Here is a 72089-nt window from a genome sequence, read left to right on the forward strand (position 1 = left end):
CACCCTGGAAGGGAGTGATGCGTTTCGGCAAGAAAGGCAAACTGAGTCCGAGATACATAGGACCTTTTGAGGTCGTTGAACGGGTCGGATCAGTTGCCTATAAGTTGAACTTGCCTGAAGAGCTCAATGGAATTCACAATGTGTTCCACATCTGCAATCTCAAAAATTGCTTCGCCGATGAATCATTGGTGATTCCACACACAGATGTGCATATAGATGAGAGCTTAAAATTTATAGAAAAACCTTTGTCGATTGAAGATCGACAGGTGAAAAAGCTTCGCAGAAAACACGTACCGATCATAAAAGTCAAATGGGATGCTCGTAGAGGTCCTGAATATACGTGGGAAGTCGAAGCTACAATGAAAGAAAAGTACCCCTATCTATTTGAGTAAATCTCGGGTCGAGATTTATTTTAAGGGGGTGAGGATGTAACACCTCGAATTTTTGTGACCAATGATGTGTTAACACGTGTCATGTGTTTACACGTGGCATCTATAATAAATAAAGGACTAATTTTGACAAACCTTGAAAGTATATAAATTCGAGGGTTATAAATGTCAACAAGGGTAAATATACTGAATAGTAACCCTAAATAAATGCTTGTACCTTCAAACGAATAAATCATAAATCGTACGGAAGCGAAACGCGGAAGAAAGTGAGAGATTACGAACCACAGGGGTTAACTGTGTCAACATGTTTAATTATACCTCTGAGTGACCCTTTAACGTTCCCAAGGCTTCGTAACAGTATTATACGCTCACTAGAACATACTGTACGAATTCCGCGAAGTTCCGTTTTAAAACGAAAGAGTTATACTCGAATTCGTATGAGAAGGGTTAAAAGCGTCAACAGTGAAAGTTAAGGCTTTCCAAATAAATAATAAACTAACAAGGGACTTTATAATGCGGGTAAATAACACGAGGCCCCTATCGGTAAATAACCGAGGGCCAAACCGCAAAGTTACCCCTTCAAACCCGAAAGGTCAGGTAAATCATTGCGAAAGATTTCGTTATTAATTACCAAGATTTCGCAATCATGACAAAAGATTTAAAATTTCTGAAATCTTAACCCCACGCGACCCGCATTGCATATTGGGTTAAGTTGAGGCGGGCCGCGAGCCTCCTCAATTACGCGTCTGGTATTTAGATCCCAGGCGGCCCGCATTATAAACGCATGGAACTTCCATGCGGGCCGCATTAGACGCCCAGATGCAGAAAGTTGATGTTTTCTTGACTTTTGAGCATAGTGAACGATCAATCTCCAATAAATGAGGCATGGGTGCCCCCTACTCGACCCATACACCTCTGGGACACCTACCCATCATCCCTGGACTGTTGTGGGTGGTTGTAATGATCATTGATGCATGGCATTGGCTATAAATAGCCACATTTTTGCACATAACATTCACACAACTTAAACATACACCTCTGGTCATTCTAAGGAGCTCCCAAGCACTTTTCTCTGCTCTCTAAGCAAGAATCAACTTCTGTAAGTGATCTAACCCTTTGTGGTTTCACATTTCCTTAGTAAAATGGCTAAGAACCAAACCGTCGTAACTACGGTTTGACTTTACAATAAATCAGTAATGGTTCAGTCTTATGACGAATCAAAAGTGGTTATGAGTTGGTATTTATGTGGGTAATAAACCTCTAAAATGGTTCCCCCTGATCACCACTCTAACTATGTCAAATGTCGAGTCAAACGTGCGGTTAAAAAGTCAACAGAAAGCTAATTTAGCGATTTATGCATAATCTGTAATGTATATGTTATGGAACCTGTTTTGACAATCATAAAACATGATAATAAGTATATAAACCTGTTTGCGCTCGTTTGAATCGACCATTTGCTATATTGAACCGGTTAGGAGCCGAATGTCGCAAAAGTTTGACTTTTGCTTTGACTTCAGTTCTGACCCGTTTTAGTGAGGTATAAATATACCTTAGGACTCTCTTAGGACCAGGTTACATGATGGTATAAACCTCTGTGATCGGTTCATGAGTTATCCGAGTCTTTTGCGCAATTCCGTCATTCGCCTAAAAGTTGACCGTAACGGCCTTTCAAAATTAAAACGAGTATTTCGGACACGTGAACGGACCAAAACCTTGCTTATTAAATTATAAGCATGTCCTTAAAGTTTCACGTCAATCCGAGGTCTAGAATGAGAGTTATGCTAATTAGCGCAATTTAAATAAACTTTTGTAATAAACGGCGCAATTAGCATAACGCCTATCTAAACCAAGATTTCGTCACCAAATCTTTTACCCACTGTTATAAATTAATATTTTGGGAATTTTAAAGATTTTTAATAATTTTTACCTTGCTCATAACCTGCGGTTATGGCTACGGTTCGGTAAATACCGAATATGCCCTTTTCGGCCAAAACATGAGTTCTACAAGGTCTTTTGACCCGATTCCAGTTGCTATTAGTTTTAAATAATAAATAAAGTATTTTAAGCTTTATAAGCTGTTCGGGAAACTCAGATTTTCTGTAGAACTCGAAAAAGCCCTTTTTAAGTCTTTAAAATAACCGAAAAGCCCCTACGGGGCATAATACTAACTTAAACTCGTTACGGGCGTCACGGGAGGTATCCTACTGATACCACAACCCATTTAAGGCATATTGACTTAGGAAATAAGCGTACGACTCTCATGGTTAACCGTTTCGCCTTTTTGCGCGCACGGTTCGGCTTATGAAACTAATTTTCATACATTAGCCGATACGGGTCAAATAATATCATTTGAACCCTAAAATCCAGAGTGTGAACCATTAACCCATGTAAAACAAGTCCCTGGACTTGTTGGGTCAGAATCACACTCCATACTCGGTTTTCGCCTTTCGCGCGATTAAACCATATCTATAAATATCGGAACCAACCGGTCTAGGCTACGGCCATTATAACGACCCGTTAGGATTCTAAGAGGTTAATTAAAACCTTCGTTCCAGATTAGGAGCCCCAGTAAAAGCTATCGGTGATTTAATCCAATTAAAGAAATATACTTGCAAAGGTAAATACTTTAACTTATTTCCCCTATATGGGCTTGGGTTACGGTATATTAATACCGCTTGATTGAGCATTATATAATTCCATCGCTTAGGTGGTTAATTGATTAAATATGATCGGCTCATTTAAACAGTTTTGTTGCTTATAAGCCTTTGGGGGGTTTAATGACCGTTGTCCCGGATATCCTTGGCATCATTTTACGAAATGGCCACGACCATCGACATCCCGGTGTAGGCGTACACCCGGTATAAAGTGTCGACATTAAATTTAAAAGACGTAGCCGTTGGTTTTTATACTACGGTTTTACGCAAACGTGGTGTGTCTATAAATCTTTAACCCGGCACGACCCGGGCTACTGAACGCATAAAAGAACATGTAAAACGTTCACAAGATTTTATTATAATTTTCCCAAGTTATAAAAGAGTTTGTGCCTTGTGCATTCAAATCAATTTTAATAAACATTTTCAAATGTGTCAGTTGAATGTATTTACTAGTGTAAACTGACGTATTTTCCCCAAAAAGATTAAGTGCAGGTACCTAAACGTAAATTGGCTGGTATTAGCTCCCTAGCGTCGTGATAAGTCTCGCAAGCTTGATTGCAGTATCTGATGGAACAATACTTTATGTTTATTTACGATCCGCTGTGGATTTATTCAACCCCTGTAATACATTTGATATTACAACCAAAGGTTGAAGTTTATATATTTATCTTATGCTTCCGCTGTGCATTATATAATTGTGTGGTTTGACTATATTGTTGCCAACATCGTCACGGTAATCCCCCACCGGGCCCACCGGTGAGACACGTGGAAATCGGGGTGTGACAGCACATCCGCAAGGAAACGGCCAAGTTGAGAGTATCAACAAAAGTCTAGTCGAGGGCATCAAAGCAAGGTTGGGAACAGCCAGGCGTGGCTGGGTCGATGAACTCCCCAGTATCCTATGGGCTCACCGCACAAGCCCAAAAACGAGCAATGGGGAAACACCCTTCAGCCTAGTATACGGTTCAGAAGCGGTGATCCCCGCAGAAGTAGGCATCCCTTCTCCCAGAATGCTGGCTATTGAAAAAATAGACAACAGTATGGAACGCAGGATTGACTTAGACCTCTTGGAAGAGAGGCGTGAAAACGCTGCCATCAATGAGGCTAAGTACAAATCCAAACTGGAAAAGTACTACAACTCGCGTGTCCGCGTTTGTACTTTCAACACAGGAGACTACGTCCTCCGTGACAATGAAGCATCTAATGCTGAACGCCCGGGAAAACTTGCCCCCAAGTGGGAAGGACCCTACCTCATCAATGAGGCCTTGGGAAAAGGCGCGTACAAGTTGCAAACGTTAGAAGGCGAACCTATCGCACGTACATGGAACGCACAACAGCTCAGACGCTGTTACATGTAAGCCATGTTTTTACATTTTCTTGTAACCTATCAGGCCGCAGGCCATTTGCAATTAAATAAACGAACGATTCAATGCAATATTGTTTGTTACTACTATTACAAATGCGTGTTCCACTTTGCGGTTTCCGCAAAAACAGATTGGCAAAATCTTCATTCGCGATACCCACACAAAGTGCCAACCACACACAAATATTGTAATAGGCCAGCAAAAGGCAAAATATTAAGCATCTATCCGGCTGGATAGATAAGGTTTTAAAAATCTTACATAATTCCTAAACCCTAAAAAGGTAAACAATGGAATTAATGCGTACTCATACAACAAAAGTATGGAGTATACTTGACCCCATTCACAAATGGGTAAAGTTCCGCATACATACGTTCAAACATGCAAGACTTAAAAAGACTTGTACAAATTGAACAACAAACTTTATATTCAAAAAATTCAAGAACCCACGCGGTGCTTAATGGATTTACATAGAGTTTCCAACATTTACAAAAGGAAAACAAAAAAGGGGGCACACTAGCCAACCTAAACCCTATTTTGTACCACTGGTACCCGCGCCATCTTGGCCGCCACCAGCGGGATTTTCCTCTCCTGCATCGGCATACAGAATCCGCAACCGGTCAACGTAATCCGCAGCCTCTAAACATTCGTCCAACTTCTCCACGCAAGAGAGGGACGTATCATAAAAGGCGGCTACAGCCGCATTAAGACGACCTTCGGTGTCCACATCACGAAACCCGGATCGCTCTTCGGTAAAACCGCCTTCAGACATGATGTTCGTATGACCGACATAGCGGCTGTAACCAGCTTTAAAACCGGCATCGCGGGCACGTTCCTTGACCAAGTCCAAACCAGTGGCGGTTTCAGGAGCATCCATGATAGCCTGAACAATCTGCGACAAAAGGATAACAAGGTCATCATATGGTCAACCTTTGATACAAAGTCAGATAATACTTACATGTGCGATCCCTTGACTCCGCATCCACTCACGATCAGCCTCCAGTTGTTGGAGCGAAGAAGTCAGAGCATCTCTGGTTTCAACGGCAACATTAGCCCGCTCTTCCGCTGCAGTCATGCGGGCTGTGAGATCTGTAACCGCGACCTCCAGGGCCTGAACTTCAGCCTTTCAAAGAGCAAAAAACAGTTTACTCAAAATCAGCAAACATTCTCAAAAGCAGAAAGAAAAATACAACAGGAATAACGAGTCATACCTGAAGACTGGCAACAACTTGGCCCAAACAGGCACGCTCAGCGTTCACCTATTCAAGAGCCTTAGAAGAGCGGCTTTCCCTCTCTTTGGCCTCATCAAGGGCCTTTTCCGCACGGGCCCCCGCTTCCTTGGCCTCTCCTAGCGCCTTAACAGCCCGGGCCTCTGCTTGTTGCGCTTTAACCGCAACCGCCTCAGCTGCAGCCTTCTCTTTGATCAAAGCAGCGTTCGCTGCCTTGGCATTCGTCAGCTCCTGACGAGCACGAAACAGAGTGTCATTCTGCTTAGCCCAAGAATCATTCCACTTCTTGCGCTCATTGGAAAACTTTTTGTTCCAACTCTTGCGTTCATCGGAAAGGAGTTTGGTAAGAGTACGAACCTGTTTCAGCTGCGCAGTGGCAGCCCACTCCGAGGTCTGTTTCTGCTTCTCAAAAGCAGCTCTATCCCTTTCAAGCTGCTCCGCACCCTCACGAGCAGCTTTCACCAACTCTTCCGCTTCAGCCCGCAAACGAGCAGCTTTTTCTTCCCTGCGGCCCAATACTTTGTAGTCTTCCAAAATGGCATTCGCCACAATGGAACTTCCTACTAGCATTGTAGAAAGTTGGTTGATGCGCAGCTCACGGGGTGCGGCACGGGCACGCTCAGTTTCAAAGGGGGTGCCCAGACCACCAGAATCTCCTTGCACGCTGAAGGATCGTTAGAAATATCACCCCCCTGCATAACAGTCCAGGGGGGTCGATGATACGCTGTACTTCGATCCTGCGTGTAGGTACGGTAATAATACTCAAATTCAGAATCCCCAGGCTGAATCGGAGGCCTGTCATAACCCGCACCACCGGAAGTAGAACTAGTAACCTTCTCACCAGCAGAAGGTTTCTGCGGCTCAGCACCATGCTGCTGCACCTCAGCATCAGACTTCTGTTTCCCAGCATCTGAAAACCTCAAGTCCAATCCATCACCCTCATTGGGAGAGATCAGATTGTTGTAGGAATCCACAGTATCAAAAATCTGGGAAGCAGTCTTCTCCACCGTCTTCTCCACCTGCACGGTGGGATCGTGAACCGGCCCAACAAAAGGTGCCGCAGGCTCCTTGGGCACCACAGGTTCCTTCGGCACCCCCGCGTCCGCAGCAGCGGTATGCACGGGAGATGAAGGAAAATCAAAAAAGGAAAAACCTGCATCTTGGGATTCTGCAATACAAAGAACAATAACTGTTAATCTAACACATTGTGCATGCAAAACAATGCAAAAAGTTATATTTACCAGCAGCAACCGCAGGTTTCTTTTGTGCCGGAGCAGCCCTTTTAGACTGCAGTTTCCGACGTTTTGGTTCACCACCACCAGCAGCCTTTTGCTCTGGTTCTCTCTTATCACCAACAACGGGGGGACCCGCAGCAGTTCCACCCGCAGCCGCACCACTACCTAGAACACCCAAACCCTCAAGGGTATCAGATACTACCACGTAATTGGTATATCTGCGATAACAAGATCGATAGGTACCTGCGGCCTGAGATACCGAAGAAGGGGCAACAGAGCCTTCAGCCCTCCCCTTACCACGACCCCGCGTGGTTTTCTTCACCGGCGGTTTCTCTGCATGTTTCTTGGGGACAGTTTTCACCTCAAACTTCCCCAAGCCCCCAAGATCACCTGCATATGGATAAGTAAGCGAAAGTTACAAGGGTAAACTTTATAAAAGGGAGAAGTTTTCATGCATACCTTTGCCTTGCGCCAGTGGGGCCTCTAGCGCTGCGCGACCTGGAACGCGGAAGTTCCCAACAATTTCCAAATTAAAACCTTCCCGCTCCCCACATGGAACAACTTCAACCTTGCCCTTGAAATCAGGCTCAAACATCCTCAATAAGCCAACCGCATCCTCTATCATAACGCATGCAAGTTAATAAGAATGTGAAGAAGCAAGGAAAACACGAGAGTAACGGACTTACCACCATCTTTTCCCGTAGAACAGGCCTTGTCTTCCTGTCAGGCCTGCCTAAATTCATCCGCAACACCCACAGCTGCGTATTGGTCAACCTCTTGAGCTCAATAGGTTTCAACCTTGCAAACCAGTCAACACTCATTGCGGTAGCAATAGCGATATCCTCCGCAGGGAGGTCCGCGTTAACATTCCGCAAGGTCATCCTTGCACATACCACAGCAGCCTTAACATAGAAGAACTTTGTCTTCCACTTTGTGAGACCCTTGGGTGGAGTCATCAGTTTGATACTTCCGTACCATTGAGTAAACAAGAAAAAACCGGTGTTCACCGTCAGTTGGTAAAATCACCAGGAATTTTCAACAGACACCGCCAAACCGAGGGCACAAAACGTATACTCAAAATTCCTGATCCGAAACATCCCAAACGGACTCAGTTGGGAGATATGAAGCTGGTAGTATTCCAAGACGTCAGCAACAAAAACAGTTAATGGCAATCGAAGCCATCATAGAAAAAATCTGCCCACAGGGTAATATACCCCGCCGGAGCATCGGCACCGGTATCTCCCTCTTGGGGATAAATAGCTCCATACTCTCGGGGCATTTGAATGCCGATCATCAAGTTGTCAAACTGATGTTTAAACCACTTCAATACTGGTAAACCACCACCAGGAGCACCACCGTCGTCATCTTCATCTTCACCAGCCGCCCCTACCGGTTGTTCAGGGTTCTCACCCTCCACATTGTGTGGACTCGATGGTTCAGCCATCAGAAGTATGGAAGATGAACACTAAAAACTCAAAATAACCTCACCGGAAGTTCAGAAATATCGTCGGAGAAGACAAAGGAAATGTTTTCTCTCACTGGAAAATTTTTTGAAATTTCGAACAAGTGAGGGGAAACCACGAACGGTTTCCCCTTATATACCCATCGCAATTAATGCGGAGGGAGAAACGAATCATCACGTTCAAAAAGAACCAATTATGCGGCTACACGTGTAATGCAACAGTTCTGCTGACGGTTATCACGCGCGCGTGGCCGCCTACGCGCCTGACATAAGAGACCTTTACACTCCTTGCTACAGTGCATTTAATGCCTCGGGCAGTGCAAATGTCCTTTTGTTTCAGCACATGACAGAATGACCTCACCAACTTCCACCAACTCACACGTGAGGTCAGCCACGTATGCAACAAAAAGCGACTACATTATCCAATTATAAGCGGCATGCGGTTTCTCTGGTATACCGCACCATAACCCATACCACATGTCGTTTTTTTTACATACCCCTAAAAATAGGCAAAAATATACATCTCCACACTATAAGGGGGTATAATACCTATCCGCACTACCCACGAGCACACGTGGAATATGCGGAAATGACACACACGAGCCCGTTCAGGTGTGTCAGATACTCAGAACCAGCGTTGTTCTTTGGACTGAACCGCATCTCAGAAACAGGTAAACCGCATTGCCTTCACTCTCTTCAAGCTTCAAATCCCTCCTATCCGGTTCACAACCACAGAGGGTGCTTGAACAACTTCTTCAACGAGACGAAAGAAGGGAATATACGTGAACGCACATCAACAACCCTGACTCCTGATCCTTCAAGAGCCACATCCGAGCAACACACCCGTTTCAAGCGAATATGGGGTGACAAAACCGCAGACACTCATAAGTCACTGCGGACATAACCATAGCTTCCGCAAACGGTTGCTACGGAAGAGCCACAACTAACTCCACATCGAGGAACGAAACTAATTCAAGGAAAACTCCTCGGTATTGGAGCGTGAAGGAAGGTGCCTAAGAAAGAGATGCGGACGAGATCCCCAATGATCATACGAGCCCTTGTCGAACAACAAGCGATCGAACAAGCGGTAACAAGTCTGCTTATGACTTTGTTACCCTACTTGTAAGTTGGATAGAATAAACAATGGTAGGCATTACCATGCCTATGACCATGTTTATTTGACCATTATCCAGAATCACATTGTTCGACCAAACATGGCCAACAATGACGCAAGTACCCAACGTTGTTCCCACAACCGTGGCCAACAATGTCAAGCAACGAGGTAACCGCAAAGGACGTGCGGTTACTTGAGAGCTAATTGGAAGAACATGAACACCCCACGAAAGGAATCATCATTAGATATCCAATCATGGGAGCAGCACGCTCTCTTCTTCGTTCACCACCTCAAAGGTTGGTTCGAAGTTTGTGCACACCTTCAACCACCATCTCAGAGATTGGTTCGAAGTTTGTACACTTCCTCCGACTAATTCCCACAATTGGTTCGACACACCAACAGGTGGCAACCAGCCAAAGGCTGAGAATTTCGCATCAGACGAAACATTTTCACCGGTACGGAAGAGGCGTCAAATGACCCTTCCAGACCTCCAGCATGATTTACAAACAGAAAAGACCATCCACATGGTCTAGGATCTTCTCCAGACTCCAAACTACCTTATAAACACCATAGTCCAGTACTCCTCCCACATGCAACTTGCATATGGCAGCAACACTAGACTGGGGGGACTTGAAGGGGTATGGTCCCAGATCTCGCGTCAGCATCGACCGCAAGTGACCATTACCCTTATCAGAACCCCCACTAGCCAACAACCTACTTGTGCCCATGCGAGAACGCGTCGACACAAGGGTTGAATCCAATTGGTCTAGTGATGGAGGAGGACTTACCTGGAACATGAGAACGGTAGAGTGATGCGACATAGCATCACATCTGGTGTATGAAAACGGAAGTATTCACAGCGATGCGGCCTCGCACCACGTCCAGTGAACACTTCTATCAATACAAGGAAGCTGGATAACAGCAACAGTCACCACAGGCGACGATGCGGCCAGCACCGCATCTCGCGTATTTCTTGATCACAAGCAAGAGACGCGATAACATCAGATGTTACCACAGACAGCGATGCGGCTCGCACCGCATCCTATACGCTCAACAAGTGGGACTGACACCACAGTGCAAGTGGCACCAATGGCAGTCACCTATCAGGGCTACGTAAGCAACGGACTGACGTGGCGTAACATCCACAACCGACAAGCCTGACACACCTGCAAAGGTGCAGCACGTCGTCAGTCCGTCCATCATCCTCCTCCTTCACTCCTCGGCTATAAATACCAACCCCAAACCAGGTTTGAGGTATCTCTTCACAACTCTCTCACTACTACTACGATCATACTTTGCTTCCCAAGCAGATTACTGATTCTCACGCTGGAGAGTGGTAACAAGGTGCACCCCCCACCCCATCCTCCTTGTTACGAGTCACGGTTTGTTTCCTTGTGCAGGAGATCAACCCACCGGTGATCCAGCCAGCGATCCTCGAGAGGAAGGGATTAACCCTTCTTGACGAGACCAGTGAGTTAACCCTGCCCGGTTAACCATTGTTTCATCATGCCCCTTCCAATCATTAAACAAAAAAAAGCAAACTATTTTCTCTTTGGTGGGTCAAACCCAGTCAAACCTTCATTCTTCCAATTTAGGCGTTTTGATTATAATGCCCAAGCAATTTTTTTTCAAAAATAATGCCCCATAATGCCCTATGTAATGGGGAAGTGGACGTTTTTTTTTTAAATAATGCCCCCATAATACCCCATAATGCCCCACTACACATGGTCTAAGAATAGAAAAATGCTTATTCTATTATCACACCTTTATATTTTTATTCTAACATCTTTCTCACTCTATCTCTTTATATATATATATATATATATATATATATATATATATGTGTGTGTGTGTGTGTGTATAGAGAGAGATAGAGAGAAATGGTATGTGAATATTAACACCTAGAAATATGAGAATAGAATGAGCCAAAAATAATTCATTACACCAAAGTTAATTTTATAATATCTGAAAATAAAGTTTTTTAAGCTTGTAAAAAGGGAATGTCCACACAAGAATTAGTATTTAACATATTTTAGTTAGGAAAGTCATTTATACGGAGTTTTCGTTCCATTTCATTCAGAATTAGCAAAGTCATTCATAGAGAGTTTTCACTGCTAGAAAATAGCCAGATTTATGACAAGCATATTTATAACAAATTTCTGAAAAATTAGCCTTAGCTACATATTTATGACCAAACAGGTTCGTGTGAAAATACTTGTCAGAAACAGGTACCCGTATTTGTAATATAAAAGTACACATTACATTTTATAACTAGCAGGTTACCATATGTGGTTCGTGGCAAGTTCGAAACATAATCTTAAATTTTTAAAATTACGACATAACTTTTCCATATTTTTTAATATACCCTTACAGCCTGTTTTCTTTCTACGTTTTGATGTGCAAATACGTGCGTAATTTATTTTTCTTTATCCACGTTTCCATATAAATTTTAGTATAACCCGGCATGCCGCAATGCGTGAGTAATTCCCGCTAGGCCTAGGCTCTTCGAGGGCCCGAAACTTTTATTTATTTTTGAGAAAAATGCAATTTGCGTCCCTGTGGTATGTCCCAAACATCAACCTGAGCCTCTAAATTAAATTTTTGGTTTTTTGAGCCCCCGACTTTATGAATTCTTAACAGTTTGAGTCCCTGCCGTCAGTGTTCCGTCAGTTTGACCGTTTGACAGTTGTGAAAAGTCCTTTATGCCCTTGACCCTTAACATCTTCTATACTTAATCTCAGTTCATCATGATTCGAACAGTTTCATCACACTTCTCAACCAAATCTGTCAAGAAAATCTCTCCTATCTCCCAATACCGATTATCATCATCATCTACATCTTCCGAATAATACATCTTCATCATCTTCATCTTCATCATCTTTATCAGCTTCATCAGCTTCATCGATAACAATCCAAGGTAAAATCACATACCTAAATCGCATCGATAACATGATTCTTGTGGGTTTTTTGTCTCGGATATCAAAACAAAGGTTTGGTTTTGTTTGATTCTTGTGGGTTTTTGTCTCGGGTATCAAAATAGAGGGTTATCTTCTATACGGTAAAATCACAAACCTAAATCACATAGATAACATGATTCTTGTGGGTTTTTGTCTCGGATATCAAAACAAAGGTTTGGTTTTGTTTGATTCTTGTGGGTTTTTGTCTCGGGTATCAAAACAGAGGGTACTAAATGGCTGCAGATGTAAAGAGGTTTTTGATTCTTGTGGTTTTGTTTGATTCTTGTTTGATTCTTGTGGTTTTGTATCAAACCAAAGGTTTGGTTTTGTTTGATTCTTGTGGGTTTTTGTCTCGGGTATCAAAACAAAGGGTACTAAATGGCTGCGGATGTAAAGAGGTTTTTGATTCTTGTGGTTTTGTTTGATTCTTGTTTGATTCTTGTGGTTTTGTTTGATTTTTGTTTGAATGTGTTTTGGTTATGAATACGGTACTAAATTCAAAACAGAGGTTTTTGAATGTGTTTTGGTGTTGATTCTTGTGTAGTTATTTAAATACATCAATATTGATACTTGAAATGTGTTTTGGTGTTGATTCTTGTGTAGTTGTTTGAGAACTGTTTAAAAAGAACAGTTTTGGATTGATATGTTCCTCATTTGAATGTGTAGGTTTTTGATTCTTGTGGTTTTGTTTGATTCTTGTGGTTTTGTTTGATTTTTGTTTGAATGTGTTTTGGTTATGAATACGGTACTAAATTCAAAACAGAGGTTTTTGAATATGTTTTGGTGTTGATTCTTGTGTAGTTATTTAAACCCAATGTGTTTATATTGGATCAGATTGTGAATACATTGTTCCTCATTTGAATGTGTTTATATTGGATTAGTTTCGGATTGATGTGTTCCTCATTTGAATGTGTTTATATTGGATCAGTTTCAGATTGATGTGTTCCTCATTTGAATGTGTTTATATTGGATCAGTTTCGGATTGATGTGTTCCTCATTTGAATGTGTTTATATTGTACAGAATGGCTGCGGATGTAAAGATACGCAAAACACCAACTACGAAGGCGAGAACACTTGACAACCTCCTAGAAGATGGTGCGGTGCACATAAGGAAGTGATTGATATGAATGAATATAACCCCAGTGGCAGATATGTAATTAGCGAGCTCTGGAATTTCATATCTACCACTTGGGTTATATTCATTCATATCTGCTACATTCCGAAGTGCACCCGTCAGTAAAGATCCACAATTGCTTGTGGATCTTTGACGTTTTGTCTCTGTATTGTATGTTACGGTCTTTTGTTATCGAGTCTGTAAGTTCCGTCAAGTCTACGAAGTTGGTATGACGTTTTGTCTCTATATTGTATGTATTAAAACTTTACATTTAATATACAGTTTACGCTTTAATAATTTGTTATATATAGTATACATTTAATTATAATATTGCATTTATTTAAAAATAAAAGAGAAATTAGGCTTTAATAATTTGATATATATAGTATACATTTAATTATTATATTGCATTTTTTAAAAAGAGTTAATTATTAGATTGCATTTATTTAAAAATAAAAGAGTTAATTTGAATTATTAGATTTCTTAAGAAAAAAGCAAAAAATGAATTTAGGGGCTCAGGCTGATATTTCACTCATACCATAGGGACGCAAAGTGTTATTAATATATGTCAAAAGACGGTCTTACCCCTGCCTCAAACAGTCAAACTGACGGCAGGGACTCAAAGTGTTATGAATTCATAAGGTCAGGGGCTCAAAAAACCAAAAATTTAATTTAGGGGCTCAGGTTGATGTTTGGGACATACCACAGAGACGCAAATTGCATTTTTCTGTAAACTTGAGATGAAAAAACGTTTGGCGAGGTAAACTTGAGATGAAAAATTCTGAATCACTATAAACGCTTATTTTTTTATAAATGTTTACCACTGTAAACTTGAGATGAAAAATTCTGAATCAAAAATTCTCACAAATAAGCGTTTGGCGAGGTGGTTGCATAGCTTCTTTAATAATTAGGAGACGCAAGTTCTTAGACAATGTGTAGTGGTAATGTGGTATAATGCCTCCACCATGGGGCATTATCTGATATGTGGCGTCCTAGTCAGCGATGGGGCATTATAGGAAAAGTGGCGTAGTGGGGCATTATGCCAATAACCCCCATTCAATCATTTCACAATTATTTTTTTTAATTTAAAACATAAAAAACTTCATTAATTTAAAAAAAATTACATTACTTGAAATAAAAATAAAAAAACTGAAAAAAAAAACTGAAAATAAAAAAAACTGAAAAAAAAACAGAAAATAAAAAAAAAACAGGAAAAAAAAAACGAAACAAAAAAATAAACTTCAAAAAAATAACATGATCTAGAGTCCATATTTTTCTCTAATTTTTTGGCGACGCATTTGCGCAAGGATCAACGCATTGCCTTGTAGGTGGTCGATAGGTTTGGACAAAAACTCAATGTCCTTTTCCATTTGCCTCGCCTCTTGCATCTCGTTAAACTTTTTGGTTTCGGCCACTCGTTTTTTCATAATTTCATAACGTTGGTGGCTGAGGTCGCGAATGTCTTGGAGACGACGATTCATCTCCTCGAAATCTTCCTTTAACTCGAGATCGGAAGACGACTCGACCGTTTTTTCCCGGTTCCCTTTCTTCTACCGGTGGGTCGGATCAACTCTTCTTGAATTCCCTCGTCAACGTCCACCGCCTCATTTAAATCAACATTGCGGGCATCCGATGTCGGAGTTGACGGGTCAACGGAGGATGATGTTTTTGACCTTTTAGCCCGACGTCTACTACTAGACGTCATTGGATTAACTACCGCCCACTTTGGACTTTTTCGTAGTAGCTCCCAACACTAATAGTACGTGAAAGGGCATTTTGTCCTCTCGAACTCCTCCAAAGTCTTTGTTAAAACCCCGACGTCACCTTCACCGCTCGGCCGATTATCGTAGTTACGTTGGAAGACTTCTTGGAACGCATGACACTTGTTGTTGATGTCGGTCCATTTGCTAGAAATGGAATCTTTGTCCCGATGTTCGCCTTGACCCCACGTGCTAAAGAAGAGTGCACGAACCCTATCCCAAAAAACCGGGCCCGTTTGAAAGTTTGCTACAAAAAAAAATTTATAAGTTGTATGTTAAAAAATAAAGTAAAAAAATAAGTAAAATAATATATATATATATATATATATATATATATATATATATATATATATAAAGTGGTTACCGGTATCTTCGTCCTCCGAAATGTCGAGCCACGCCCGAGTCAACGTGAATTCCTCTTACTTCGTCCATTTAATGATATTTTTTGTACGCCGTGGTGCGTCTTTTTCCTTCTTCTTATGCGACATTTTGCCGCGTTTCGATGTTTCTTGCACCGGTTCGGGTTGCGTCTCCGGCACGACTTCCACATCGGGTTCGGCTTCGGGTTGTGACGGTTGAGACCCGCCGGCTTGACCATAGCCGAAAGTGGGAGGAACAAACGGAGGGGCGCCACTCAAGTAAGCCGCGTAAGTTAAAAAGCTCGGGTCCATGTCTTGAAGGTTATACGGGGTTTGCGGTTGGGTTGTGTTCGGGTTCGTGGGTCTTGCGGGGACACCAAAAGGGGGGCGGTATGGATGCATGATTGTATAAAAATTAGAAGAAAGTGAGTTTTTTTTATAAAAATTAGAAGAAAATGGGAGAGAAAGTAGGAGAGAAAGTGGGGTTTTTATAAAAAAAGGTGAGAATATAGGTATATATTTATAGTGGGTAATATTTTAAATTAAAAATAAATAAATAATATGACCGTTGTCAACGGTCAAAAAGCGGGCCCCCTCTCATTTTAAGCGTTTTAATTAAAACGCCGGACCAAATTTTTTTTCGAAAATAACGCCCTATAATGCCGGGTGTAGTGGCATATGGGGCGTTATAGGGCGTTTTAATTGAAAATTTTTTTAAAAACACGCCCCAGTACAGGCGGTCTTACCTAGTGTAATTGAATTTTTTGATTTTTTTCCTTTTGTTAGCTATTCATTAAATTCAGATAGTTTACTTCCCAAATTTAGCTTAAAAATGATTAGTTAAATTATTTTTGCATTATTATTCAATATGTACTTTAAAATTTTGTTAATCTTTATATATATATAGGGTCAGGATCATTTCAGAACCATAAATATTTACATAACTCGCAGAACTCCTAATAAACAATCTTTTTATTTATATATTTTTATGTTTAGGATAATTTTATCATTTATTATGTGTATTTTTACGATTACATACATGTTAAGAGTAATTTTATCATTTTTTATATGTAATTTTATAATTACACATATGTAAACTAGTTTTTTTACATATATGTAATTAGTTACGACACATATATATAATTTTGGCAATTAAACATATGTAAACTACTTTTAACATGTATGTAATCAAAGAAATACATATAATAGATGATAAAAAGATCCTAAATACAAAAACTTATATATAAAATGATTGTTTATTAGGAGTTCTGAAATTTCTGTAAATATTTATGGTTCTAAAATGATCCTGACCCTATATATATATATATAGGGCTAGGTAGAAAACCCTAAAATTTTTAGAAAACCCAACCTCCCGACATTTTTTTTTTTTGATAAAAATAACACATGTAATGTACATGTTTTTAAGAGTTTTGGGCCAAAAAAACGAAAAAAGCGCCGAAGGAATTTTTTTTTTTAAAATTAACAAGTTTCAGCATTCTTTGTCTAACACATATATACATGTTGAATGTCGGGAGGATGGGTTTTCTAGGGTTTTCTAAAAATCTAAAGATTCCTATGGAGCATTACCGTATATATATATATATATATATATATATATATATATATATATATATATATATATATATATATATATATATATATATATATATATATATATATATATATATATATATATATAGGGGAATGTTCATTTGAGAAGAAAATTTAATGTGAGAAGAAAAAGAAGAAAGGGCATATTAGTAAAATGCCATTTCATTTATAACTCATATCATTAATTTTTCTCTCTTTAATTAATTAGTCAACTATTTATTATTTATCCTAAATATAATCTACAAAACCTACACATATCAAAATTTTCCTACATATACCCTACACAATATAGAATTTTTATCCTACACAGTCGAAATTTATCCTACACACCCCGAAATATATCCTACACAACTCGTGATTTATCCTACACAACTAGTAATTAATTCTACAATTTAAATTAAGTTGTTTTTTTTTAATTTGAAAAAAGTATATATTTTGAAAAGGAGTTACAAATTTAATTTAACTAGGTATTAAATGAGAAGAATACACATTAATGATTTAGTAAGTTTACCAATATACCCTGATATTAAAATTAAATACAAATATTAAATGAAGTAAAATGAAGCATTCTTATTATTGGTTGAAAGTTCTTTTTTTTTCTTCTTACAAAAAAATTCTTCTCATTTGAACTCTCCACTATATATATATATATATATATATATATATATATATATATATATAGGGGGCTGCTAGAATGAGAACCACCCCGAGTTGTAAGAACCGCGAGAACCACACCATCCGGGTCGCCGTTTACCAAGATTTTTTTTTACAACTAGATGTGTGTATTATAAACACATCCGTAAAAAAAAATTTTAAACGCCGCGGCCGAGGGGGTAGTTTTTTACACCAGAAGTTTGGTGTTTTTATTTTTTTTTTTGTTTCCTGTTTTTGTACACCAAACTTGTGGTGTAAAAAACTACCCCTCGGCCGCGGCGTTTAATTTTTTTTTTACGGATGTGTTTATAATACACACATCTAGTTGTAAAAAAAATCATGGTAAACGGCGACCCGGATGGTGTGGTTCTCGCGGTTCTTACAACTCGGGGTGGTTCTCATTCTAGCGCCCTATATATATATATATATATATATATATATATATATATATATATATATATATATATATATATATATATATTCGGGGTCCATATTTTCAATTCGCGCAAGATTTATAAATTTTCGAGGATTTTCGGAGATGACCTTGCAAATGAGTTTGAGTCGATGTTGAGAAAAACGATGTTTACGAGGCTGACGCACTTAGGGATGGGATTGGTACAGTACCTGTACCCATACCCGTACCGGTACCGAAAATACCGGTACCGAATTTGAACAAAACTGGGTACCAAATACCGTACCAAATATATAGGTACGGTACGGGTACGAGTACGGGTACTGGTACGGGTATTTTCGGTACAGTACCCGCTTTGGTACCATTTTGTTTTTATTTAGTTTTTGAGCACTTGTACGAGTACTAGACAGGTAAAATTGACATAAGTACCAATATAGTACGAGTACCAAATAGGTAAAATTGGTACGAGTACCAATACGATACGGGTACCATATAGGTAAAATCAATACGAGTACTATAAATACCATAATACGAAATAAAACATAATACAAAAAAAACTTTTAAAGGTCTACATAAAATTCGGTACCAGTACCCGTTTATACCCGTACCTGTACCCGTACCCGTACCCATACCGAAAGTACCGAATACCAAAATCAATAAAACTGGGTACCGATACATGTACCAAATACCTAAAATCGGTACGGGTACAGGTACGGGTATGGGTACGGTACGGGTACGAGTATGGGTATTTGGGAAAAAAAGCCCATCCCTAGACGCACTCCATTTTAAATGCTCTTAAAATTCTTGGTAAGACCATGTGTAGTGGTGAACTAACATAATGCCCCCACCATGGGCCATTATCCGACCCGTCGCATCCTAGTCAGCGTTGGGGCATTATAGCAAAAGTGGCGTAGTGGGGCATTATGCCAATAACCCCCATTCAATCATTTCACAATTATTTTTTTTTAATTTAAAACATAAAAAACTTCATTAATTTAAAAAAAATTACACTATTTGAAATTAAAAAAAAACTGAAAAAAACAGAAAAAAAAAAACGAAAAAATAAAATAAAGTTAAAAAAAAAGAACATGATCTAGAGTCCATATTTTTTTCTAATTTTTTGGCGACGCATTTGCGCAAGGATCAACGAATCGCCTTGTAGGTGGTCGATAGGTTTGGACAAAAACTCAATGTCCTTTTCCATTTGCCTCGCCTCTTGCATCTCGTTAAACTTTTTTGTTTCGGCCACTCGTTTTTTCATAATCTCATAACGTTGGTGGCTGAGGTCGCGAATGTCTTGGAGACGACGATTCATCTCCTCGAAATCTTCCTTTAACTCGAGATCGGAAGACGACTCGACCGTTTTTTCCCGGTTCCCTTTCTTCTACCGGTGGGTCGGATCAACTCTTCTTGAATTCCCTCGTCAACGTCCACTGCCTCATTTAAATCAACATTGCGGGCATCCGATGTCGGAGTTGACGGGTCAACGGAGGATGATGTTTTTGACCTTTTAGCTCGACGTCTACTACTAGACGTCATTGGATTAACTAGCGCCCACTTTGGACTTTTTCGTAGTAGCTCCCAACACTTATAGTACGTGAAAGGGCATTTCGTCCTCTCGAATTCCTCCAAAGTCCTCGTTAAAACCCCGACGTCACTTTCACCGCTCGGGCGAGTATCGTAGTTACGTTGGTAAACTTCTTGGAACGCGTGAGACTTGTTGTTGATGTCAGTCCATTTGCTAGAAATGGAATCTTTGTCCCGATGTTCGCCTTAACCCCACGTGCTAAAAAAGAGTGCACGAACCCTATCCCAAAAAACGGGGTCCGTTTGAAAGTTTGCTACAAATTAAAAAAAATATGAGTTGTATGTTAAAAATTAAAGTAACAAAATAAGTAAAATAATATATATATAAAATAGTTTTCGGTTTCTTCGTCCTCCGAAATGTCGAGCCACGCCCGAGTCAATGTGAATTCCTCTTCCTTCGTCCATTTAATGGTATTTTTTGTACGCCGAGTTTCGTCTTTTTCCTTCTTCTTATGCGACCTTTTGCCGCGTTTCGATTTATCTTGCACCGGTTCGGGTTGCGTCTCCGGCACGAAATCGACATCGGGTTCGGATTCGGCTTGTTGTTGTGACGGTTGCGACCCGCCGGCTTGACCATAGCCGAAAGGGGGAGGCACAAACGGAGTGGCGCCACTCAAGTAAGCCGCGTACGTTAAAAAGCTCGGATCCATGTCTTGAAGGTTATACGGGTTTTGCGGTTGGGTTGTGTTCGGGTTCGTGGGTCTTGCGGGGACACCAAAAGGGGGTCGGTATGGATGCATGATTGTATAAAAAATAGGAGAAAGTGGGTTTTTTTTTATAAAAAATAGAAGAAAGTGGGAGAGAAAGTGAGTTTTTTTAATAAAAAATGTGAGAAAGTGGGTTGATATATATATATAGTGGGTAATATTTTAAATTAAAAAAAAATAATGAATATGACCGTTTGTCAACGGTACAAAATCTCGATCCCCAATACATTTTAAGCCTTTTAATTAAAACGCCGGAGTGATTTTTTTTCGAAAATAACGCCCGGTAACGCCAGGTGTAACGGCAACCGGGGCGTTATACGGCGTTATTTTTCAAATTTTTTTTTTAGAAAAACGCCCCACTATGAACGGTCTAACTGAGAGAGTAGTATACAATTTAGTTTTTGGTTGTCGAGGTCAGGACTATGCGGTGTGTACATACTTTGGCCAAAATTGATGCATGCCAACAAGTATTAGTGACGTGTAAAAAACTGTATTAGTCAATTAAAAACTAAAATTGATGGTTCAATTATAAAAACGTGATAGTTTGCATTACTGAAATAGCCAAAATAATTGACTCGGTTATGATTTTTGGTTATTGAGTCAAACCGGTGATAATAGAACCGTCTTACTTTGGGACACAATTTATTTAATATTTATTAATTTTCATTATATTAGTATATTACCTATCTTTTTAGATTTGGAACTAGTTAAAATTAAAATATATTAGGCTATAGGGTGTGGTCATGACCCTCATGATCACCATGACCCTCCACATCAGCGTCATGTCACCTACTTCTAATCCATCATCCAAAACCACTACCCTAAGGGTGTGGTCATGACTCAAACCACTATTATCTTACTTTAATTTATTTTTGTGAAAAGGAAAGAAAATATTAAATATGGAAAGTAGGCTCATGGTTGCCATGGTTTAATCCATGGGAATCATGGTGGATGAGACAAGGGGGTGGTATAACAATCCATTAATGGTCCTACGTGGCGATTAATGACCCAACCATGCCCCTCACACCCTATAGCCTTAGAACTAGATTATAACCCCGTGTATTACACGGGTTAAATAAATAAATTTTATATACTAAATAATAAAATAATATATATTTAAAAACCTTCTTTATTGCACGAGTTAAATAAATATAATTTTATATATTAAATAATAAAAAGTTATATCTATAAGAACAATATTGTACACGTTGAATAAATGTAATTTTATATACAAAATAAAAAAGTTATATTTTTAAAACAGCATGTATTATACAAGTTGAATAAATGTAATATTGTTTACCAAATAATAACATAATACATCTTTAAAAAACTCCATTTATTACACGGGTTGAATAAATGTAATTTTATATACCAAATAATAAAAAAAAATACATCTTTAAAAATATGTGTATTACACGATTTGAATAAATGTAATTTTCTTTACTAAATAATAAAAAATATGTATATTCTTAAAAAACCTCTTGTATTGTACGAATTGAATAAATCTAATTTTATACAACAAAAAAATAAAATTACGATTTTGACCCCCATGGTTATATCACTTTTACCCTTTTAGTCCAAAAAAGATTTTTTTAACATCTAAGCCCCCAACGTTTTTTTTAACATTTTTGGCCCCTAACGTCTTTTTAACCCTTTTGGCCCCTAACATTTAATGGATGAGGTTAGTGTTAGGTGCCAAAAGGGTTAGAAAAGAAGACGTTGGGGGTTCAGATGTTAAAAAATTCTTTTTGGTCTAAAAGAGTAAAAGTGATATAACTACAGGGGTCAAAATCATAATTTTCTCTAAATAATATTATAAATGAGAATAAAAGATTAAACTAAATAATAATTATCTATAAGATATTAAACTAAATAATATTTAATAGGATAGTTATTTATAATTAATTAGAAAAGATTAAATTAAAATAATAATTATCTATAAGAGATGCTCTAATATGATGACAAGTGTCCAAAAGTGGTTTCTTTTATTATATAGTATAGATTTAGACTTTTAGGCTTTTGTAGTATTTTGGACATTTTAAGTTTATAAGTTAGGCCCCCGTGTTGCGGTGAGGGGCGTAAAATCATATCAAGTAGCACCAATGCTACAACACTGTCAGCGACTATCAACGCCGGAAAAAGTCGTAAAAAAAAAGAGAAAAAAAAAACACTGAACGAAAAACAGACATAAAATTATTAAACCACACACACCCGTTACGACGTGTTAATACCAAGAAATTAGACCGAAATATGAGACATAGAAAAGAAAATCTAAGTCGATTTATTTATATTAATAACCAACATGCTCCATTCCCAAAACCCAAAATGGCCTTCTTTCTATTCAGGCAGCCGTAGGCCCAAAATGTTTGCAACTTTTTTTTGGTGGAAGCCCAATAGACCAATAGTGTAAACTTATTATTTATATCACGCATCGGCACGGCCAGGTAGAGCCGTAGATGTTAAACTTTATTGGTGGAAGCCCAATAGACCAATAGTGCACAAATCCTTTTTTTTCAAAAATGTGAACAGGTTTCTCTATCCACCGGTTTCTGGTTAAACCGGTTTCGGGTTAAAATAGTTCGGTTTCACACTAGTTTGGTCAGTTTGAAATACTGGTTTGGTTTGGTCGGTTTCAATTCGGTTCAGTTTTGGTGTCGATTCGTCAACCATTTCGTGTGTGCACATTTTAATCTTTTTTAAGACACTTTTTTTACATAAAAATTGAACTTTTATTAATTTTTATAGTTTTCGAAACAAGAAAACAGAAATATCAATAACAAAAAAAAAAAAAAAAAAAACAAAAACCAAGAAACTACAAATATTCATAATGCATTTGATAATTTTACTTTTAGAGTTTATTCTTCGCATGACCTATTGCTTATGCGAATCATTGCATCGCAGACGAGTTCTTCGTCGGATAAGGGTCACTTGGTCCCTCTTCATCATGTATCCGTTTGGCAACTTCCATTCATCTTCGAGACTTGTTTGGTTTTGTAGACAATCCACCGCGTCCAAGTGATCCTTTATACAAATGCACATCTCCAAACCCGACATAGTGAGTCTTGTTCTTCGTATTGACAAAACCCTGCAATTAATATAAAATGCGGATTCCGAAGGTATCATAGAAGCTTCGAAGGTTTGTAAATCACGGGCCATCGTGGCTAGGATCGGAATCGGAAATTGAGATTCCTTTCATTTTCACCAAGCTAAGTTATCAGATGTTTCCTATTCTTTGGTCGACATTTCATTGACAAACTCTGATCCCTTAAACCTCCCGAGCTCACTGCTCGGGGTGCTACCTTTTTGTCATTACTCACTATATTAAATATATTAAGCTTCAGGTTACCTTATTTGAAACCCGTATGAGATACGGAGGAATAGACTAGTCGATTGAAATAACCAAAATAATTGACTCGGTTATGATTTTGATTATTAAGTCAAACTGGTGCTAATCCATCATACTTTAGGACACAATTTAATATTTATGATTTTTAAATATATTAGTATATTTACCTATTTCTTTGGATTCAAGACTAGTTAAAATTAATATATACACGAGTTAAATAAATGTAATGCTATATACTCGGTGATAAAAAAAAAAGTTATTTTTTTTAAATACACGTGTGTTGTACGGGTTGATTAAACCTGTGTATTACACATGTTGAATAAAATATAATTTAATATGTTAACACAAATTTCTTTTTGGAACTGATAGTAAAGTCAGAAATTACAATTATCCATAATTAATTTCATATTAAGTTCAACTGATTAGTGATATAATAACTATTAAAATTAGATAATAAGTATGCATAATTAAATTTGTGTTAAATAACTAATATCATATTCTTGTAATATGAAGACATGGGGAAGCATCTCTCCAAGACTATGGAGGAGGCCTTAAAAATGGTCGAGGCTTTCCTCTAACGGAAAGAAATGCTCTACGTATGAGAAGCAAAGTTAAAGTCAGGATCTAACAAAAAGGCATCTCCTGATAGCCAAAGTTCCAACTCCTTCTACGCCGCTAGAAAGAGATACACGCCTTACTCAAGGTTCTTCCAAAGGGAACACACCTCAAAAAAAGGGGGTCCAATTCATAGAATTGACCAAGACCCCTAGAGAAATCTTAGCCACAAAGGAGGCTTGCTTCAATTCAAACCTCCACGCCCGATGTGGCGTCAAAACAAGGATAAGTGAATTGGGCCCTTTTTATTGGCTGGAACAAATTCAACATGCACATATGTCGGAATTCAAGATCGGAGTCCGTTACTACACTCGCGGATGTGCCCTTTGCGCCCCTCAATGACACCCACGACACGGACGTTGGTCATAAAACAACTACCTTCCTACACTTTCTTTAAAAGTTGGGAGTCTCCGATACAACATTTGTAAATGTTAATTCCACCTCACCCAAATACACATCTATATATAATAAAAAGTGTTCATCTAGGGTATATTAGAATATAAGGTATGGGGTGGTCTATATATAATAAAAAGGAAAGTGAATGAACAGTAGTTCATCTAGGGTATATTAGAATATAAGGTATGGGGTGGGGGTTGTGGCATGGGTTGGGTATAAACGCCCAAGTCATCATCCCAGGTGGGGGGTTTCGGCGTGGCCTCTTGGCCGGGGGTTTTAGCATGGGCGTTGGGCGGGGCTATCAAGATGACATGGCGGGATCGTTGGGCTAACCGTTGGCCAACGACTATGTGTTTAAAAAAAATATTTTTTCACTATAAATACTCACACTTCTATTATTTTTTTACCACAACTACTCCACCTCTTCTATATTCATCTCTATCTTATTTTAAAAAAAATCTTATCCAACCACAATACGAAAAATGAATCCTCATAATCGTGGTTTTGACCCGAACAATCGTTGGGCATTCCAAGAAACACCTAGCCCAGCATCCAATCGTCCAATTGCTCCCTTTTTAATACACTCCACGATGCCGGATATGGTTGCTTACGCATCGTTTATCTCAAATCGTTTGAAGAATGATGTCGGTCGAAAACACCAATGCCTTTCGTTGAAGGTTATTTCAGTTAGTTTCCAGTCATTTAGTTGATACACAATAATTAGTCCACTTGCAATTTGCAAATCCTTTAAAATGACTAGTATGGAGCTATGGAGTCAAAGTAGGCGGCTTAGGTTGAATGCGTGCCATCCACTCCTTTAACTTTTGGAAGTATACATGCATCTACATATCATGGTATGGGGATTATTTTTATATATTTTGTTTAAACTGAAAACGTATTGATCAAGTAAATAGTGTGTGTTTGGAAAAAGAAAACATATAATATGAACATGAAACATCATTTTACCAACTATATATAAATACACCTACTGATGATCCTTTAAGTTATTACCCAAACTCAACTTCTCATCAAATCATCAATGGCTTCCTCTCCCAAAGACCTTCACTTTGTCTTGTTTCCTCTAATGCAACAAGGCCACATGATACCAATGATCGACATTGCACGAATACTAGCCCACCGTAATGCCACAGTTACAATCATCACAACTCCTGTTAACGCCACCCGTTTCAAGCCAGCCATCGATCGGGCAATCCAAGCCAAGCTCAAGATCCAAGTTATCGAACTTCAACTCGCCTTAGCCGAAGTTGGTTTGCCTGAAGGATGCGAAAATTTCGACATGATTCCATCGGTTGATCTCTTTGTTAACATGTATGCCTCCATGGACAAGTTGGAAAAGCCATCAGAAGAAGTTCTGAGGCGGCTAACCCCGGCTCCTAGTTGCATCATCTCGGACAACCAGTTTCCCTGGACGACTGATCTAGCTCATCGGTTTGGTATTCCTAGACTTGTGTTCCATGGACCGGGATGCTTTACATACTTGTGTTTACACATTGTGATGAATACTAATGTACTAAATGAAATCAGCTCTGATTCGGATTACTTTGTGTTGCCGGGGATACCTGACCGGATTGAGCTCACGAAGGCACAAGCAGGCGGTTGGGGGAAAATTAAGGAGATGGAAGGGATGGAGGACTTCTTTGAACGAATGAGTATGGCCGAGGAAGGTGCGGATGGGGTCGTGGTTAATAGTTTCGAAGAGCTGGAGCCGAACTATGTTAAACGGCTCGCAGAGGCGAAAGGTAAGAAGGTATGGTGTATCGGGCCGGTTTCACTGCATAACAGAAGTTTTCTAGATATGGCAGAGAGAGGAAAGAAGGCCGGGATCGATGGGCATGATTGCTTGAAATGGTTAGATACGAAGGATCCGCGGTCGGTGATCTTTGTTTGTTTGGGAAGTATGTCGAGTCTTAGCAACGAGCAGGTACTCGAGCTCGGGTTGGGATTGGAGTTATCAAGCATACCGTTTATTTGGTGTATAAGATCAACCACAGACGAGACGGACATATGGTTATCGGGATATGAAGAAAGGGTAAAAGATAGAGGCTTAATTGTTCGCGGTTGGGCACCACAAGTCTTGATACTGTCCCACGAGGCGGTTGGTGGTTTTGTATCTCACTGTGGGTGGAACTCGACTCTTGAAGGGGTTGCAGCCGGGGTACCGATGGTTACATATCCGCAATTTGCGGATCAGTTTTTAAATGAAAGACTTGTGGTAGATGTGTTGAAAACAGGAGTGAGCATTGGTATGGAGGTTCCTGTTGCTATTGGAGAGAAAGATAAGTTCGGAGCGTTGGTGAAGAAAGAGAACATCAAGACAGCGGTAGAAAGTGTAATGAACGACGAAGGGGAGGGAAAGGCGAGAAGAGAGAGAGCTAGAGAGTTTGGGGAAATGGCGACGAAAGCAATGGCGGAAGGGGGTTCTTCGTATGTCAACACGACGTTGATGATGCAAGATGTTATTGAGGAATTAGCCAAGAACACAAAACCGATTCAAGATGTGTTCTAGGCATTCTAATGTGTAGATGTACTGAATGTGACTAGGTCCATTTTAAGATTTTCGGGTGTGATTGTTTACAAATTTTTACTTTGAATGCAAGCTTTTGATTGAGTTCCAGCATAATTCGTGTCAATTAATATGTGCTCAGCTAAAACACATGAAACTGGCTGCAATTCTCCATTCATTTATGCAAATGTGTAAAGAAATAAGTAAAATGATACGTACAATATTAGTATATAAAGTCATCTGGACCAGCTAGCTTTTTTTGGTCATTACTATTCAATGGCTTTTGGCTTCTAACATTTGCAAGTTCAAGTAGATCTTGTATTAACAAAGTCAAGTTATGGTGAGAAGACCCTCCTTCTTCGATTGCTTTCTTCGCTACCATCCCGAGTGCTTTCGCTTTCTTTCTTCTCTCATTTCCTTCCGATCCCGGGTCCATTACTTTTTCTATAGCTGTTTTGACCTGCTCGCTCTTCACGGTGACCCCTAATCTATCTTCCTCGCCCCAATGTACCACACCGGGAGCACCAACACCCACACCAATTCCTAACACGTGAACAAGTAACTTCTCGTTCAAGAACTGGTCGGTAAACTGAGGCCATGTGATCATAGGGACACCAGCAGAAACCCCTTCCAAGACTGAATTCCAACCGCAGTGTGTCAAGAACCCTCCAACCGAAGGGTGCGATAAGATTAGGAGTTGCGGTGCCCAATCTCTGATTATGAGCCCTCTATCTTTTATTCTGTTTTCAAACCCGTTTTCTGATAACCATTTCTCAACCTCTTGAGCTTTGTCTCCAGCTTTAATCACCCATATGAATGGGGATTTAGATGCTTCCAGGGCTAATCCGAGCTCGATGAGTTGAGGAGGGGTGATCTGACTAATGCTACCGAAGCAGGCGTAGACCACTGATCCAGGTTCCTTGGAATCGAGCCATTTCAAGTAGAGTTGATCATCACTAGAGGTACTGTTACCCCTTAAGGATTTACCCGAATCGTTACTCTTCGACAGTGATAACGGTCCTATACACCAAACCTTACCCCTTTTTAACTTCTTAAATTCGTTAACATAGTCTTGCTCCAACTCCTCAAAACTGTTGATCACCATCCCATAAGCTCTCGACTCGGATTCTCTCACTCGTTCAAGCCATTCAGGCATTGTAAAACGACTAGGATTGAACTCAGTTGGCAGCTGAGCTCGAGTTATCTCAATCCGGTCAGGCAGCCCAGGGAGAACAAAAGGCTCCGACTCAGGGAAATCATTGAACACCTTGGACGCATAAAGATGATGAGTACACAACTGTTTGAAACAACTCATTCCATCAAATATGACCAAAGGAATCCTACACTTAGCCGCCGTATCACCCGTCCAGAGCAAATACTTATCAGATAACATACAACTCGGTCGAGGATTTAGCGAATCAAAACATTGTTCGAGTCTTTGTTGTAACATATCAACTGCAGCTGTAAAGTTTGTAACCAAATGTAAACCAGGTAAAGCATCTAAACTTTCGCATCCTTCCGGTAGTCCATTTTCGGTGGCGGGAAACGGGAGTTCAAGAAAACGCACCGGGAGTCCGGACTTGATGTGTTGTTGGAGAGTGGAACCGTATCGAATGGCGTTTAGAGGTGTGGTGACGATGGTGACCATAACATTCGGTCGCTGTGCGAACAATTTGGCCATGTCGATCATGGGGATGGTGTGGCCGGGAGCTAGATAGGGAATAAGGAGGATGTGAAGTTGGTTGACTGGTTCAGAAGCCATTGCTGAATTCTTGTGAATGGTGTTGATTTGGGAATTCTTCAAATTGATACTTCTAGATAAGCTGCTTGAATTTATTCCGGTACCTGCTTTTGAAGGAGTGCTCGGCAGCGAGAAGAAAGAGTTAGACAGTCGGTAGTGGGCGGTTCTTTTTCAAAAAAAAACCCACCAATCATGCCCAATAATGCACACCCACAGCCCGGCATGTTTGACACTTTTTCTTTTTTCTTTTTTTTTTTTTTGCGTGTTTTGAATCACGCTGTTGGGGCGAAATTTAGACCAATCAATCCGTTGCAACGGTCAGAAAGCAACGGCTAGTTTTATTTATTTATTTTTTTTCATTTTTCACCTCTATATATATATATACACACACACTTCAACTCCATTTTTACAAATAAAAACCTCCACAATCTCAAATATTAAACCATTTTTATAAAAAAAAATGGCTTCCCCTAGTTCCTCGTCTATCGCAAATTATTTCTATTGAGAGTTTTTAGCGGATGATGGTGAATCCACCGATGAGGAGGTCAAGCAAGAGGCGGTTACGAGTGCTTGTTAACTGGCAGTCCGATATGTGAAGCATTGTAGCCGGCCCGAACGTGAAATTAAAACAAGAGATTATATTGAACGAGACCGACGTGCGGCAAACGATCGGTTGATGAAAGATTATTTCGATGAAGCGCCAATAATGTACCAGAAGCCGTTCAGGAGGAGCATTCGCAAGAGTTAATGAAAGAAAGAGTGAATAATGCACGAGAATTGCGTTACGAACCCAACCATTCCACGTTAACGGTTGATTTGGTAAAACACGCATGGTCGGTTCGGTATATCCCACCTAAGGGTGAAGATGAAACAGAGGACGAGAAAGGCGAAGATGACAAGAATGACGAAAGCGAAGACGAAAATTAGTGTATTTTATTTTTTCCGGTTTTTTTATTATTTTAGTAATTTTTTTTAACTTTACTCCATTTTTATTTTTTATTTTAAATATTGTAACTTTTTTATTTAGTGAAGTATTATTAGTTTTTAATTTAAAAAAATCAACAATTGTGTAATGATTTGTTGGGGCATTATTGGACATTATCCCACTACGCCCCCTTTTTAAAAAACGCCCAATAATCCCCCCTTGCTGACTGGAGTACTGCCACGTGGTAGAAAATGCCCAAGGGTGGGGGCATTGTTGATAAAACCACTACACATGGTCTTAGAACGAAGAGTCGTCGTTCGTATTTCCTTGATGTAGAGATATTCCTCAAACTAATAATAATAATCTACAATTTCTATAAAAGGGCAAATGCCGCTAACATAAAAAAAAAGCTGAGGTGACAGTCATAGAAGTTGTCCAACAATGTCTTTCATATGTCATTATTGCATCATAAATCTTAAAATATAAAATCACTTTAAAATACATTTAAACCTCTGCCATCAAAACCTTGCCCATATTCATCTATATAAAATTCAAACCTCTACCATCAAAACCTCTGCTCAGATTCAAAATTCTGGCTCTAGATTCAAAATTCAAAATTCAAACCATATACATATATAACATACATGATTCTGGCTCCACATTCAAATTTCAATTCATCTATCTCACTCATATCCACGAGCAATCTCTATCTCTCTCTCTCTCTCAAATGCAGAGCTCTCATGATTCAGCCGGTTAATCTCCGATTACAGATCTTTGTTCGAACATTACTGGTACTGTTTACACATCATCATTCCAACATCATCGTTCCAACATCGTCATTCCAACGAAGCTTTCAATCACACATCAACGTTCCAACATCATTGTTCCAACATCGTTGAAAGTACGTTTTTTTGTAATTTTGATATTTGAACTGATCTACTCAAATTCTCGCTTTATATTACAGTCTGTTGGAACTATTGGAACTCTGTAACTGTAATAGACCTGATCGTCAAAGATAATCACAAAAACCATAGTCTGCGATTGACTATGTGCTAGCTTCTTTAATAAGAGAGTTGCATGTTAGGTTTGTGGCTTATTTTTTTTTAACTGTAGTTATACTTATTTAATTTGATTATGAAGAAACAAGTGTTGATAATGTTGATAATCTCTATTAACACTTAGATTTTAGAATATGTTAATATGGATATTGATAGTATTAAATTAAATACAAAGAAAAATTAAAAACTGAAATATGCATAAAATATTACACGCTACAATTAACACTTGCTAGGATTTCGTAGACTCTTGCCTTCTTCCATGCGATTTCATTCTTTCTTTTGTTTTGCAGAGCGGCTAGCATGTCGCAGATTTTCTGATCCTGTTTCAGCATTTGTGTGATAAACTCTTCTACATTGTTCTTGAAATATGATGGAGGAGAGTGGAGGACTTCATCAAGCAATCCGGTGCTGCTCCAGGTTTTCTTGTAATTATTATCACTGATGATGTGGACTTTTCTGTTTAGTTCTTCATCTGCCCTCTTTTCTTCGAGCGACCATCTAGAGAATTGCCTTTTAACATCACTGGTGTCTGACTAGTGGTAGAAGCATCTGTTTGTCATCTAGAGTATTGTTGGTGTTGTTGATTTTGATTTGTTTTTTGACAGACAGTTTTTTAAAAGACAATTGTTGATTTTTGAATCAAACTAATCATCAGTCTTTTATAGTATTTAAAACGCGTCTTTATGGTAAACGAAGAGGTTAATCGTAATTATGATAACCTGTTTTTTTTAAGGTTTAAAATTTGTCCTTTGGGTTTCTTGATATTTAATCTTATATGAAAACTTATTTTTGAAAGGTTTTGAATTAAAAGACTGTTGTTTTTAAATATAAATTTATATGTTTATATTAAATGTACACGTTTTTCCCTCCTAGATTATTAAATATACAATGAATTTAAATCTGACCTTTGGGCTGTTAGATATTTCACTATATAATATCATTGCCAGTTCACCTGTTTTTCATCACGTTTTACTACCAAGATATCATTCTTTCACATCAGTTGAGTAATATATAACTTAAAATGGCGTCATACACTTCTGCAGAGTCTGATGATTTAATGCAGCGCTTTATCAAGCAAGTTGAGGATCAAGTATATGCGGATAAGGCTACTCTTCAAGAGCTGAAGAGATGTTTTGATGGACTGCACCTTGGTCTGTTCACGCGAAACCCGGTTTCCAGAAACCTGCTGGCGATGCCTTCGCCTTCAGTTCGTGACCTTTGTGTTGTCAGTAGTATAGAGTGCGGTGACATAGACATGGAGTTTATGGCGATGCTCAAGGATATACATCGAGAGGTTCAACACTCGATTGAGTTTGTGACACTTCGGGTTTTCCCACGCAACTATATTGTATGATACAATTATGTGGAGTTATTAAATGAAAACCTATGATATAATTATCGTGTATTATGTGTATTATGTGAAAATGTGTAATATAATTAATATGTGCAAAAGTGTATGTATGTGAACTAAAACCTCTCGGTTCCGACTCGAAACCCCTTGGTTTCGACTCGGGAATTTCCTAGTTCTGACACCCCTCCTTCCCGGACTAATGGGTCATGCATTCATGATCTGGCCCAACGTAACAAGCCCACTCGGAACCCTAGGAGGGTGCGGCATCTTAGGAAGAGTATATAAACCCTCTCATCAGCCGACATATGGAATGTTTTGACAAGCAATCATTCAGCTCAAATCCCTAAAACATTCCCTCATTCCCTCTCTCTCCTTATCCACTTTCTCTCTCTAAAAACCTTAAAGCACACAACCTTTCTTTCCTAATTCTTGATCTTGACAGTAGCCTTCAAGACATCAACAACTCACCACTTTGGAAGCTTTATATCTTGATTTTTCTACACCTTCTCGCACTCAATCGAACCGGTTAGTGAACCACCTTCATACTTGTTAGGAATGCATGTTAAAGGATGATGTTGGTTAGTGATTCATGTGTTACACGATAACTGTTTCTATGCAATATGTTGGTTTATTGATAAAAGCTATTTGATGCTAGAATGTAGAGGTTGATATAGGATTTAGGAGTTTGTTGTAGCAAAGCTTGGATTTTTATGAATAAAGATGATATGCTTGTTTGATCAAAACTGTTTCGAATATGAGATGAATGATGTTGAGGATTTTGATTGTTCTTGATGGATGAAACAATATAGATAATGTTGTGTTATTAGATTTAGGTTAGATCTGTTCTGAAGGATAGTGTCATGATGATTCATAATAAAATGGCTATATATGTTCCTGTTTAATGAAATGGATAAAACTGTGTTAAAAGATATAGTGTTAAATCTGTTCCGATGAATGATGAACCTGATGAACAGTTTGAATGTTCTAAAAATATTTGAAATTTTGTGTCTTTGATCTGATTTAGGGTTGGTACGGAATAAAATGAATGTTAATGGATTTTGATTGGCTTATGCTAAAATGGATAAGGTTTTAAAGGTTCCGACAATGATTGCAACTCGAAACCTATTCGGTGGCGACTCGAAATCATTTTAACGATAACTCGGAACAAGGCACCACTCAGTAAGGGACTCGAGACCAGCAAGGTTGCGAGTCGAGACCTGTCCGGTTCTGACTCAAAGCCTGGCTCGAAACCTTGAGATTTCAACTAATGAATTACAACTCAAGACCTCTTGATCCCGACTCGAGACCGTTTGGTTGCGACTCGAGATCTCGAGTCGAGAACTTGTGGTTTCAACTAAGGCCCCACTTACAACGTACAACTTGGGTCGCACAACACTTGGTTATTTGGGCCGTGCAAGCTATTGGGCCACATACTTAGAATACTTGTGTCTCAAAATAAGTATGCTATTGTTCACAAAACTATGTTGTATTATCATAATTTGCCTTGTGTTATGAAATGCATGCTACTTATGTGCTACGTGTTAAATACGTGTATACGTGACATTATGAATACAAACCTAACTAGTTATGGTAACAATAATAGGACGTGATTGATCAAAGTTGTTCTAATAGGTAAATTACCTGCCGAGCAAATCGAGGTGAGTTCACAACTTTTTTAAAAGCATGTGTTCCTGGTGGTTGGGAAACATAACGAAAAATGCTATCTCCATGTGTGGGATACAAACTACATTATCTCCTTGTGTGGGATACGGGTAACACTATCCCCTTGTGTGGGATACAGGTACATTCTCCCCTTGTGTGGGACACTTAGTTAATTACTATTTATATTAGATGCAACAAGCATACTAAACGAAACTCTATCACGAAATCCCTACTTTCTATACCGATTGGTCGGTGGGGCCTGGCGAACGGGTTATTAGTTGATAGCGCTATTTAGGTTTCACCAACCTCACACCGTGCCTGGAGAGGATCGGTCGTGATAATAGACCTTGGCAAACTGTCAATGATGATAGACATTGACAAACGGGGCAACAACAAACATTAGGTCACTAAGTATTCGGTATTACACAGTTTAGTAGCTTACATATGAGGTAGCTCCCCATGGCATGATATAAATGGGTAACTTAACTACTTAAACAAGTTTTATGGAAATTAAAACTGGACAACTCGTGAACTCGCCAACTTTATGTTGATACCCTACTGCATGCTTTGTAGGTACACAGTGACTTAGGAGCTTGCAGCTTACAGAAGTGTAGTGGTCGCCTTAACCCGTGTTGGGTTCTTGAATAATTATGAACTGTGAACTTATGTTTGGACCATTTTATGTGACAACTGTCAAAATTCCAAGTATCCGTACAACTATTAAACCATGATTAGTGCTTAATAACTGTGCTGAATTACAATTAATGACTTGGATTGCTTTCTGATTATTGCCATATACATACATGTGCATCTCATATTACTTAATGTCATATCATTATTGCATGAGAACTTTATTGACACAAACGATGCACGAATGTCACACCCCGATTTCCACGTGTCTCACCGGTGGGCCCGGTGGGGGATTACCGTGACGATGTTGGCAACAATATAGTTGTCACACCCCAACCGATGGCGGAAACATCGGGATGAGACGAACAAATTGCTCAAAACAACATAACACTAAATGTGACAATATGAATTAAATCATTTTATTAAATTCTAAAGGGCAATACAAAGTTTCGAATATTCAAACATAAATTCAAACAAATAGTTTATTGCTAAAATGGGTATCTAGTCCATCCTAACTTGATTCCTTCATCATCTTGACTATCAACCTGCAACATGTATTAAAATAACATCAACAAAAAAAATGTTGGCGAGTATACAAGTTTGATACATAGCATAGTAGAATAAAATGTGTAAATACTCATATCCAACACGAATAACATGATCCACTTTGCCTTTCCCCAATAGACTAGCGGGAAGTTAACACGTTCAACTTGTTCAATACGTTCAACTTGTTCAGTACGTTCAACTTGTTCCATACGTTCAACTTATTCAATACGTTCAACTTGTTCAATACGTTCAACTTGTTCAATACGTTCAACTTGTTCAATACGTTCAACTTGTTCAATACGTTCAACTTGCATAGCATATGAGATTAACAAGCAGCGAAATGTTTCGTGTTGAAATGTGGATAGAGTGTAAATATAACAAGTTTCAAGTGTTGTGTAATTTGAATATAGAATACATGTTGCACCCAAAGTGTTTAAAACGAAAATGGGATCGAGTATACTCACATTGATTGCGTTGCGCTTTCTTGTAAGAACGTATGAGTAAGATATCCAAGAGAACGAACATAAGCGATTATCCTAAATATGAAATATGTTTACGAACTTGTTAAATAAGATTGCGAATACTAAGGTTTACAAGTAGATTAGTTTGATTTATAATTTATTTTATTATTAATCCTTTTAAATTAATAAAAAAAACATTATGATTAATTTGTTAATTATTTTGGGATTTATTATAATAGATAAAAGAAATATTTGGTTTATAAATACTTATGTTGTAAAGGATCTAAAGGAAAAGTTTGATTTAAAAAAAAGGTGTAACACTAAGAAAAGATTTATAACTAGCCAACTCATTCCAAAATTAAAGAAAACGGCCAGACTAGTGAGAAAGCCGGATCGAACTTGAGACCAAACGGGTCGCACACAAGTAGTCCTCGCAGTGTATCATTTTCATCAAATAAAAACATATACGTAACTGTTTGTAGAAAATTCACAAGTTTCTGTTATTTAAAATGGATATCCATGTTTTCTCCTTCAAGAAGAAGAAGTACAAGTAAACTGCTTTTAAGTTCATGATTAAGAAGGAAAAAGAGATGAAACATATCATGAACTGGGAAAAGGATTTTACCGAACGATGTCTAACGAGTTCCGACGTAAATTCCGGTTCCAGGCAACTTGTAGTCGGGCTCCGGTGGTTTGCGGGTTCTTCGCCAGCGATCACTTCGAACTCCGGCAACACTTCTGTTCCAACGAAGCTCCGGCGAATTGTTTCTTGTACCAGTCAACGAGAGAGGATGGAAGTGGGTGTGGTATCGAGAGTGAGGTTTCACTCCGGTGGTTTCTCCGGTGCGACTCCGACGAGCTCCGGTTAAGCGAAAAGGTGTTGCGTGAGGCAGAGGAAAGGTGAGAGGTGTGTTTAGAATGGTGGTCGAGTGGTGGAACGGAGAGGGAAGCTTCGGTTTTTATAGCATCTATGTGTCTCAAAACTTGTGGAAACAAGTTGAAGTTTCCGAAAAACAGCAAGGAGAATGATTCCCGGTTTGTGGTTCAGATTCTTGATTGGTTTAAAGATGGAAAAACGCGGAAGATGATCAATTCCGAAAATTTCCGAATAATGGATGGATGTATGGAGCCAAGGTTTAAGAGTAACTTCTTGATTTGATAAGGAAATAGAAACACGGAGTCAATTGTCAATCATCGACAAATCAGCGAAATGTGAGAAAAGGAAACTTTGGCTGTCTTCGGTCACTGTTTCTTTGGCGGCAAGATGAAAGGAATTCAAAAGAACTTTCCAAAAGCAAGAAGCTAAAAGAAGAGCAGGAGGTCACGTATGAATTTGTTAAAGTATGGTTAAAATGACAAAATTGGTCCCTGAAGTTTGATTAAGTTATAAGTCAGATTACTAACCTTAAATCTTAACTAGTTTATATTAATACCTTGAAATGTAAATGATTAATTAAATAAATTGATTAACCATATATATGTATTTGAAATACTTTTATTTCATTAGACGAATAAATAACTAACATAACCAAGTTTCGTTTAGAACGTTAATATATTTTAAAATTGTTAAATATTAATGAAATAAATGAAAGACTATATCAATGAATTAAATAAAAAAAAAGGTCCACTTTACGATTATTTATTTCGCGAAAAAAATTTCAAGGTTTAAAGTTTAGGATCCGTATGTTTTAAAACGGGTCGATTTTGACGAATGTTACAATAGTCAAACCACACAATTATATAATGCACAGCGGAAGCTTAAGATAAATAATTAAACTTCAACCTCTGGTTGTAATATCAAATGTATTACAGAAGTTGAATATATCCATAGCGGATCAAAGAAATCATAAATATTGTTCATTCAGATGCAGCATCGAGTTTGCGAGACTATGTACGATGCTTAGGACGCCTATACCAGCCCATTTCGTATAGTACCTGCACTTAATCTTTTTGGGGAAAATACGTCAGTTTACACTGGTAAATACATTCAACTGACACATTTGAAAATGTTTATTTAAAATTGATTTGAATGCACAAGGCACAAACTCTTTTATAACTTGGGAAAATTATTAAAATCTTGTGAACGTTTTACATGTTCTTTTATGCGTTCAGTAGCCCGGGTCGTGCCGGGTTAAAGATTTATAGACACACCACATTGCGTAAAACCGTAGTATAAAAACCAACGGCTACGTCTTTTAATTTAATGTCGACAATATATACCGGGTGTACGCCTACACCGGGATGTCGATGGTCGTGGCCATTTCGTAAAATGATGCCAAGGATATCCGGGACAACGGTCATTAAACCCCCCAAAGGCTTTTAAGAAACAAAACTGTTTAAATGAGCCGATCATATTATTTAATTAACCACCTAAGCGATGGAAGAATATAATGCTCAATCAAGCGGTATTAATATACCGTAACCCAAGCCCATATAGGGGAAATAAGTTAAAGTATTTACCTTTGCAAGTATATTTCCTTAATTTGGATTAAATCACCGATAGCTTTTACTGGGGCTCCTAATCTGGAACGAAGGTTTTAATTAACCTCTTAGAATCCTAACGGGTCTTTATATTGGCCGTAGCCTAGACCGGTTGGTTCCGGAATATAAATATGGTTTAATCGCGCGAAAAGGCGAAAACCGAGAATGGAATGTGATTCTGACCCAACAAGTTCAGAGACTTGTTTTATATGGGTTTATGGTTCACACTCTGGATTTTGGGGTCCAAATAATATGATTTGACCCGTATCGGCTAATTTATGAAAACTAGTTTCATAAGCCGAACCGTGCGCGCAATAGGCGAAATGGTTAACCATGAGAGTCGTACGCTTATTTCCTAAGTCAATATGCCTTAAAGAGGTTGTGGTATCAGTAGGACACCTTCCGTGATGCCCGTAACGAGTTTAAGTTAATATTATGCCCCGTAGGGGCTTTTTGGTCATTTTAAAGACTTTTAAAAGAGCTTTTCGAGTTCTACTGGAAATCTGAGTTTCCCGAACAACTTATAAAGCTTAAAATACTTTATTTATTATTTAAAATCTTTAAAATTCCCAAAATATTATTTTAATACAGTGGGTAAAAGTTTTGGTGACGAAATCTTGGTTTAGATAGGTGTTATGCTAATTGCGCCGTTAATTACTAAAGTTTACTTTAAATGCGCCATTTAGCATAACTCTCATTCTAGACCTCGGATTGACGTGAAACTTTAAGGACATGCTTATAATTTAATAAGCAAGGTTCTGGTCCGTTCACGTGCCCGAAATACTCGTTTTATTTTCAAAATGGCGTTACGGTCAACTTTTAGGCGATTAACGGAAATGCGTAAAAGACTCGGATAACTCATGAACCGATCACAGAGGTTTATACCATCATGTAACCTGGTCCTAAGAGAGTCCTAAGGTATATCTATACCTCACTAAAACGGGTCAGAACTGAAGTCAATGCAAAAGTCAAACTTTTGCGACATTCGGCTCCGAACCGGTTCAATATAGCAAATGATCGATTCAAACGAGCGCAAACAAGTTTATATACTTAATATCATATTTTATGAGTGTCAAAACAGGTTTCTTAGTATGTACATTACAGATTATGCATAAATTGCTAAAATAGCTTTCTGTTGACTTTTTAAGTGCGCGTTTGACTCGATATTTGACATAGTTAGAGTGGTGATCAGGGGGAACCCTTTTAGAGGTTTATTACCCACATAAATACCAACTCAAAACCACTTTTGATTCGTCATAAGACTGAACCATTTGCAAGTTATTGTATTGACAACCGTTAGTTACGACGGTTGTGTTTATAAGCTATAACTATGGAAATGCAAGACCATATTGATTGTGAACGACTTACAGAAGTGGTATCTTGCTTAGAGAGCAGAAGAGAATGCTAGAGAGCTTAGAATGATCAGGAGATGAGTTGTTTGAGGTGTGGTGAACATATGCTCACAATGTGGCTATTTATAATGTTCAAAAAGCCTCAAGATCATCACAACTCAGTCTACATTTGATCATGGATCATGGGCAGGTGTCCCTAAGTGATATGGGTCGAGTAGGGGGCACCCATGCTCCATTAATTGGTTGTTTGGTCGTTCAAAGGCTCCAAAAGGCAAGATGTTACAACTTTCTGCATCTGGGCGTCTAATGCGGCCCGCATGGGAGTTCCATGCGTTTATAATGCGGGTCGCCTGAGATCCAATTATCAGACGCGTATATTAGGAGGCTCGCGGCCCGCCTCAACTTATTCCTAACCTTCACGCGGGTCGCGAGAGGTTATAAATTCAGAAATTTTAAATCTTTTGTCATGATTGCGAAATCCTGGTAATTAATAACGAAATCTTTCGTAATGATTTACCTGACCTTTCGGGTTTGAAGGGGTAACTTTGCGGTTTGGCCCTCGGTTATTTACCGATAGGGGCCTCGTGTTATTTACCCGCATTATAAAGTCCCTGATTAGTTTATTTATTATTCAGAAAGCCTTATCTTTCATTATTGACGCTTTTAACCCTTCTCATACGAATTTGAGTATAACTCTCTCGTTTTAAGACGGAACTTAGCGGAATTTGTACAGTATATTCTAGTGAGCGTATAATACTGTTACGAAGCCTTGGGAACGTTAAAGGGTCACTCAGAGGTATAATTAAACATGTTGACACAGTTAACCCCTGTAGCTCGCAATCTCTCACTTTCTTCCGCGTTTCGCTTCCGTACGATCTATGATTTATTCGTTTGAAGGTTCAAGCATTTATTTAGGGTTACTATACAGTATATTTATCCTTGTTGACATTTATAACCCTCGAATTTACATACTTTCAAGGTTTGTCAAAATTTGTCCTTTATTTAATATAAATGCCACGTGTAATCAAATGACACGTGTTAACACATCATTGGACGCAAAAATTCGAGGTGTTACATCCTCACCCCCTTAAAATAAATCTCGACCCGAGATTTACTCAAATAAATAGGGGTATTTTTCTTTCATTGTGTCTTCGACTTCCCACGTATATTCGGGACCTCTACGAGCATCCCATTTGACTTTTACAATCGGTACGTGCTTTCTTCGAAGCTTCTTCACCTGTCGATCCTCAATCGACAAAGGTTTTTCTATAAACTTTAAGCTCTCATCTATATGCACATCTGTGTGTGGAATCACCAATGATTCATCGGCGAAGCACTTTTTGAGATTGCAGATGTGGAACACGTTGTGAATTCCATTGAGCTCTTCAGGCAAGTTTAACTTATAGGCGACTGATCCGACACGTTCAATGACCTCAAAAGGTCCTATGTATCTCGGACTCAGTTTTCCTTTCTTGCCGAAACGCATCACCCCCTTCCAGGGTGATACCTTAAGCAACACCTTTTCACCTACTTCGAGGTGAAGATCCTTACGTTTTGGATCAGCGTAGCTTTTCTGCCTATCGCGGGCAGCCTTGAGACGTTCCCGGATCTGGACAATCTTGTCCGTTGTCTGGAAAACAATCTCTGGTCCTTATAATTGGACCTCTCCTACTTCCGCCCAACAAACAGGCGATCTACATTTCCTACCGTATAATGCCTCGAAAGGCGCAGCCTTTATGCTGGTGTGGTAGCTATTATTGTAGGAGAATTCGATCAGGGGTAGATTCTTATCCCAGTTACCACCTAAATCGATCGCGCATGCACGAAGCATGTCTTCTAGCGTTTGAATGGTACGCTCACTCTGACCGTCCGTCTGTGGATGGTAAGCCGTACTAAAGTTCAAACGCGTGCCCAAAGATTGCTGGAAACTTTTCCAGAAATGAGACGTGTATCTAGTATCCCTGTCGGAGATAATAGACACAGGTATGCCGTGTAAGGCTACAATCTTATCTACATAAAGTTGGGCTAACATATCGGAGCTATACGTCTCCTTGATGGGTAGAAAATGAGCTGATTTAGTCAGCCTATCGACTATGACCCATATTGTATCGTTTCCTTTCCTGGTTTTGGGTAACTTGGTTATGAAGTCCATAGTTACGCATTCCCACTTCCACCCGGGAAGTTCAGGCTCTTGTAGCAAGCCAGACGGCTTTTGGTGCTCGGCTTTGACTTGAGCACAAGTCAAGCACTTTGCTACATGGGCGGCCACAGACTTTTTCAAGCCTATCCACCAATAGTTTGCCTTTAAATCTTGATACATCTTATCAGCACCAGGATGAACTGAGTATTTGGAACTATGGGCTTCCTGGAGAACAACATCTCGCAGTCCTCCATAGATCGGAACCCATATACGTCCGTTCAGCCTAAGGATTCCATCCTTGCTAAGAGTCAACTGCTCCTCAGTTACTCCTAACTTTTCATCAGGGTAATTAGCTTCCAACACAGCCTCTCGCTGTGCAGCTAATATCCTTTCAATCAAATTGTTCTTGACCTCAATGCTCTTGGCATTGATTCGAATAGGTTTTACCCTTTCTTTCCTGCTCAAGGCATCAACGACTACATTCGCCTTGCCGGGATGGTACCTGATCTCGCAATCATAGTCATTCAAGGTTTCCATCCAACGGCGCTGCCTCATGTTCAACTCTTTCTGGTTGAACAGGTGCTGGAGGCTTTTGTGATCAGAATAAATCACAAATTTAATACCATAAAGGTAGTGCCTCCACAATTTCAGTGCAAATACAACGGCACCCAACTCCAAATCATGGGTGGTGTAATTCTTTTCGTGCACTTTTAATTGCCTTGAAGCATAGGCAATGTAACACCTCGAAAAAAAATTCGTCCAATAATGTCTTGACACGTGTCATAAGGTTCCGGTATGTGAAAACATACCTTAGAGGGACTAAAAGTGACAAACAGTGAAAGCTATGGAACGTAAGGGTCCAAAGTGTCAACAATGGATAAATAGGCTCTATGATAACCCTACATAATGTTTATAACCTTAAACGGATGGTTCATGGATCATACGACGCGGAAATTGCACAAAAGTGAAGTATTGCAAACTATAGGGGCCAAAAGTGTCAACATGTTTAATTTATACCTCTGAGTGAACTTTTGGCAGACCCGAAGCTTCGTAAAGCTAAAATATACTCACTAGAATGTGTGGTTAAAATTTCATGAAGTTTCATCAACGTATGAGAAAGTTATGGCCAAAACCGTAACTATAGGGGCTAAAAGTGTCAACATGTTGAATTTATACCTCTGAGTGATCTTTTGGCAGACCCGAAGCTTTGTAAAGCTAAAATATACTCACTAGAATATGTGGTAAAAATTTCATGAAGTTTCATTATCATATGAGAAAGTTATGGCCAAAACCGTACTTGAGGGGTTAAAAGCGTCAACGTCGAATTTTATGGCTTTTCGGGCGAGCGCAAAGTTAAACGAGGACATTACCATGTTGGTAAATGTCCAAGGGTTCTTAAAAACCAGATTCGGGGGTTTACGAGTCAAGATTCATGGCCAAATCATCGCAACCAAAGTACAGGGACCAAAACTGCAACAAATGGGCAAACATTGGAGCTGCCAATAAACCCAGGTGCAGAATCCGCGAACAGCAGCGATTTGGGTCCGAAATTAAGTGGGTAATAGCTGTTTTCACCTCCCAAAAGCTCCAATAACATTGCATGCATGCCTAGGCCACAGTAACCCCTTGCAAACATCAACAATTCAACTTTAAATCTGATCCAAAGCTCATTTTACTAAACACTTGTGTTGTGAACAAGAACTTCCAAACTTGCAAAAGCTCTCAAGCATCTCTGAAGCATTTCTGGACATCAAGGCCGATTTCTAGTGTTAGCTTAACATCAATAGGACCTTGGTAAGCTTCTAATTCGATCTCCAATCCGTTCTTGCTTTGATTATTGCTAAAAGTCAAACTGTTTGTTCATAAGCTTTGACTTTCTGATTAAACAAGTTTCAATCAGTCATTTCTCGAATTGAAACCTGATATATGTTGGTATTTATGTGGGAAACAAACCCTCTAAAGGGTATTATCTGAATCCCACTACATGCATGCTAATTGTCGAGTCAAACGTGATTCTAAAAAGTCAACAGAAGTGATTTTTGAGAAAAATAGCTTAAATGGTAAAATAAATGACATGCAATCTGTTTGATCTTCATAGATAGCTTTATTATGAATATAAGAATGTATTTTACCACGATCAACTCGACAATCTATAGTATAAATACGAATCGGAGCCGAAAGTCCTATAAAACGACTAATTCGTAGACTATCGATTCGGATTCGTACATGCATGTTTGAGATCTGTATTGGAGAGTATTTTTGACCATTTTTATTTTGGTAAAACTTTCTGGAATTTTTGTTGATTAGGTCTATGCTTAGCCGATTCGAATGCATGTTTCCGATTTATGCATAAAGTTGACTATTTTGCTCTTTTTGATATAAAACGTGATTTTTGGAAAAGTGAAAGAGTAGAAATCTTTATTTCTAATATATAAACTTGCACCGAAAATTTAGGATCAGTTGGTGGTCCAGATTTTGAGTTATGGCCATTAGCGTAAAACTATGTTCTTAATTTACATAAACGGCCCTTTTCGCATATGACCTATTTCTGGCCACGTTTTGGTATAAAACTTTTTACCAACTGATGTATTATAATATTCTGGGAATTTTGATGATTTTTAATAAATTTTTGGCTGAATGGATCCTAGATCGCCTAGTTATTTCGGGTTATGTCGGTTTTGACCGTTTAAGCCATAAAATGAGTTTTACACATCCTTTTGACCCGAAACCTTTTTCTACTGATTTTAAATGTTAAATAAATTATTTTGAGCCTTCTGGAAATATAAAAATCTCAGCTTTCATATATAAACCCGGAAACGGCTCTAAATCGCATATTTAGCGTTTTAAGCGCATAGTAAGCGTTATACTTGTTTTAAACATGTAAGACTTATACCTACTGATGTAATTAGCATATTTTCATATAATAACAGTAAGTATAAGTATATGATCTCAGATTTCCAGTTTTGGCATTTTTAGCCCTTGTGAATTTACTAAAATACCCCTACGGTGCATAGTTTGATTTTAAATGATAAATTTGATATATGGGTCATACCCTACTGTTATAATATGTTAAATGAGGTATATTTACTGTATGAACCAGACCCGAAACTCAGATTTCTAATTTGACTCTTTTATAATCTTTTAAAAAGACCAAAATGCCCTTCTAAGGCATAAATTGGGTTTAAAATTATTCCGGGCAATATAGAACATAACTTACTGATATAATATCATATTTTAAGCATATTATCTCAGGGAACTTGCATTTGACTCTTTTGGCTACCCGTAATGCCCTTATTGCGTTCGGTTCGGTTTACGTAACTAGTTTGCGTAAATTGACCGAAACGGGTCAGACGTCATCATTTTTATCTCAAAATCCAGAATGTATTTAGTATACCCATATTATACAAGTATTCAAACTTGTCGGGTCTAAATCACATTCTATCCGGTCTTTCGCTTAATCGTGCGTGAACCGAATCATCCTTAAACTAACCGGTCAAAGCTTAAGCTTAAATAAAGGACCCGTTAGGAATCTAATAGGTTAATTATAAACCTTTGTTCCAGATTAGGAGGCCCAGTAAAAGCTACCACTCTTACCGTTTGTGTTACATACTTGCTCAGGTAAATACATTTTGACTTATTTTCCCTATACGGGCTTGGGGTACGGTATTTAAAATACCGCTTGATCGGGCGCACAAGTCCTGCTCCTTATGGGTGTACAGTCTTGAATAGCTTGTGCGACTTCGTTTAAACAGTCTTGTCTTACTTTAGGCTTTGGGGGGTTATTGACCGTGTCCCGGATATCCTTGGCATTATCTTACGAGATGGCCACGACCAGAGCACGGGGTGTAGGCGTACACTCGGCGTGTATAACTCTTTAATGTGGTGTGTCATTTAATTCTTAGCCCGGACAGCAGATCCCGGGCCACCAAAGATACGAGTGCATGTAAATCGTTCACAAGTTTATATTATATAATTATCCCAAGTTAATAAAAATATTTATGCCTTGTGCATTTAAATCAAATTTCAATCATTTTCAAAATGAGTCAGTCGATTTGTATTTACCAATGTAAAGTGACGTATTTTTCCCAAAAGGTTAAGTGCAGGTACTAGACGAAATAGGCTGGCTGTTTCCTAAGAGCGTCCACTATAGTCTCGCAAGCTCGGACGACAAAATATCTGTTGAACAATTTTTATCTTATTTTATTGATCCGCCTGTGGATCCGTTTCAACTACTGTGATATTATTATTGCACTTTATTTAAAAGTTGAAATGTATCTATTCTGCTTCCGCTGTGTATTATTATATTGTGTTGATTGTCTATGACGATGCCAACTACGTCACTGTACCCCACACCGGGCCCACCGGTGACACGTGGAAAGCGGGGTGTGACAGGTTGGTATCAGAGCCAACGCTGAGTGAATTAAACACTAGTCTTTTGTGTTTAATCTCAGTTACACAATTGCACATTCCTCGATTTTCGAGTCTAGACAAAGAACTTAGGAAATGTTCAACATTTCGTTTATTTTATTTTATTTCTAATTATTATCATTGTCTTATGTATTCTGTTGTGCAACTTGTTTGAATTTTGACAGGATCATTAGGCCGCCACGAATGAGAGGTCGAGGAGGATTCGCTACATCGCACGACCATGAGGCAGGACCCTCACACAGACGAGCTCCGTCAGCTACGCACCACACTGCAGCCAATGATCTTTGGGGATCATTCGCTGAGCCGGCTAGACACTCGGTGTCTATGAGCACTTCACCATCACTACCCCAATCATTTGGGCCCCACTCGGAGAATGGGCCCCCTGGTTCCCATGGATCTTACATACCGCTCCATCAGTCGCCTCACCAATACCCAGCACCAGTTTACCAGGGTCTGTATAACCCTGATGCTTTTGTGGATGAGCCAGTGGGTCATAACCCACTAGGACCGGAGGACCACTTTCCTGGTGATCACGAGATGGAAGTTGATGAAGACACGGACCCTTCACTGCCACCGTCAGGTACGCCCAACCATCCCATCGAGATATCGGATGGGTCGCCATTTAGGGGATCACCCTACAATGGTGTGGACAGCTTTCAGGAGAGATTTAAGCAGTACGATTGGTATTACACCCCCAGCCGCCACAACTCTCCGATGCTCCAGTCTCACCATGGATCGCCGGTGCACTCGCAGCACCACTCTCAGCAGCAGCAGCTTCAGCAGCAGCCGCCTCTGCAGCAGGACCTATCTGAGGCCCTCTGGCGCGACGTGATCACTCCGTCACCACCGCCGCCACCAGTTTTACCTCCTCCGCCTCAGAGGCCAAGGAGGAATGCGCGCATGTCTACGCGCGGAGGGATTCGCATAGGCACCCCTCCACATGTTGGTAGCAGCCGCTACACGCCTCTTCCCGAGGAGTCCGAGACGGGAGAGTCTCCGCATCCCGTATCGGAGGTCACTTCAGTACCGATCCCGCCTCTGCCGCCGCAGAATTATGGAGCCGATTCCAGCTTATGCCAGCGCAGCTCAGTTTAACCCGTTCGAGCAAGTTTTCCCTCAGGGTTACGATTACACAGGAGACCCTTATTGGCAAGCTGTGAACTACAACTCGCTTCCACCTAGCGGTCCACTTGGAGACACTTGGGCTGCTGGGCAATCTACTTTTGGTTACCCTCCGGGTTACCAGCAGCCACCGCAGCCGCAGCAGTACCAGCCACCGCAGCCGCAACAGTACCAGCCACCGCCACCGGCGCCTATGATGTCGCCGCCGCAGGTTCAAGAAATCCTGCATGGGATTAACAGCATGTGACGCGAGTTGCAACACGAGATGCGAGCTGATCGCCGACGCAACAGTGGCATGTTCAAGAAGGTGTTTGACTTACTCAAGGGTAAGAGTAAGAAGGATCATTGAATCCTTTGATTGTTATCTCACTACTCCTGTCCCTGCGTGGACATCTATTCCTGTATTCTACCCCTGCGTGGGTATGTTGTTCTGTTAACCCCTGCGTGGGTTTGTTTTACTTTATTTGTTGTTGTTGTTAGTTGTTTAGCCCCTGCGCGGGCATGTTATTCATGTTATTTGAATTAAAGTCCCGTTTAGGGCAAAGATGTACTAGTACTTTATTTGAAATTTGAAATGGTTAATTTGAATTTCTCATTTTATTTATGTGCATGAATATAATATTTAAATAATGGAAAATGTCAATTTTTATTTGATTTGCCATTTTATAAGAATCTTAGTAAGGTATAACCTAGCTTGAATGCCTTATTAACAGGCCTGGCCGTGACGGTAAAACCTGGTTGAAAAGATTCAACTCCCTGTTAACATCTGAAAACATGTTAACATTCCGGGCTAAGCGTGATCTGTAGAATCACACAAGCCACCCTTTTTAATAAATTATCTACAGATTATATCTGTATACAAGTCTATTAATGACTTGATACCTTCGGGTTATGACTATGTCATATAGTGGCAGTTGTGGTTTATAACTCCCTGCCAAGACAAGAAATATCTACAGATTATATCTGTACACAAGTCTGTTTATGACTTGATACCTACGGGTTATAACTATGTTATATAGTGGCAGTTGTAGTTTATGACTCCCTGCCTAGTAAAGGGTTATTTGTTTAATTATACAATTTATAATCCTATAAAAATCTAAATTTATAATTTAGTAATTGTCCATTGTGACTAGGCCTATGGTGCCGATATATATATATTTTCATTCCTTGATTGCTAATAAGAGCCTGAATGAAATTTATTAAATTAACTGCTAAGGTTCTTGATACCATGGTTAATAAATCATCTAGAACGATAATACTGTTAGGTTCTAAATAGACCTTGTCCTTTATTGTAGCTTAAAGCTACAATGGCCAAATCGGAGGAAACCAACAGTCATTCTGGGGAGCACCCAGACAATACCAGGATTCACGTCACTGGTGAAGAATTGCAAGAACTGATAGATAATGCCGTCGCCAAGGCTATGGATAGGCAGTTCAAGGAATCTAGTGGTACTCAGAGTAGAACCCGCACAGTGACGCATGTCAAGTCTAAGACTCATTCAGGGGCTCATAGTAAGCCGCCATCTAAAAAGAGTGGGCCAAAGAATGATGAGGATAATCATTCCTCAAACCACAGCAGCATCCCAAGGCAAGAGGTCAAGCTAAATCGTGATACGCACAGCAAGTCCTGTACGTATAAGTATTTCGTATCTTGCAAACCCAGGGATTTCACTGGGGAGAAGGGAGCCGTCGATTGTATGACGTGGATTGATGAAATGGATACTGTGGTTGATATCAGCGGGTGTGCTGATAGGGACGTTGTGAAATACGCGTCCCAGTCTTTTAAGGGAGATGCGTTAGCATGGTGGAAGTCACTTCTACAAGCTGCCGGTAAGGCCGCCCTATATAGCATGAACTGGGATCAGTTTATAGCACTGATCAAAGAGAACTTCTGTCCGCAGCACGAGGTCGAGCGAATTGAATCGGATTTTGTATCCTTAGTTATGAAGAACCTCGATTGTCAAGCGTATCTTACTACGTTCAACACCTTATCTCGGTTAGTGCCTTATCTGGTGACCCCGGAGCCGCGAAGAATTGCTCGATTTATTGGGGGTCTGGCACCGGAGATAAAGGCAAGCGTCAAAGCTTCAAGACCTACTACATTTAGATCCGTAGCAGATCTATCCCTCTCCCTCACTCAGGATGTGGTAAGATTGAGAGCTATGAAAAGCTCTGAGGAGAACAAACGGAAACGTGAGGATGACACCTCACGAAGGTCTGAGAAGCGACATAGAGGGAACAACGACCACAGGAAAGGGTCGGGGTCTAGGAAAAGTGATCATCAGTCGGGTGAGAAACCCAGATGCAAGATCTGCAGGAGGCACCACTTTGGGAGATGTCGTTTGGAGACGAAATCCCAGTCTTCAGAAAAACGATGTGGAATCTGCAAGTCCACAGACCATAAAGCTGTGGATTGCAAGAAGATGAAGGATGCAACGTGTTTTGGTTGCAACGAGAAAGGGCACATTCGGCCCAACTGCCCAAAGAATGCGAAGAAGGCTGATGATGGGAAGAAGACTAATGCGAGAGTCTTCAGAATGGACGCAAAGGAAGCAGTCCTTGACGATAACGTCATTACCGGTACGTTTCTTGTAAATGATGTTTTTGCTAGAGTCTTGTTTGATTCAGGAGCTGATAAGTCGTTTGTAGATGATAAGTTTTGTAAATTGTTGAACCTTCCTGTTAAAACCTTAAGCGTGAAATATGAGGTGGAATTAGCCGATGGAACCATAGAAACCGCCTCGACTGTTCTAGATGGATGTGTTATATCCATTAGGAATCATTCCTTCCCGTTATCCTTGCTTCCCTTTAAGCTAGCTGGATTCGATATAGTAATAGGCATGGATTGGTTGTCGAGTAACCAAGCCCAGATTCTGTGCAACAGAAAGCAAGTAATAGTTAAGACTCCGTCCGGTGAGTCACTTACTATTCAAGGAGATACCCAGCATGGATTGCCTGAGCAAGTGTCCATGCTCAAAGCATCCAGATGCATGCAGAAGGGATGTGTCATTTATATGGCACAAGTTACCATAGATGAGCCGAAGCCGAAGATTGAGGATATCCCTGTTATCTCGGAATATCCTGAAGTTTTTCCTGAAGAGCTACCCGGGTTGCCACCGGATAGACATTATTCCAGGTGCAGCACCTGTAGCAAGAGCACCATATAGATTGGCACCAACGGAGATGAAGGAGTTGAGGACGCAGTTGGATGATCTATTAGCTAAAGGTTTTATTAGACCTAGCTCATCTCCTTGGGGAGCGCCAATCTTGTTCGTTAAAAAGAAGGATGGGTCGATGCGTCTGTGCATCGATTATCGTGAGCTTAACAAGGTCACTATCAAAAATAGATATCCATTACCCAGGATCGACGATCTGTTCGATCAGTTGCAAGGAGCAAGCTATTTCTCCAAGATTGACCTAAGGTCAGGATATCATCAGTTGAAGGTCAAGGAGGAAGACGTACACAAGACAGCGTTTAGGACTCGTTATGGACATTACGAGTTCCTAGTGATGCCGTTTGGGCTCACTAACGCACCAGCCGCGTTCATGGATCTCATGAATCGCGTCTGCAAACCTTATTTAGATAAGTTCGTCATCGTCTTCATTGATGACATTCTTATCTACTCGAAGAGCCAAGCTGATCATGAGAAACACCTTCGTTGTATTCTCAAACTTCTGCATCAAGAGAAGCTTTATGCCAAATTTTCGAAGTGTGAATTTTGGCTTCGAGAAGTCCAATTCCTTGGACATGTTGTAAGCGAGCGTGGTATCCAAGTAGATCCTGCTAAAGTAGAAGCAGTCATGAACTGGCAGGAGCCGAAGACTCCTACCGAGATTCGCAGTTTCCTCGGATTGGCAGGATACTATAGGCGATTTATCGAGAACTTTTCGAGAATTGCTGCGCCCCTAACTTCATTGACCCGTAAGAAGATTAAGTTCGATTGGGGCCCTAAGCAGCAAGAATCCTTCGATATCTTGAAGAAGAAGTTGAGCAATGCGCCAGTGTTGACATTGCCTGATGGAATAGAGGAATTTGTGGTGTATTGTGACGCATCACATACGGGCATGGGTTGCGTACTCATGCAGAAAGGCAAAGTCATTGCCTACGCTTCTCGACAGCTCAAGGTGCACGAGAAGAACTACACCACCCACGATTTGGAATTGGGTGCGGTTGTATTTGCTTTGAAGCTATGGAGACACTACTTGTATGGGACCAAGTGTATAATTTATTCGGATCACAAGAGTCTTCAGCATCTGTTCAATCAGAAGGAATTGAACATGCGTCAAAGGCGATGGATGGAAACTCTCAATGACTATGATTGCGAGATACGATACCATCCAGGCAAGGCAAATGTGGTTGCCGACGCCTTAAGTAGAAAGGAAAGGGTGAAGCCAATCAGAATCAATGCCAAGCGCATTGAGATAAGAAATAATTTGAATGAAAGGGTGTTAGCTGCACAGAAGGAAGCTGTGCTGGAAGCTAACTATCCTGCAGAAAAGTTGGGAGTAACTGAGGAGCAGTTATCCCACGACAAAGATGGAATGCTACGACTAAACGGACGAATATGGGTTCCAGTTTATGGAGGACTTCGGGATGTTATCCTCCAGGAAGCCCACAGCTCTAAATATTCCGTTCATCCTGGAGCTGATAAGATGTACCAGGATTTGAAAACAAACTACTGGTGGATTGGTTTGAAAAAGTCAGTAGCTGAGCATGTAGCTAAATGCTTGACTTGTGCGCAAGTCAAGGCCGAGCATCAGAAGCCGTCAGGTTTGCTTCAACAACCTGAAATTCCCAAATGGAAGTGGGAAATGGTGACAATGGATTTTATCACCAAGTTGCCGAAGACGAAAAAGGGAAATGATACCATATGGGTCATAGTAGATAGACTAACTAAGTCAGCTCATTTTCTACCCATCAAAGAGACGTATAGCTCAGATAAATAATTAAACTTCAACCTCTGGTTGTAATATCAAATGTATTACAGAAGTTGAATATATCCATAGCGGATCAAAGAAATCATAAATATTGTTCATTCAGATGCAGCATCGAGTTTGCGAGACTATGTACGATGCTTAGGACGCCTATACCAGCCCATTTCGTATAGTACCTGCACTTAATCTTTTTGGGGAAAATACGCCAGTTTACACTGGTAAATACATTCAACTGACACATTTGAAAACGTTTATTTAAAATTGATTTGAATGCACAAGGCACAAACTCTTTTATAACTTGGGAAAATTATTAAAATCTTGTGAACGTTTTACATGTTCTTTTATGCGTTCAGTAGCCCGGGTCGTGCCGGGTTAAAGATTTATAGACACACCACATTGCGTAAAACCGTAGTATAAAAACCAACGGCTACGTCTTTTAATTTAATGTCGACAATATATACCGGGTGTACGCCTACACCGGGATGTCGATGGTCGTGGCCATTTCGTAAAATGATGCCAAGGATATCCGGGACAACGGTCATTAAACCCCCCAAAGGCTTTTAAGAAACAAAACTGTTTAAATGAGCCGATCATATTATTTAATTAACCACCTAAGCGATGGAAGAATATAATGCTCAATCAAGCGGTATTAATATACCGTAACCCAAGCCCATATAGGGATAAGTTAAAGTATTTACCTTTGCAAGTATATTTCCTTAATTTGGATTAAATCACCGATAGCTTTTACTGGGGCTCCTAATCTGGAACGAAGGTTTTAATTAACCTCTTAGAATCCTAACGGGTCTTTATATTGGCCGTAGCCTAGACCGTTTGGTTCCGGAATATAAATATGGTTTAATCGCGCGAAAAGGCGAAAACCGAGAATGGAATGTGATTCTGACCCAACAAGTTCAGAGACTTGTTTTATATGGGTTTATGGTTCACACTCTGGATTTTGGGGTCCAAATAATATGATTTGACCCGTATCGGCTAATTTATGAAAACTAGTTTCATAAGCCGAACCGTGCGCGCAATAGGCGAAATGGTTAACCATGAGAGTCGTACGCTTATTTCCTAAGTCAATATGCCTTAAAGAGGTTGTGGTATCAGTAGGACACCTTCCGTGATGCCCGTAACGAGTTTAAGTTAATATTATGCCCCGTAGGGGCTTTTTGGTCATTTTAAAGACTTTTAAAAGAGCTTTTCGAGTTCTACTGGAAATCTGAGTTTCCCGAACAACTTATAAAGCTTAAAATACTTTATTTACTATTTAAAATCTTTAAAATTCCCAAAATATTATTTTAATACAGTGGGTAAAAGTTTTGGTGACGAAATCTTGGTTTAGATAGGTGTTATGCTAATTGCGCCGTTAATTACTAAAGTTTACTTTAAATGCGCCATTTAGCATAACTCTCATTCTAGACCTCGGATTGACGTGAAACTTTAAGGACATGCTTATAATTTAATAAGCAAGGTTCTGGTCCGTTCACGTGCCCGAAATACTCGTTTTATTTTCAAAATGGCGTTACGGTCAACTTTTAGGCGATTAACGGAAATGCGTAAAAGACTCGGATAACTCATGAACCGATCACAGAGGTTTATACCATCATGTAACCTGGTCCTAAGAGAGTCCTAAGGTATATCTATACCTCACTAAAACGGGTCAGAACTGAAGTCAATGCAAAAGTCAAACTTTTGCGACATTCGGCTCCGAACCGGTTCAATATAGCAAATGATCGATTCAAACGAGCGCAAACAAGTTTATATACTTAATATCATATTTTATGAGTGTCAAAACAGGTTTCTTAGTATGTACATTACAGATTATGCATAAATTGCTAAAATAGCTTTCTGTTGACTTTTTAAGTGCGCGTTTGACTCGATATTTGACATAGTTAGAGTGGTGATCAGGGGGAACCCTTTTAGAGGTTTATTACCCACATAAATACCAACTCAAAACCACTTTTGATTCGTCATAAGACTGAACCATTTGCAAGTTATTGTATTGACAACCGTTAGTTACGACGGTTGTGTTTATAAGCTATAACTATGGAAATGCAAGACCATATTGATTGTGAACGACTTACAGAAGTGGTATCTTGCTTAGAGAGCAGAAGAGAATGCTAGAGAGCTTAGAATGATCAGGAGATGAGTTGTTTGAGGTGTGGTGAACATATGCTCACAATGTGGCTATTTATAATGTTCAAAAAGCCTCAAGATCATCACAACTCAGTCTACATTTGATCATGGATCATGGGCAGGTGTCCCTAAGTGATATGGGTCGAGTAGGGGGCACCCATGCTCCATTAATTGGTTGTTTGGTCGTTCAAAGGCTCCAAAAGGCAAGATGTTACAACTTTCTGCATCTGGGCGTCTAATGCGGCCCGCATGGGAGTTCCATGCGTTTATAATGCGGGTCGCCTGAGATCCAATTATCAGACGCGTATATTAGGAGGCTCGCGGCCCGCCTCAACTTATTCCTAACCTTCACGCGGGTCGCGAGAGGTTATAAATTCAGAAATTTTAAATCTTTTGTCATGATTGCGAAATCCTGGTAATTAATAACGAAATCTTTCGTAATGATTTACCTGACCTTTCGGGTTTGAAGGGGTAACTTTGCGGTTTGGCCCTCGGTTATTTACCGATAGGGGCCTCGTGTTATTTACCCGCATTATAAAGTCCCTGATTAGTTTATTTATTATTCAGAAAGCCTTATCTTTCATTATTGACGCTTTTAACCCTTCTCATACGAATTTGAGTATAACTCTCTCGTTTTAAGACGGAACTTAGCGGAATTTGTACAGTATATTCTAGTGAGCGTATAATACTGTTACGAAGCCTTGGGAACGTTAAAGGGTCACTCAGAGGTATAATTAAACATGTTGACACAGTTAACCCCTGTAGCTCGCAATCTCTCACTTTCTTCCGCGTTTCGCTTCCGTACGATCTATGATTTATTCGTTTGAAGGTTCAAGCATTTATTTAGGGTTACTATACAGTATATTTATCCTTGTTGACATTTATAACCCTCGAATTTACATACTTTCAAGGTTTGTCAAAATTTGTCCTTTATTTAATATAAATGCCACGTGTAATCAAATGACACGTGTTAACACATCATTGGACGCAAAAATTCGAGGTGTTACATCCTCACCCCCTTAAAATAAATCTCGACCCGAGATTTACTCAAATAAATAGGGGTATTTTTCTTTCATTGTGTCTTCGACTTCCCACGTATATTCGGGACCTCTACGAGCATCCCATTTGACTTTTACAATCGGTACGTGCTTTCTTCGAAGCTTCTTCACCTGTCGATCCTCAATCGACAAAGGTTTTTCTATAAACTTTAAGCTCTCATCTATATGCACATCTGTGTGTGGAATCACCAATGATTCATCGGCGAAGCACTTTTTGAGATTGCAGATGTGGAACACGTTGTGAATTCCATTGAGCTCTTCAGGCAAGTTTAACTTATAGGCGACTGATCCGACACGTTCAATGACCTCAAAAGGTCCTATGTATCTCGGACTCAGTTTTCCTTTCTTGCCGAAACGCATCACCCCCTTCCAGGGTGATACCTTAAGCAACACCTTTTCACCTACTTCGAGGTGAAGATCCTTACGTTTTGGATCAGCGTAGCTTTTCTGCCTATCGCGGGCAGCCTTGAGACGTTCCCGGATCTGGACAATCTTGTCCGTTGTCTGGAAAACAATCTCTGGTCCTTATAATTGGACCTCTCCTACTTCCGCCCAACAAACAGGCGATCTACATTTCCTACCGTATAATGCCTCGAAAGGCGCAGCCTTTATGCTGGTGTGGTAGCTATTATTGTAGGAGAATTCGATCAGGGGTAGATTCTTATCCCAGTTACCACCTAAATCGATCGCGCATGCACGAAGCATGTCTTCTAGCGTTTGAATGGTACGCTCACTCTGACCGTCCGTCTGTGGATGGTAAGTCGTACTAAAGTTCAAACGCGTGCCCAAAGATTGCTGGAAACTTTTCCAGAAATGAGACGTGTATCTAGTATCCCTGTCGGAGATAATAGACACAGGTATGCCGTGTAAGGCTACAATCTTATCTACATAAAGTTGGGCTAACATATCGGAGCTATACGTCTCCTTAATGGGTAGAAAATGAGCTGATTTAGTCAGCCTATCGACTATGACCCATATTGTATCGTTTCCTTTCCTGGTTTTGGGTAACTTGGTTATGAAGTCCATAGTTACGCATTCCCACTTCCACTCGGGAAGTTCAGGCTCTTGTAGCAAGCCAGACGGCTTTTGGTGCTCTGCTTTGACTTGAGCACAAGTCAAGCACTTTGCTACATGGGCGGCCACAGACTTTTTCAAGCCTATCCACCAATAGTTTGCCTTTAAATCTTGATACATCTTATCAGCACCAGGATGAACTGAGTATTTGGAACTATGGGCTTCCTGGAGAACAACATCTCGTAGTCCTCCATAGATCGGAACCCATATACGTCCGTTCAGCCTAAGGATTCCATCCTTGCTAAGAGTCAACTGCTCCTCAGTTACTCCTAACTTTTCATCAGGGTAATTAGCTTCCAACACAGCCTCTCGCTGTGCAGCTAATATCCTTTCAATCAAATTGTTCTTGACCTCAATGCTCTTGGCATTGATTCGAATAGGTTTTACCCTTTCTTTCCTGCTCAAGGCATCAACGACTACATTCGCCTTGCCGGGATGGTACCTGATCTCGCAATCATAGTCATTCAAGGTTTCCATCCAACGGCGCTGCCTCATGTTCAACTCTTTCTGGTTGAACAGGTGCTGGAGGCTTTTGTGATCAGAATAAATCACAAATTTAATACCATAAAGGTAGTGCCTCCACAATTTCAGTGCAAATACAACGGCACCCAACTCCAAATCATGGGTGGTGTAATTCTTTTCGTGCACTTTTAATTGCCTTGAAGCATAGGCAATGTAACACCTCGAAAAAAATTTCGTCCAATAATGTCTTGACACGTGTCATAAGGTTCCGGTATGTGAAAACATACCTTAGAGGGACTAAAAGTGACAAACAGTGAAAACTATGGAACGTAAGGGTCCAAAGTGTCAACAATGGATAAATAGGCTCTATGATAACCCTACATAATGTTTATAACCTTAAACGGATGGTTCATGGATCATACGATGCGGAAATTGCACAAAAGTGAAGTATTGCAAACTATAGGGGCCAAAAGTGTCAACATGTTTAATTTATACCTCTGAGTGAACTTTTGGCAGACCCGAAGCTTCGTAAAGCTAAAATATACTCACTAGAATGTGTGGTTAAAATTTCATGAAGTTTCATCAACGTATGAGAAAGTTATGGCCAAAACCGTAACTATAGGGGCTAAAAGTGTCAACATGTTGAATTTATACCTCTGAGTGATCTTTTGGCAGACCCGAAGCTTTGTAAAGCTAAAATATACTCACTAGAATATGTGGTAAAAATTTCATGAAGTTTCGTTATCATATGAGAAAGTTATGGCCAAAACCGTACTTGAGGGGTTAAAAGCGTCAACGTCGAATTTTATGGTTTTTCGGGCGAGCGCAAAGTTAAACGAGGACATTACCATGTTGGTAAATGTCCAAGGGTTCTTAAAAACCAGATTCGGGGGTTTACGAGTCAAGATTCATGGCCAAATCATCGCAACCAAAGTACAGGGACCAAAACTGCAACAAATGGGCAAACTTTGGAGCTGCCAATAAACCCAGGTGCAGAATCCGCGAACAGCAGCGATTTGGGTCCGAAATTAAGTGGGTAACAGCTGTTTTCACCTCCCAAAAGCTCCAATAACATTGCATGCATGCCTAGGCCACAGTAACCCCTTGCAAACATCAACAATTCAGCTTTAAATCTGATCCAAAGCTCATTTTACTAAACACTTGTGTTGTGAACAAGAACTTCCAAACTTGCAAAAGCTCTCAAGCATCTCTGAAGCATTTCTGGACATCAAGGCCGATTTCTAGTGTTAGCTTAACATCAATAGGACCTTGGTAAGCTTCTAATTCGATCTCCAATCCGTTCTTGCTTTGATTATTGCTAAAAGTCAAACTGTTTGTTCATAAGCTTTGACTTTCTGATTAAACAAGTTTCAATCAGTCATTTCTCGAATTGAAACCTGATATATGTTGGTATTTATGTGGGAAACAAACCCTCTAAAGGGTATTATCTGAATCCCACTACATGCATGCTAATTGTCGAGTCAAACGTGATTCTAAAAAGTCAACAGAAGTGATTTTTGAGAAAAATAGCTTAAATGGTAAAATAAATGACATGCAATCTGTTTGATCTTCATAGATAGCTTTATTATGAATATAAGAATGTATTTTACCACGATCAACTCGACAATCTATAGTATAAATACGAATCGGAGCCGAAAGTCCTATAAAACGACTAATTCGTAGACTATCGATTCGGATTCGTACATGCATGTTTGAGATCTGTATTGGAGAGTATTTTTGACCATTTTTATTTTGGTAAAACTTTCTGGAATTTTTGTTGATTAGGTCTATGCTTAGCCGATTCGAATGCATGTTTCCGATTTATGCATAAAGTTGACTATTTTGCCCTTTTTGATATAAAACGTGATTTTTGGAAAAGTGAAAGAGTAGAAATCTTTATTTCTAATATATAAACTTGCACCGAAAATTTCGGATCAGTTGGTGGTCCAGATTTTGAGTTATGGCCATTAGCGTAAAACTATGTTCTTAATTTACATAAACGGCCCTTTTCGCATATGACCTATTTCTGGCCACGTTTTGGTATAAAACTTTTTACCAACTGATGTATTATAATATTCTGGGAGTTTTGATGATTTTTAATAAATTTTTGGCTGAACGGATCCTAGATCGCCTAGTTATTTCGGGTTATGTCGGTTTTGACCGTTTAAGCCATAAAATGAGTTTTACACATCCTTTTGACCCGAAACCTTTTTCTACTGATTTTAAATGTTAAATAAATTATTTTGAGCCTTCTGGAAATATAAAAATCTCAGCTTTCATATATAAACCCGGAAACGGCTCTAAATCGCATATTTAGCGTTTTAAGCGCATAGTAAGCGTTATACTTGTTTTAAACATGTAAGACTTATACCTACTGATGTAATTAGCATATTTTCATATAATAACAGTAAGTATAAGTATATGATCTCAGATTTCCAGTTTTGGCATTTTTAGCCCTTGTGAATTTACTAAAATACCCCTACGGTGCATAGTTTGATTTTAAATGATAAATTTGATATATGGGTCATACCCTACTGTTATAATATGTTAAATGAGGTATATTTACTGTATGAACCAGACCCGAAACTCAGATTTCTAATTTGACTCTTTTATAATCTTTTAAAAAGACCAAAATGCCCTTCTAAGGCATAAATTGGGTTTAAAATTATTCCGGGCAATATAGAACATAACTTACTGATATAATATCATATTTTAAGCATATTATCTCAGGGAACTTGCATTTGACTCTTTTGGCTACCCGTAATGCCCTTATTGCGTTCGGTTCGGTTTACGTAACTAGTTTGCGTAAATTGACCGAAACGGGTCAGACGTCATCATTTTTATCTCAAAATCCAGAATGTATTTAGTATACCCATATTATACAAGTATTCAAACTTGTCGGGTCTAAATCACATTCTATCCGGTCTTTCGCTTAATCGTGCGTGAACCGAATCATCCTTAAACTAACCGGTCAAAGCTTAAGCTTAAATAAAGGACCCGTTAGGAATCTAATAGGTTAATTATAAACCTTTGTTCCAGATTAGGAGGCCCAGTAAAAGCTACCACTCTTACCGTTTGTGTTACATACTTGCTCAGGTAAATACATTTTGACTTATTTTCCCTATACGGGCTTGGGGTACGGTATTTAAAATACCGCTTGATCGGGCGCACAAGTCCTGCTCCTTATGGGTGTACAGTCTTGAATAGCTTGTGCGACTTCGTTTAAACAGTCTTGTCTTACTTTAGGCTTTGGGGGGTTATTGACCGTGTCCCGGATATCCTTGGCATTATCTTACGAGATGGCCACGACCAGAGCACGGGGTGTAGGCGTACACTCGGCGTGTATAACTCTTTAATGTGGTGTGTCATTTAATTCTTAGCCCGGACAGCAGATCCCGGGCCACCAAAGATACGAGTGCATGTAAATCGTTCACAAGTTTATATTATATAATTATCCCAAGTTAATAAAAATATTTATGCCTTGTGCATTTAAATCAAATTTCAATCATTTTCAAAATGAGTCAGTCGATTTGTATTTACCAGTGTAAAGTGACGTATTTTTCCCAAAAGGTTAAGTGCAGGTACTAGACGAAATAGGCTGGCTGTTTCCTAAGAGCGTCCACTATAGTCTCGCAAGCTCGGACGACAAAATATCTGTTGAACAATTTTTATCTTATTTTATTGATCCGCCTGTGGATCCGTTTCAACTACTGTGATATTATTATTGCACTTTATTTAAAAGTTGAAATGTATCTATTATGCTTCCGCTGTGTATTATTATATTGTGTTGATTGTCTATGACGATGCCAACTACGTCACTGTACCCCACACCGGGCCCACCGGTGACACGTGGAAAGCGGGGTGTGACAGGCAATCACCTTGCCCTTCTGCATAAGCACACACCCCATGCCCGTGTGTGATGCATCGCAGTAAACTACGAATTCATCTGTACCTTCTGGTAATGTCAGCACAGGTGCGTTGCTTAGCTTTTGCTTCAGTATTTCGAAGGACTCTTGCTGCTTTGGGCCCCAAATGTACTTTTCTTTCTTCTTGGTTAGGGAAGTCAAGGGCGCAGCAATCCTCGAAAAATTTTCAATAAACCTTCGGTAGTATCCTGCTAATCCTAGGAAACTACGAATTTCGGTAGGCGTCTTTGGCTCTTGCCAGTTCATGACCGCCTCTACCTTAGCGGGATCCACTTGGATACCACGCTCACTCACAACGTGACCTAAAAACTGAACCTCTCGTAGCCAGAATTCACATTTCGAGAATTTGGCGTAGAGTTTCTCACGCTGTAGTAATTCGAGAATGCAACGGAGGTGCTTCTCGTGGTCAGCTTGGTTCTTGGAATATATAAGGATATCGTCGATGAAGACTATGACAAATTTGTCTAAATACGGCTTGCAGACGCGATTCATGAGATCCATGAACGCAGCCGGTGCATTTGTGAGCCCAAAAGGCATCACTAGGAACTCGTAATGACCATAGCGAGTCCTAAATGCTGTCTTATGTACATCCTCATCTCTGACCCTTAGCTGATGATAACCCGACCTCAAGTCGATCTTTGAGAAGTAGCTCGCTCCTTGCAGTTGATCGAACAGATCATCGATCCTCGGCAAAGGATATCTGTTCTTTATGGTAACTTTATTTAGCTCTCGATAGTTGATGCACAACCGCATCGATCCGTCCTTCTTCTTTACAAATAGGACTGGTGCTCCCCAGGGAGATGAACTAGGTCTGATAAAACTTTTCGCCAGCAGTTCATCCAACTGGGTCCTCAGTTCTTTCATTTCCGTTGGAGCTAGCCTGTAAGGTGCTCTTGCTATCGGAGCTGCTCCAGGAATGATGTCTATTCTGAACTCCACTTGTCTATCTGGTGGCAAACCAGGTAGTTCTTCAGGAAAAACCTCGGGGTATTCAGAAATGACAGGAAGATCCTCGATCTTCGGCTTCGGTTCTTCAATTATCACCTGAGCCATGTAAATTACGCAGCCTCTGTTCAAACACCTTGAAGCTTTGAGCATAGATACGTCCTCGGGTAACCCGTACTGCGTATCTCCTCGAATGGTAAGTGATTCACCACTCGGAGTCTTTAGCACTATATGCCTCTTGCCGCAAATGATTTGGGCCTGATTACGGGATAACCAGTCCATGCCTAGGACTATGTCGAAACCCGCTAATTTGAAGGGAAGTAGGGATAAAGGAAAAGAATGGTTCCTAATGGATATTTCACATCCCTCTAAGACAGTGGAGACGGTTTCTATCGTGCCGTCTGCTAACTCTACTTCGTATTCCACATCAAGGGTTTTGATAGGCATATTTAGTAGTTGGCAAAATTTCTGGTCTACAAAGGATTTATCAGCGCCAGAATCGAATAGTACTCTTGCAAATATATTATTTACGAGAAAAGTACCTGTAAGCACGTTGTCGTTCTGGACCGCTTCCTTTGCATCCATGCGAAAAACTCTCGCATTTGACTTCTTGGTCTCTTCCGCCTTCTTGGCATACTTAGGGCAGTTACTCTTGATGTGCCCCTTTTCATTACAACCATAGCAGGTTGCATCCTTGATCTTTTTGCACTCCACAGTCTTATGATCCTTGGACTTGCATAGTCCACAGGAAGAAGTCTTTGATTGCGACTGTGAGTTTGATGCAAATCTGCACTTCCCAGAGTGGGGTTTCTTGCAGATTTTGCAGTTGGGCCTTTCACCAGCTTGCCCATCTTTCTTTGTCTCAGCCCCTCTCTTGCCGTCACCGTTTCCACGGTGCCTCTTTCCAGATTTTCGTGAGGTATCATCCTCACGTTTCCTCTTCTCAACCTCCTTGCTCCTTAGGGTCCTCAGACGGACAGCGTCTAAGGTGAGAGACAAGGAGAGGTCAGTAACTGACCTGAAGGTCGTCGGCCGAGAGGCCTTTACACTCGCCTTTATCGCGGGCTCCAAGCCCCCAATGAAACGGGCGATTCTTCGGGGTTCTGGGGTCACAAGGTATGGGACCAGACGAGACATTGTATTGAAACTCGTCAAATATGCCTGGCAGTCCAGGTTCGTCATCACCAGTGACACAAAGTCAGCCTCGATCTTCTCAACCTCATGCTGAGGGCAGTAGTTTTCCTTTATGAGAGCAATAAATTCCTCCCATGTCATCTTGTACAAAGCAGACTTACCCGATGCCTGCACCAACGCTCTCCACCACGCCAGGGCCTCGCCCTTAAATGACTGGGACACATACTTCACCACATCCCTCTCTGCACACCCGCTGATGTCCACAATAGTGTCCATCTCATCTAGCCAGGTGATACAATCCACAGCACCTTTCTCCCCTGTAAATTCCCGGGGCTTACAAGATACAAAATACTTGTAAGTGCAACCCTTAGCATTTGATGCATCAGTATATTCCCTATCGCGATGAACGCTGTTCTCGGTGGACGAGTGTTTGTCGTCATCTTTCTTGGGTTGAGAGGGTGGTTTGGAGTGTGTCTTTGGTTTAGAGGGTGGTTTTGACATGGTTCTGCCTTGGGACTCAGTATATTGACGATCAAGAGCTGCCTGAACAGCATTGTCAATCAGAGCCTTCAGTTGTGCGCCTGTCAAATGCACTGGCGTATTGTCGTAGTCATCTTCATTAGTATGGCTATTCTCTCCGTTGGGATCCGCCATTGTAACTTGAATCTGTTACAGAAGATAACAAAATTTTATTCAGGAGATTATTATATAATTGTCTTTTATGACAATTTGTCAACCATGGTACAGAGACCATATTTGGTTAACTTATTATTTCATTACATATTAGGATTTGAATATATCCTATTTCAGCTATATAAATAGTATTGGCGGCATAAAGCCTAATCGCGAGGATGTTTTATGATTTTAGCCGAGATTTCAGAGAATCAAAGGCATAGAGATTTGAACCGTAGTTCTTTTATCTCTTTCTGACAGGGAGTCATAGACCACCACTGCCTTTTGTCGTTATAAGACAATTATTACGGCCCATAGGCACTACACCTCTAATGGGTGTTTTAATATGGTTGGCCCGTAGGCACTACATCTCTAATGGATGTTTTAATATGGTTGGCCCGTAGGCACTACATCACTAATGGATGTTTTTAATAATACTGGCCCGTAGGCACTACATCACTAATGGATGTTTTAATAATATTGGCCCGTAGGCACTACATCTCTAATGGATGTTTTAATATGGTTGGCCCGTAGGCACTACATCACTAATGGATGTTTTTAATAATACTGGCCCGTAGGCACTACATCACTAATGGATGTTTTAATAAGATTGATCACCTTCATTGGTGATTTAACCCACGATTTATAAATCATTTATTGGGGTGTTGAAATCCTTAAAGGATTATTGTATAAGAATGACGTGCGTGATTTTAACGAATCACATCTGCCATGATTGTTAACATGCGTACAGAGGTTAACAGGGAATCAGAATCTTTTCAATTAGGTCGTACCATCTTGACTGGATCTTAAAAGACACCAAGCTAGGTTTCACCTTTTAAGATTCTTTATCTAGGCAAATCAATATAAAAGGAATGGTTTTGATTTATTTTATACATATTAAAACAAAACTCATAACATACATTCCATAATCTCAAATACAATTACATATTGCCCTAAACGGGTCTTTCAAATAGTGCATAACTCTATAGAGGTATAAAATAAGTGACAAGTCCACGCAGGGACTAATACAAGATAGGTGTCCATGTAAGGACTAAAAGATAAGTCCACGTAGGGACTGAAATACGATAAGTGTCCTCGCAGGGACTTATTTCAAAGTAGAAATTACATTAGTACTACTATTAAGGGCTAGTGGTCACGTTTCTTCTTTTTGCCCTTTAGTAGGTTAGCCAAGCCTTTGAGAAATCCTCGGTGGCTCTTTTTCTCTTCTTCGAACTCTCTCTCCACACGATCTAGTCGATGGAGTATCTCTTCCTGTTCAGGAGGAGAGAATCGTGGTTGTGGCGCTTGTTGCGGAACTGGAGGTCTGGGAGGTATTGGATACCCATGAGCTGAGTAGTCCGGTGGACCCATGTTTCCATGTGCTCCGTCAGGGTAGCGCGCATTATATCTTGCCGACACCACATATGGGTCGCGCTCATAGCCGTAGTTGTATTGTGCTTGTGACGGTTCGAACGGGTTGTAAGCCGTTGGACCCGTGTAAGCAGGGATGGGTTGATCGTACCCAAATGGTGGCGAATTTGGTGCAGCTGGTGCGGAGTTCGCCTCCTGTATAGGACTTGAAGGTCCTTCTTCTTGTAGTGGCGGATAGTGGCTACTACTAGAATGTCGAGGGGTGCTGAAGTGGATACCCCCTCCTCCTCGTGTGGACATACGAGCATTTGTCCTCCTACGCCTTGGCGGATCAGGCATTACTGGTTGCGCCGGTGGCGGAGGTGGTGGCGTAACTGCCACAAAGTGTGAATCCTCAGAGGGATCCTGTGGATGTCGCGGTTGTTGAGATGTCTGTTGAGGTGGCGTGTAGTACCACTCATGTCGGTCAAACAACGCTTGGAAACTGTCTGGCCCCTGATAGGGTGTGCCATGGAAGGATGACCCATCAGAGACTTCTATCGGATGTGTGGGCGTACCACGAGCAGGTTCAGTTGGATCAGTATCTTCATCCATATGGTCTTCGGAGAAGTGATCTTGTGGCCCTAAAGGAACAAAGCCTGAAGGTTCCTGTATGTAGTCAGCCGAATTAAACTGACCTATGAAGTATGGAGTAGGGTCGTCGTAATTTCGGTGCGATACCGAACGTTGTAGAGGTATGAAGGAAGGTTGTGGGTTGTTGGGATCATTCTCTGAGTTTGGCCCAAAGGAGTGCCGGTAGGATGGCGTTGAGCTGTGCGAGGTGGAATGCCTCGCAGGTTCATACAGATCTCTTCGTCGTTGTGGTTCTTCACTCCGTGTCATTGAAGGATGTCTTGTGCCAGATGGTCCAGCTTCGTTATCGTGATGTGTCATGATTTCTCCTCTGCCTCTTCTCCCCCTTCCTCTTCCTCGGAATATAACAGGTGGCATTTTCCTGCTTTATAAAACTTTAAATTCCAATAATAAAAGAAAAGACAAAATTGGAATAACAATTCGAATTTGTCCTAAGTTCTTGTCTAGACTCAAGTATGTGCAATTGTGTCATTGAGATTAAACACATTAGGATAGTGTTTAATTCACTCAACGTTGGCTCTGATACCAACCTGTCACACCCCGATTTCCACGTGTCTCACCGGTGGGCCCGGTGGGGGATTACCGTGACGATGTTGGCAACAATATAGTCAAACCACACAATTATATAATGCACAGCGGAAGCTTAAGATAAATAATTAAACTTCAACCTCTGGTTGTAATATCAAATGTATTACAAAAGTTGAATATATCCACAGCGGATCAAAGAAATCATAAATATTGTTCATTCAGATGCAGCATCGAGTTTGCGAGACTATGTACGATGCTTAGGACGCCTATACCAGCCCATTTCGTATAGTACCTGCACTTAATCTTTTTGGGGAAAATACGTCAGTTTACACTGGTAAATACATTCAACTGACACATTTGAAAATGTTTATTTAAAATTGATTTGAATGCACAAGGCACAAACTCTTTTATAACTTGGGAAAATTATTAAAATCTTGTGAACGTTTTACATGTTCTTTTATGCGTTCAGTAGCCCGGGTCGTGCCGGGTTAAAGATTTATAGACACACCACATTGCGTAAAACCGTAGTATAAAAACCAACGGCTACGTCTTTTAATTTAATGTCGACAATATATACCGGGTGTACGCCTACACCGGGATGTCGATGGTCGTGGCCATTTCGTAAAATGATGCCAAGGATATCCGGGACAACGGTCATTAAACCCCCCAAAGGCTTTTAAGAAACAAAACTGTTTAAATGAGCCGATCATATTATTTAATTAACCACCTAAGCGATGGAAGAATATAATGCTCAATCAAGCGGTATTAATATACCGTAACCCAAGCCCATATAGGGGAAATAAGTTAAAGTATTTACCTTTGCAAGTATATTTCCTTAATTTGGATTAAATCACCGATAGCTTTTACTGGGGCTCCTAATCTGGAACGAAGGTTTTAATTAACCTCTTAGAATCCTAACGGGTCTTTATATTGGCCGTAGCCTAGACCGGTTGGTTCCGGAATATAAATATGGTTTAATCGCGCGAAAAGGCGAAAACCGAGAATGGAATGTGATTCTGACCCAACAAGTTCAGAGACTTGTTTTATATGGGTTTATGGTTCACACTCTGGATTTTGGGGTCCAAATAATATGATTTGACCCGTATCGGCTAATTTATGAAAACTAGTTTCATAAGCCGAACCGTGCGCGCAATAGGCGAAATGGTTAACCATGAGAGTCGTACGCTTATTTCCTAAGTCAATATGCCTTAAAGAGGTTGTGGTATCAGTAGGACACCTTCCGTGATGCCCGTAACGAGTTTAAGTTAATATTATGCCCCGTAGGGGCTTTTTGGTCATTTTAAAGACTTTTAAAAGAGCTTTTCGAGTTCTACTGGAAATCTAAGTTTCCCGAACAGCTTATAAAGCTTAAAATACTTTATTTATTATTTAAAATCTTTAAAATTCCCAAAATATTATTTTAATACAGTGGGTAAAAGTTTTGGTGACGAAATCTTGGTTTAGATAGGTGTTATGCTAATTGCGCCGTTAATTACTAAAGTTTACTTTAAATGCGCCATTTAGCATAACTCTCATTCTAGACCTCGGATTGACGTGAAACTTTAAGGACATGCTTATAATTTAATAAGCAAGGTTCTGGTCCGTTCACGTGCCCGAAATACTCGTTTTATTTTCAAAATGGCGTTACGGTCAACTTTTAGGCGATTAACGGAAATGCGTAAAAGACTCGGATAACTCATGAACCGATCACAGAGGTTTATACCATCATGTAACCTGGTCCTAAGAGAGTCCTAAGGTATATCTATACCTCACTAAAACGGGTCAGAACTGAAGTCAATGCAAAAGTCAAACTTTTGCGACATTCGGCTCCGAACCGGTTCAATATAGCAAATGAGCGATTCAAACGAGCGCAAACAAGTTTATATACTTAATATCATATTTTATGAGTGTCAAAACAGGTTTCTTAGTATGTACATTACAGATTATGCATAAATTGCTAAAATAGCTTTCTGTTGACTTTTTAAGTGCGCGTTTGACTCGATATTTGACATAGTTAGAGTGGTGATCAGGGGGAACCCTTTTAGAGGTTTATTACCCACATAAATACCAACTCAAAACCACTTTTGATTCGTCATAAGACTGAACCATTTGCAAGTTATTGTATTGACAACCGTTAGTTACGACGGTTGTGTTTATAAGCTATAACTATGGAAATGCAAGACCATATTGATTGTGAACGACTTACAGAAGTGGTATCTTGCTTAGAGAGCAGAAGAGAATGCTAGAGAGCTTAGAATGATCAGGAGATGAGTTGTTTGAGGTGTGGTGAACATACGCTCACAATGTGGCTATTTATAATGTTCAAAAAGCCTCAAGATCATCACAACTCAGTCTTCATTTGATCATGGATCATGGGCAGGTGTCCCTAAGTGATATGGGTCGAGTAGGGGGCACCCATGCTCCATTAATTGGTTGTTTGGTCGTTCAAAGGCTCCAAAAGGCAAGATGTTACAACTTTCTGCATCTGGGCGTCTAATGCGGCCCGCATGGGAGTTCCATGCGTTTATAATGCGGGTCGCCTGAGATCCAATTATCAGACGCGTATATTAGGAGGCTCGCGGCCCGCCTCAACTTATTCCTAACCTTCACGCGGGTCGCGAGAGGTTATAAATTCAGAAATTTTAAATCTTTTGTCATGATTGCGAAATCCTGGTAATTAATAACGAAATCTTTCGTAATGATTTACCTGACCTTTCGGGTTTGAAGGGGTAACTTTGCGGTTTGGCCCTCGGTTATTTACCGATAGGGGCCTCGTGTTATTTACCCGCATTATAAAGTCCCTGATTAGTTTATTTATTATTCAGAAAGCCTTATCTTTCATTATTGACGCTTTTAACCCTTCTCATACGAATTTGAGTATAACTCTCTCGTTTTAAGACGGAACTTAGCGGAATTTGTACAGTATATTCTAGTGAGCGTATAATACTGTTACGAAGCCTTGGGAACGTTAAAGGGTCACTCAGAGGTATAATTAAACATGTTGACACAGTTAACCCCTGTAGCTCGCAATCTCTCACTTTCTTCCGCGTTTCGCTTCCGTACGATCTATGATTTATTCGTTTGAAGGTTCAAGCATTTATTTAGGGTTACTATACAGTATATTTACCCTTGTTGACATTTATAACCCTCGAATTTACATACTTTCAAGGTTTGTCAAAATTTGTCCTTTATTTAATATAAATGCCACGTGTAATCAAATGACACGTGTTAACACATCATTGGACGCAAAAATTCGAGGTGTTACAACGAAACACAGTTAGCACAGTTATCAGACAAACCGGGAGAATGCTGACGGAGTTCAGTACATACACAAACAATGTGTTGAGACACAAAATGAGTCAGAAACCAAGTATTACACTAGTATAGTGTGTAGGAAAGTAAGGATCACAAAATTGCGTTCCTAGAGATAGTTTAAGTGCCAGAAAGTGCCTAAAACTCACATAAACTGCAGAATTCTGCAGAAAATCAGCATTTAAACACTCTAATATCATGCAGAAATATGGTTAAATGGTCCTGAATGCTTTCCTAAGTGTCGGGAATCAAAACTGTCACAAAAGTTAACATAAAGCACACTAAACTGCGCAGTTTAGCACCTTAACGAACCGGTAACCAACCGAACAACCAGATACTACCCGAAACACCAAATTTTCACCAAAAGCACTGTTTTAACATTACCAAGCTAGTTATGGTCCCCGAACATCATAACACACTATATAAATATCTTATAACTAAACACCTAACTATGTACTTGATTTTCAACTAAATAACTAACTATATGGTTAAACCTAGCCTACTACCCCCCCCCCCACCTATGGGACGGCCAACATGGCCCCCACTCTTTGATTTTCTTTTGATTAAATAATGGATTGTGTTGGCCATTTTTAGACACATGAACCATAAGTTAAAGCTTCTAAATGGATTATAAGTAAACACATTAAGCACATAACTTCTCATAACTTTCACACATTCAACACACACTTCTTTCTCTCTTCTCCTTCTTTGGGTTCGGCCGAGATCAAGCACAACGCCACCACCATCATTCACTCATCTTCATACAATTCCAAGCATACTCAAGGGTGTTAGAAGGTGCATAAGGAAGCTAGGAGCATTCGGAAGTTCAAAGACCTTCTCTATTTGCATTTATCCATCTCTTTTCTTCTCTTGATCATCCCTAGCCTTGAGCTAGTGGTAAGAACACTAATCTTTCCATTTTACATCTTATATAAGTGGTTACAGAATGATACATGATGATTAACTTGAAGAACACTAAGAATCAAGAGAATGAAACTTCAACATAAGCTTATATCATGAAGGAATCATGTTGTTTATTTGTTGATTTACTTGTTGATTGTTATTTCCTTATGAAAATGATGTAGATCATCATATGATCTTGCTAGATCATGATTAAAAACATAATCTAGCAAGATGAGAGGATGAAAGTGTTAAAGATGAATAGATCATCCTCATGAAAGGCACGAACTTGAAAGAATATAATGTTTTCTTATGAAGTGATGATCAAAGTAAGATGTAAATCTTGTAAATCTAATATTTCAAGAATGATTTTTCAAGAAACCAAGTTAAAAATACAAGTTTTACTTAATCTTGGTTCTTAACTAAATAAACCTCATTTTTGGTGGTTAATAAAGTGTAGAAGCACATGTGTAACAAGAAAAATCCAAGAAGAAACATTTTTAGAAAATATGATTATAAGTTGTGAAGAACTAACTTCTTTAAAACTGATGTTTTTAAATAATCAACCACACTTTAAAGGGTAACAAGATTTACTAAATACACTAGTAAGTTACTACAAATTTTTATAAATTTTCAAGTTCATGAAGTGGTAGTTTATGCTTGCTTTTGGCAAAATCGATTAGTGTAGATTGTTTATTGTTGATTGTGGATTGATTGTGTTGATTTACAAAAGAAAATGATATACCTTCAAGGTATGGAAACCTCCATTTTTAGGGGAAACAATGGCAAAATTTTCTAAAAATTAAACACTTAGAAAAATATTTCTAAACAAATATTTACAAGTGTGTTTTCAAATCATGAATTTTCATATAAAGTTTGCCATAATTTTTGTTACCAAAAATTACAAATATTGGAGGTTGGCTTTTATAAATAAAAGTGACTAAATATGTATTTAGGAAAATATATATTTAGATGTCACCATGTGTGTGATTATTTGTATATTATGTGTATTAGTTATGTTATTTTAGGACTTGAAATAATATAACTCATCAAAATACCAAAAATTACAATCCAAAATATTACCAAAATTCCAAGAATATAAATATACAAAGAATACCCAAAATCTTGGTGAAACCGAACAAAGAAATATAACTTACTAAATATTCCGGAGAACTTATTCACAAGTGGATGTTTGGTAAATAATATTTTAGACACCAAGAGAACAAAAATATGATTTTTTTTTACAATTATTACAAGACTATATCATATTTTTGACAAGGAGAAAATATAGTATTTTTGGCAAGTGAAAAAAATATATTTTTCTTGGAATTATTAGAAGATATATTATTTTTGAAAGAAATATATATTTTCTCAAACAAACATGCATTTATATATATTTTCTAAGTTAGACTAGGAAATATATGATTTTTGAGATATACAAATATTTTTTCCAAAGGAAAATTATAAATAATTTTTCTAGGTAATACTTCTTAAAATATATATTTTGGAAATATATATTGATGTATTTTTATCAAGGATATTATTCCGGAAAAACTTATACAAAATTAAGTGTAAGAATACTTAACAATTACAAGAAAATACGTATTCTCGTACGTA

General features: G+C 39.5%; 2 protein-coding genes and 2 long non-coding RNA genes across 4 annotated transcripts; 2 read left to right on the forward strand and 2 right to left on the reverse strand.

The window, feature by feature from the left end:
- The first annotated feature begins 12233 nt into the window (after positions 1–12233).
- Positions 12234–13526, forward strand: LOC110927000. Its single transcript, XR_002585461.2, has 2 exons — positions 12234–12361; positions 13423–13526. It is a non-coding gene; the product is annotated as an uncharacterized LOC110927000 (long non-coding RNA).
- A 12405-nt stretch (positions 13527–25931) lies between these two features.
- LOC118480671 (UDP-glycosyltransferase 73E1-like) lies at positions 25932–27617 on the forward strand. Its single transcript, XM_035975759.1, has one exon. The coding sequence runs from the start codon at positions 26002–26004 to the stop codon at positions 27487–27489; it is 1488 nt and encodes a 495-aa protein (XP_035831652.1). The 5' UTR covers positions 25932–26001; the 3' UTR covers positions 27490–27617.
- A 19-nt stretch (positions 27618–27636) lies between these two features.
- Positions 27637–29391, reverse strand: LOC110867769 (UDP-glycosyltransferase 73C6). The gene has a single exon (XM_022116771.2). The coding sequence runs from the start codon at positions 29246–29248 to the stop codon at positions 27710–27712; it is 1539 nt and encodes a 512-aa protein (XP_021972463.2). The 5' UTR covers positions 29249–29391; the 3' UTR covers positions 27637–27709.
- A 5859-nt stretch (positions 29392–35250) lies between these two features.
- Positions 35251–37083, reverse strand: LOC110866195. The gene is made up of 3 exons (XR_002551217.2): positions 36486–37083; positions 35864–35935; positions 35251–35398 (listed from the first exon to the last, which is right to left on the reverse strand). It is a non-coding gene; the product is annotated as an uncharacterized LOC110866195 (long non-coding RNA).
- Between the last annotated feature and the right edge of the window lie 35006 nt (positions 37084–72089).

This window comes from Helianthus annuus, chromosome 1, assembly GCF_002127325.2.
Source record: "Helianthus annuus cultivar XRQ/B chromosome 1, HanXRQr2.0-SUNRISE, whole genome shotgun sequence".
Taxonomy (NCBI): Eukaryota; Viridiplantae; Streptophyta; class Magnoliopsida; order Asterales; family Asteraceae; genus Helianthus; species Helianthus annuus.

Excerpts from the sequence above, each read along its gene's own strand:
- LOC110867769 (XM_022116771.2), bottom strand. The coding sequence starts at position 29,248 with ATGGCTTCTGAACCAGTCAACCAACTTCACATCCTCCTTATTCCCTAT.
- LOC118480671 (XM_035975759.1), top strand. The coding sequence starts at position 26,002 with ATGGCTTCCTCTCCCAAAGACCTTCACTTTGTCTTGTTTCCTCTAATG.